The 72,089-nt window shown below is 38.8% G+C and overlaps 2 protein-coding genes across 2 annotated transcripts in view; one reads left to right on the forward strand and one right to left on the reverse strand.

The window, feature by feature from the left end:
• Positions 1-12,684: 12,684 nt before the first annotated feature.
• Positions 12,685-41,894, forward strand: LOC149278378 (amine oxidase [flavin-containing] A-like). The gene is made up of 15 exons (XM_089502055.1): positions 12,685-12,733; positions 19,828-19,922; positions 20,284-20,421; positions 22,106-22,210; positions 22,610-22,701; positions 23,236-23,377; positions 27,419-27,568; positions 31,916-32,075; positions 32,452-32,548; positions 34,762-34,815; positions 34,909-34,966; positions 35,893-35,990; positions 37,203-37,314; positions 41,119-41,181; positions 41,739-41,894. Exons 1-15 carry the CDS (start codon positions 12,688-12,690, stop codon positions 41,892-41,894), a joined length of 1,566 nt encoding a protein of 521 aa, XP_089358181.1. The 5' UTR covers positions 12,685-12,687.
• A 9,653-nt stretch (positions 41,895-51,547) lies between these two features.
• LOC149278379 (amine oxidase [flavin-containing]-like) overlaps positions 51,548-72,089 on the reverse strand; it is a 21,070-nt gene continuing 528 nt past the window's right edge. Inside the window, exons 2-14 of the mRNA XM_089502054.1 lie at positions 71,017-71,154; positions 66,343-66,447; positions 62,062-62,153; positions 60,558-60,699; positions 60,244-60,393; positions 59,936-60,095; positions 59,132-59,228; positions 54,773-54,826; positions 54,325-54,382; positions 53,756-53,853; positions 52,497-52,608; positions 51,929-51,991; positions 51,548-51,703 (exon numbers count right to left, since the gene is read on the reverse strand). Coding sequence (XP_089358180.1) covers positions 51,548-51,703; positions 51,929-51,991; positions 52,497-52,608; positions 53,756-53,853; positions 54,325-54,382; positions 54,773-54,826; positions 59,132-59,228; positions 59,936-60,095; positions 60,244-60,393; positions 60,558-60,699; positions 62,062-62,153; positions 66,343-66,411 — 1,251 coding nt within the window. The 5' untranslated portion in view covers positions 66,412-66,447; positions 71,017-71,154. The remainder of the gene's footprint in view (positions 51,704-51,928; positions 51,992-52,496; positions 52,609-53,755; positions 53,854-54,324; positions 54,383-54,772; positions 54,827-59,131; positions 59,229-59,935; positions 60,096-60,243; positions 60,394-60,557; positions 60,700-62,061; positions 62,154-66,342; positions 66,448-71,016; positions 71,155-72,089) is intronic.

Below are 72,089 nucleotides of genomic sequence, written 5' to 3' on the forward strand. Positions count from 1 at the left end.
ATTAAAAACTATGGCACCAGATTCCACAATAGCTATTATACAAGATCTAAAAAAGTGCTGGCATAAGTGGAACAAGCATTCCTAGGTAGAAATGAAGTTCCTAATATGGCTTGCTAATTCTTATACTCTTTCACATCTATTCTACTATGAATCCATCAGGGAAATATGTTTTCAATCCATAGTTATTAATATTAATAATAAAGAGTCTGTTCTCTGCACTGTCTTTTAAGGTATACTTTTTCAAAAGCCTCATTGACAAATCATTATTGTTACAGGCAGGAATTAATTAAGGCTCATTCCTCAAGGAATGCATTCACTGCAAGACAAGACACTTACCCAAAGCCATGATGAACCATCAGGACACTTCTTATTCACATAATAAAACTACTTGATTAAAATACAATGGATATGCTACAATATTAAAAATGTGTTGCCTTTTTAACACACACAGGAAATAAAACATTTTCTGTTTTGTCCACTGTGCGATTCTTGCTATTCAGACTTGCAAAATATTTTTATAAGACTAATGTCATACTATACTGACTTGTTTCTATGACAACCAGCAGCTTTAAGGACATGTCACATCTTATATATAATTACATCTATTCATCTGTATTACAGAACAATAGCAAGGGTGACTGATTAAAGTTACTAGAGCAACAGCATAGATGAGGAGAAAAAGCTCAGAGAGTAGAGATAGTGTTTTAATGTTGCTGTTATTTTTCCTGAAAAGAATTATTCAATAAACTGAATATTAAACAATGGTCATTGAGTCCTGCCTTCTCCACTTTAGTAATTTCAACAATCTCAACAAATATGACATCTTTTTGTAAGTCTTGATAGTTATTTTAGATGTAGGTGAATATGCAAAAGTTTAAGAATAGTTAGTATAAATGACAATGGCAGTGTGCTGAGTTGTCTACCAAGGACCCTAGGCAAGACTACTCTTTTGTGCCCATTATTTTTTCCCTTTTGCATAGAATTTTTGTTTTTATGTTTTTTTGTTTCATGTACACAATTTAAATTTCTGAACTCATCTTTTGCTGTTTTATGGGAACATTATTGTGACTTTAAGGACTAATGAACACTCATGCACACAAAACATTATCCGCTCTTTGCGAAATGTATTAGGCATAGGCAAGCCTAGGTTACTGGTACCTGGGTGCAAGATTTAATTGGCGCCCCATAAAATACCACGCCAACACCTTAACATTCTCTAACACACACTGTCAGGGTTCCACCCTGCCAGCCTGGACTATGTGATAATTATACATTGTTGTGTCTACCTGCAGCCACTAGTGGCCACTCTTCCCACTCAAGAGCACCTATTTCTTATTACTTGGAACAGCTGAGCCACGTTACCCTGCCCTTATATGTAGCCCTGCCCTTATATGCCTGCTCTGCCCTCCAGTCTGGGCCATTGCATTGATGTGTATTTAGCTTTGCTGTTTTTCTGCTTCCTGGTCCTGTGTTGTTCCTTGCTGTTGTATCCCACCCATTTTGACCCGGCTTGTCCAGACCTTGCTCTCGGTTTCCGGTTTGGCGTTTGTTCCTGTGATCTCCTGGTATTGACCTGGCTTGCCTGACTGCGTGTGCCCTGCCTGAGGGCTGCCTGCCGTGTGCCAGCTGTGTTCCTCGTCTCCGTGGTCCCCTATCCGAAGTCCGCTCCATGGTCCCCCCGAAGTTCCCTCCATTGCCCCATATCTGAAGTCTGTATCCTGGCATGGTGCATCTGCCTTTGTGCCTTTATCACGCTTATTGACTAGTCCTGTTTCTCCTGTTCTGCCAGCACACTGCAATATATACTGTTATTTGTATATACACACCTACAGCCTCTTGTATCTTTATTTGCCTGTCTGTACCTAACTACCAGTCACGATGCTTTGTGGGGTACAGAAAGTCACACTCTTACCATGCACACACCATATCACTGCATGCTGCCGCGCTCCTAATGCGCTACTAGTGGTGCAAGCTGCAATGATATTCCATCCCATCTGCTCAATAAGACTCGACAAACAACCTACAGATCAAGTACTGATTATATACAATAAAAGCATTCTTAAACCTTTGGGTAAGTGCAGAATTAAACTGAACAAAATTATGTAGCAATAAATTATAGGATGGACTTTACAGTGGTAAAAGAAGGTGAGCATGAAAGCTGTCCAGTGCAATTTTGCTACAGTATGGTAATGGATTGTCACACAGGACCAAAGCAAACAAGGCACCAATGGATCTGCATACATTGCAAGCAAAATTCTCAGGTGTCTATGAGGGAGATGGACATCTGGAAGGTAAATATAAATTAGAAGTGAATATTAGCATTGAACCAGCAAGATTACCCAAAAGGAGAGTGCCTGTGTCCATAGTAAACCCTTTGAAAGCAGAACTCGAGGACCTTTAGAAAAGAGGTATAATAGTCCCAGTACAACAGAGCACAGGTTGAAGTAGCCTAGTAAAAATAAATCATCGACAAAAATTAAGAATCTGTATTGACCCAAAACCCCCAAAAATAAGGCTCTGAAAAAACATTATCCACTCCCTACAATTAATGATATTTTACCAAATCTTTCAAAGGCTAAAATATCTGTAAAAATGGAAACTTAAGTTGAACGAATTGCCATACACTGGACATCTAACATCTCATAGCTTAAAAATGGATCCAGAAAAGTCAACAAAATGCCCTAACCTACAGATGTGAATGGACAGAGCAACCCGCAAACAATGTTTGAGTCCATAAAGCAATCTATTGCAGAAACTATGAGGGACCGTAAGGGACGTTATTTTAGTTTTATGTTTTTCACTATGAGATATATGTGTTTATGTATATGATATATGCGTTTCAGTATGCGATATATGCATTTCACTATATTAGATATAGAAAACAAAAAACGAGAATAATGTCCCTAATGGCCCCTCTGGAAAAAGATATGGAATATGAAATATGTTCTTTTACAATAACTAATATATTCATGACATGGTATTTAAACTATAGAACATGAGGACCTTAATGAAAGACTTCTGAAAATTTACATAAAGTCTCAAATCATTTCAAGCTTTTGCACCTGAAGACAAGCAAATCCTGGAACACAATTTAAATACTGAGAATGCATTTTTTTCAATTTCAATTTTTCTGCAAAAGAGACATTTTTTTCCATGGCTTAAAAATTTCTGTAATTTGTACATCATGCAAGTGTGTGTATTAGCATGGAATGAATGAACAGTTAAAAACCTTTATCAAGACGTGTAGTCAGTGGCGACTCTAGAAACAATATATAGGGGGGGCACACAAGATACCACAGTCAAACTGGGGGGCATTCATAATTTCCACCATTAAATCATACCACTGAGAATATATATATATATATTGCCAAAATTAATGTGCTATGGAATGATACTTTTGTTATTGGACTAACATAATACTCGGTCATTCAACATGGGAAGCCTGAAGCCACAATTTAGTACGACTAATCCTCTAAATAAATATTATAGCATAAATAACACAATACCTCAACTTTTCCACTAAATGATTTCAGGGCCTTGAATGTTTTGTCCCCTGAAGTCACTACAATTTAAGGAGGGCATTTTATCTCTGGATAAGTATAAATTAAATAATTCCAACTGCCATCGGTGAGTGCCATCTTTGCCCTTCCACAATTACACATCTATGATACACACATACTCATTAACTCATGCTCTCCCTCATTCAGACTATTCATCCACATATTAACTCATGCTCTCCCTCATTCAGACAATTCATCCACATATTAACGCATGCTCTCCCTCATTCAGATAATTCATTCACATATTAACTCATGCTCTTCCTCATTCAGACAATTCATCCACATATTAACTCATGCTCTCCCTCATTCAGACAATTCATTCACACATTAATGCATACTCTCACGCATTCACACATTGCATCCACACATTAATTCATACTCACTCATTAACATGTACCCCCTCTCCCTCCCTTATTACTTTCTACCCCTTCTGCCTCCCTTATCACATTCCACCCCTTCTGCCTCCCTTATCACATTCTACCCCTTCTGCCTCCCTTATCACTTTCTACCCCTTCTCCCTCCCTTATCACTTTCTAACCCCTCTCCCTCCTCTTTCCCTACTCACCCCCTTTGTATTTCACTCACCTTTAAAGTCCTGCGGCGGGAGAACGAGGCTTCTGTCTTCACTCCTGAGCGCCGGATATGATGTCATATACCGGCGCTCAGTATGAAACGCTGGCACTGCGGCGGATGTAGAGGCCTCGTGGAGGAGAGTGAGGGGGACCGAGCGGTTGCTAGGCGCCCCTCTCTCTCTCTACTCCGCGTCCCAAAAAAAAAAAAAGCGATTCAGGCTGCCCAGGATTTAAAGTCCCATTGTGTGACTGTCCTGGGCAATCCGCTGGATGGTTCCAAATTCGGCGGGGGGGCAACAGAGGGGGCAAGGAATAACCTGGGGGGGGCAATTGCCCCCCCTTGCCCCCCTGTAGCGACGCCACTGCGTGTAGTATATGTCAATGTTGGCAAGACAAGCAAAGTAAGGAAACACTGCACCCACATGGCATTCCAAAAAAGACATTGGGCAAAGATTGGTTCACTTAGGATAACAAGGACTTTTTATAACTGTTAACAATTTTGGGAAGTGGACTATTTAAATGATACTAGATCCCAAACAAGTTATTCTAAAAGCCTGTTTTGCATGAAATGGCATTCCAGGCATCCTGCTTTCAGACAATGCTGAAAATTTTCAGTAAAGAGTGAGACTTTGACCATGAGACTTCATCTTCAGGATACCCGCAAAATAATGGAAAAGCAGAGTCTGCAGTCAAAACTGTAAAGAAACGCATGGAGAAGGCAAAGCAAGTAGGGACAGATATATATCTGTATATGTCTTTATTGGATCAATGCAATACACTAACCCAGGGTTTGTCCAGTGGTCCAGCACAAAGGCTTATTAGTAGGCAAACCAAGATTGTTCAGCCAATTGGTTGAAAAACTGCATTAAAAAAATGGGTCAGACAAAAGTGAGGCTGAAGGAAAACCAAAAACAGCAGGAACACTATTACAACAAAGGTAAAAGGTCTGCCAGTCCTCCAAAGAAAGTGCTGTGTGCAAATACAGCCTGTGGAAAAATATGGGCAAAAGGCTCACTCTTATATGGTGCAAATAGAAGAAGGGCGACTGCTTAGAAGTACAGGAGAACAAGAGAATTGCCCAATTGGCCAATGAGGAACCAGGCAGTGCTCTTAAAAGTTACCACAGTGTTCGCAACCAACCATGGCCTCACAGACTTGTGCTTCCTAATTAAACTGGGCTGGTGACGTGAGATCTTATGGCTTGCCTCACCTGGCCCCTTGGGGGTGCGGGGCCTGGAGTGCCCCCTTGCTAAGTGGAATGAATGTGCCTTAGTGTGCCACTGTTGATAGATAGATAGATAGATAGATAGATAGATAGATAGATAGATAGATAGATACTGGGTACTTGTACAGCTCTGCATTTGTGTCACAGACACGTTTGTTTGTGAAGTGCCACTGCATAGCATATAGACTTTTGTTGCAACTTCTATAACAGGAAAGTTAATAATGCTGTTCACATGCCCTATAATCTCGATCTTAAATGTCTTCTTTGTGTTTTTCAATGCATGGCAAAGGATTGTATAATTAGCACCAGATGGACTGCAATGCATTGAGCTGTGGATCCTGTGTGTGTTAATTACCACACAAGGGAAAATACTCAAAAAGCAAGGGGAATATCAACACTTTGTGTGTGTATTAGTGTACTAAAAAATTTTAGGGCATTCAACAGAACTACTGTATATATTGGTTTGGATATTTTACTAATCCACTGGTTTCCTAATTATTAATATATTCCATGGTACTAATTCTAGAAGACAGTAACATGAAATGTTTCCAAATCTCTTCTGAAAACAGATTTTATCTTGTGCTGACCACTTTGTAATGAGTGCAAGCAGGCCCGGACTGGCCATCGGGCACACCGGGCATTTGCCTGGTGGGCCGGGCCGCGGCAGGGCCGGATTGACTTAGGGGCTGATGGAGCTGCAGCTCCAGGCTTCTACCTTAAAATAGGCCCAGTCAGGACCGGACTGACTGGGCCTATGTGGTCCGCCACTTCCCGGCCCCTTAGAGTGGCGGACCCGGTCGCAGTTGCGGCGGGCTTAAGGGGCAGGTCCACATAGGCCCAGTCAGTCCGGTCCTGACTGGGCCTATTTTAAGGTAGGAGCCTGGAGCTGCAGCTCCATCAGCCCCTAAGTCAATCCGGCCCGGTCGCAGTTGCTGCTTGCTCCAGCAACAATGTAAGTAGGGTGAGGGAGGGGGTGCAGTGAGAAGGAGCAGAGGAGGTTAGATAGTGAGAAATGGGGAGAGGGGATACATATTGAGAAGTGGGGAAGGGGGTACATAGTGAAAAGGGGGAACATAGAAGGGGCAGATAAGATGGGGAGAAGGGGTAGTGTGAATGCGTATGAGAATGAATGAATCAATAAATGTGTGGATGAATTGTGTGAATGCGTATAACAATTAATGAATTCATGTGTGGATGAATTGCTTGAATGATTTGTGAGACTGCATTAATGAATGTGTTAATGATTTGTGTGAATGAGTGAGTAAATGCAAAGATGGTACATGAAGGGTGGGCTTTAACAATAAATAAATAAATAAATAAAAATGGGCTGCTCTGGGTTAAATGCCCGGGCCTATTTTTTGTCCCAGTCCGGGCCTGACTGCACGAGAACTGTGGCATCATTATTAGCTTCCATTAATGAGTTTTCATTTAAGCTTCAATAAAAAGGATTCTCTGGTGAGTAATTTTTAATCCAAATATTTTGTTGTCAGTAGAAGAACAAATTACTTTTTTTTCAATTTGCATACCTCCCAACAGTCCCAGTTTTTGTGGGATAATACCTGTTTTGTAGCTGGTAGTGGCTATTATGGGTTGGTTAGAGACATCTTCTGATCAACCCAGGCAGCTGTATAATCAATGGAGGTCTGTGTTATTGCAGCACAGAACTCCACTGCAGTACCTATGTGATCTCTGATGTGAGGTGGCTAAAGTGGGCAGGTAGTGAGTCTTCCTTTCCTGCGCACCTGTAGAGCTGGCCCTGCTCCACAACCATGGAACATTCTGGCTTCGGCTATCTGAAGCCTCCCTTGCGGGATGCATGTAGGGGGTCCCACTGAAATCTGCGGGTGGTCCTGCTGATGTAGGTGAGCGGTCCTGCCGATGTTGTGGCCACACAATATTTTTAATGAGGAAGTAAGCGGGGAGCGACCCAGAGTTTCCTCTTAGTGACCACATATGCCCACAATACTTCAGTGGTGTCTCTGTGAACACCTAATTGTTCAGGGGTATGCATTTGATACCTCCTCTCCGTAATTGAGTCTTCATTTACTAAAGAAATGTTAACGTAAGTTTGCAGAAACCTGAATTGAGTATGCTCTATGAAAGGCCAGCTCCAGGTTCCTTCACCTGTAAGAAGGGATGAGTTAATGGAGAGATTTCTTGATTGTCCCTGAGAGAGGAAAAAGAAGAGGGCCTCCCTGCGAGGCCCAGAAAAGAGTAAACATTCTGTAGAAAAATGTGAGAGAATTCTTGATTGTCCATGACAGAGGAAAAGAGGGCCTCCCTGAGAGGCCCTGAAAAGAAAGACATTCTATAGAAAAAATGCCAAAAAAGACACTGAGATGCTGAAGTGAGGGTATGCAGTTGAGTTTCCTTTAACTCTTTTGGATTCAAATAAACACACTGTTCAAAAATTTCTGGCACATAAGGAATGTTTGGATAAAGGGTCCGGCTTAAATTAAGCAGCTGCTCAACTCAGTTCATAGATTTTATTTTTATCTGTTGTTAGAAATTGACGACTGTAATCTAAGATTGAGTCTTTTTGAGTCATTTTCTTTAACCCCTTCATGATTAGAGTTTTTCACACCCTTGTGAACATTTTAGCCATGTTTGTTCAACCATGATTCTCATTTTTCTTGCTAAGCGTACTGAGATGAAGGTAAAACAGGCATCACTTTCTTAAATCTGCATATAACGTGTGTAAGCACACCATTTCATACATTTTTATATCTTAATTATTTTGTGTAAGTTTAAATTAGGTAATTTCATAAAGAACTTTTCACTTATGAACTTTGGAATGATAAGTGTACCGGGAATTACTACTTTTTAATTTGGCACAACTTGTAGACCAGGATTGGTGCCTGGAATAGGTCCTACAGTTGGTTTGCATTACTTTTTTCAAAGGCCAGGTTTTTCAAACGCATGGACTCCGATAACTTCGATAATGGTCACAGGAAATATCCCTTAAAAATACATATTATTAAAAAGAAGATAACTGGGGTATTTGACAAGTGCCATACACTTGTTAAGTGGGTTGTGCTAAGGCAAGCTCCACAAGCAACTGAAGCAGCCAGCGCCAGTAGAGACATTGGCATAACGGAGCCCCCGTGGGCCCAATGCCAGCTCGACCAACCCCCCCACACACACATTGAGGGAGCAGAAAAGCTGGTACAGGCATACCCATGCTGAGCCATGTCATAAAAAGAAAAACCTAGCTCCCAAGTGAAGCCCTCTCTAACTAAACTATGCTGGCCCAGGCTGACCAGCCTAATCACACACTAACTTATCCAACGCTAAGCCAGGCTCTGGAAAACCTTCCCCAGACAGCACACAAAAAGTCCAGGTAGGTAATGCCTCACTTGGCTCAGGGATGGTCTTCTTCAGGGCCTCTCCTTGCCCTGGGAGCGCAGGGAACGTCCTCTTCCCCCAGCAGTCTCTCCGATCATCAGGCTACAGGGGGTTTTAATGCCCAGTACCTGTGCCTGATGCAGGCCCCATAGCAATCCCGGGCCGGATCCTGCAGACCTCTAACCTATTGGAAAAGCCGACATGGATTTTCCACAGAACGGGGAACAGAGCATTGGCCCACCATGCTCTCCAATTTCTCCACCCCAGGGACCCATGTGTATGATCTGCACAGCACCTGTACCCAAATGCCAAACTAATCATCTCCCTGGGGTATACAGCATCACAGTATCTACTGTATGGTCTTAGAGTATGTTAGTGCCCAGTTGAAGAGACCAGTAAAGGGATTAAAGAACTAATCCTCTCATGTCCCATTATTCCCCTGTTTACTTTCTATTAAGAGATGAGATAACAATATGTATAAATATGGTAACTTCTGTACAATAAAGTGTTCTTCTTGCTGTTCATGAATGATGGTAGTCTGGTCTGCTTTTTATGACATGTTGTTTTTGATCTTGAAACCCATGTGACTTCAGATGTTCAACATTCCTATCCTTTTACCCCTTGATGACAAGACTGTTTCTTTCTCGTAGTACATTTTGGGACAAAGGCTTTTTTAATACCAGCATTTGAAATATCTGTGGGTGTCTAGTTTTCAAAAATATATGGTTTGATGGGGTAAACTGAATTAGCCGGCTTCAAAGATGTTCCAAAGAGAATGACCAGATTTGGGAAAAAAAATGGTTTGCAAATCATAAAACGCTACTTGTACTTATTGCCCTATAATTTACAAAAAACAGCAAAAAAAACATAAAAACACTGGGTATATTTCTAAACTCAGGACAAATGGTAGAATCTATTTAGCTGGGTTTTTTTTACTTGCTTTTGTAGGTGAGTAAACTTTTTTCCAAAAAAATCATAAAAGGTGTTTTTTTTTCAAATTTTTACCATGTTTTATTATTTTTTTATTGTAAATAGGATGATAAGGGGTTAAATAAATCCGGTAATGCTTTTGCTAATATATCACTAAGCTCTTTTAATCTTTTAATAACTTGGGGTGTATCCCATCAGGCCCCACTGACTTATTTGTCTTTACCTTAGACAACTAAAGTAGAACCTCCCCCTCGATAAACTCAAATGACTCAGTCTTTTTTCCTAACTGAGGTCCCTCAACTACTTGTTTTAAAGATAATCCCAGTAGGGAGTTTAGCATATCTCCATTCTGGGCACATCCAGCTACTTTGTTTTTTTCCGTTGACATCAGGAAGATTAAAGTCACCCATGATTATAACTTCCTCCTTTACTGTCATTTTAGTTATTTCCTCATTTAGTAGATTATCTAGTTCTTCTACTTGTCCTGGGGGTCTATAAATCACACCTACACGAGTTACAGTACTTTTACCAAACTATAATGTAACCCAAACAGACTTTATGTTCTCCTCGCCAACTTGTGAACTTGGTGAAATTTTATGTTATTTTTCACATATAGGACCACATTTCCTCCTTTCTTGCCCTTTCTGCCTTTTCTATATAAGAGGTACCCCGCTATTGCTATGTCTAAGAGGGGGGTAGATAGTGAGGAGGTAGGGGGTAGATAGTGAGGAGGGAGGGGGTAGATAGTGAGGAGGGAGGGAGGGCATAGATAGTGAGGTGGGAGGGGGTAGATAGTGAAGAGGGAGGGGGGGTAGATAGTGAGGAGGAAGAGATGAGGTAGATAGTGAGGAGGGAGGGAGGGGATAGATAGTGAGGAGGGAGGGGGTCGATAGTGAGGAGGAGGTAGATAGTGAGGAGGGAGGGGGTAGATAGTGAGGAGGGAGGGGGGTAGATAGTGAGAAGGGGTAGAAAAGGGGGAAAGGTAGATAGTGAGAATGAGTGAGAGAGTGAATGAATGTGTGGATGAATTGTCTGAATGAGGGAGATAATTAATGAGTTTGTGAGAATGCATTAATGAATGTGTAAATTTGTGTGAATGAGAGAGAATACATGATTGTGTGAATTAATTATGTGAATGAAAGTGTGAATTAATGAGTGACTGTTAAAGTGTTTGTGTGTATGATAGATGTATAATTGATTTGTGGAAAGGCAAAGATGGCACGAGCAGGATGTTTGAGCCTTGGGGACCAAGATGACACAGGCAGGGTGTTTATGGAACAAAGATGGCACAGGCCGGGCTGTTTGGGGACAAAGTTGACTCATGCTGGGCTGTTTGGGGACAAAGATGGTAAATCCTATGTGTGTAATCTGGGTGCTGGTCAGGTTCTATGTGGGCAGTGTGGATGCCAGAGCTGGCTTTGGGTTGTGCAACCTATCATCTATGCCTGTAGTTTTATCTCTTGCTATGTTTCCATACATTATTATTGTATACCTGCAAATACGGGATTTGTATGTCTGATTCTATGCCTCCAGTGCTGAGTTCACATGTGAATAATATTAATAACAATATATATATATATATATATATATAACAGCAATCACACTCCTATCATGCCAAGTCAGCTAGTACGTGCTGGAATCTTGGTATGCCTGGGCATGATAGGAGTGTGATTGCTGTTAACAATCATATATATATATATATTAATATTGTTATTGAATTTTTTTGCCCTATTTTGCTGTGTTACTTACTTTAAATAAAAGTGTGAGTGGGGGGTCATATTTGGTTTCGGACAGGTAAATGCTGGATTTTCGGTTTCAGTCCAGAATTTCCGTTTCGGTGCATCCCTAAGCCAGACAATGAAGTGGTAGGCCTACACCACATCAATGTTTGGGTTACTATACAGTGATAGGAGTTATGCTGCACTATTGTCAGTGTCTGGCTCAATGTATGGTGATAGGGATTACGCTGTACCACCGTCAATGTCTGCCTCAGTATATAGTGTTAGGTGTTATGCTGTACCCCCGTCAATGTCGGCCTCAGTATATAGTGATAGGTGTTATGCTGTACCCCCATCAATGTCTGCCGCAGTATATAGTGATAGGTGTAACGCTGTACCACCGTCAATGTCTGCCTCAGTATATAGTGGTGGGTGTTATGCTGTACCACCGTCAATGTCTGCCTCAGTATATAATGATAACAGTAATGCTGTACCACCTTCAATGTCTGCGCCAGTATATAACGATAGAAGCTATGCAGTTTTAAAGTGTTTGGGGGGGGTGCCACATACAGGATCCGCCCCAGGTGCCAAATACTCTAGGTACGCCCCTGCTACTCATGTTTGTAATGAAAAAACTTTTTCTTTAAAAAAGCACCAAACTTTTAGGGTGCGGTCTATATACGGGGGCGGCCTATATCCGAGCCAATACGGTAATTGATAGAAACATGGTATCTGACGGCAGGTAAGGATCATTTGGGCCATCTAGTATGCCCATTTCTCCTTATACAAAACTGTTAATCAAGGCTTTGATCAAGGATCACTTCCCTCACTGTCTTAGCCTGTACCACTTCTGCTGGGAAGCTGTTCCACTTATCTACCACTATCTCAGTAAAGTAAAATTTCCTTAAATGTCCTTAAAATAAATTCCCCCAATATTCTAGTTTTAGAGTATGAGCCTTCTTTTAACGTTTCTCTTTATTTAAAATAAACTTTTTTTTTCCTGTTCTGTACTTAATATCATTATCTGAAAAGTATTTTAAAGTTAGAGGCAAAATGTTACGCAACAGCTCGTTTAGATCAAGTGACTTTGTAAGCAACCAGAGGATACTTGTTGATTTCGGATAACTTCCAAGTACAAGTCTAAGGTTAACGCCCATATCGGAATCCAGCCAATCACGTGCGTTGTACGGCTGCTCCAGCCTATGGCCTGCTAGTAATAGGGCTTTTACAGGAAAAATGCTTGAGGCTGTGCTTGTCAAGCGCTCCCTTTAGAGAGGAGAAGCACCTCTGAAAATCTGCCTGAAAACAGACGATCAGGAGACTTGACGAAAGCAGCCATGAGCATCACCTATGATGTCATTGTCATCGGAGGAGGCATCTCAGGTGGGATCGATCGTCCTGCCAGAGTTAGACCAGATATGGCTTTTATTGTTGGTGTTTCGGTGCATGAGAAGCTCCGAGGAGTTCAGTTAAATCCCGATTTCCTCCAGGAGGTATCTGGATTTCATCAGCGTTTGTCAGTTCTCTTGGGATGAGTGGTTTGTGTGAAAGGGTAGGATGTGGTCCTTGTTTCTCCTGCCTGAACGTCTCCATAGCTGTACTTCCCACCTGCCTTACATGATGTCACAGATACTGTCACCCAAGCTCTCCTTCATAATTTTCATTAACCCTCTTTTCTTGTGTTTTCTTGCTATTTGTGAATATGCTTCTCTTTATGTCGCTATTGTCTAGCTTTTAGCATAAATAAAATGTAATGCAAGAATGTACCTCTTCTCTGAATAGGTGCTCTGCTGCTTGGTTCCTAAGCGTATTCTAGTCACATTATCTGTAGTAGGGGCAGGTTAGCTTAATGGACTCCCATTTTCATCTGCGAAGGTGCTTAGATTGTTCTTTCCTAAAGCGTAATCAATCATTTAATATTTTCTTTTATTTCTCCATTGTACACTGCTGTGAGATTATTCTTGCCACCCATTTTTTCCGGCTGGTCGGTATGAATTTAAAAATAATGAAATCTAGATGCATTCCTTTCTATAGGGATTAACCCTATATACTAATTCATCTTGGCAAGAAGGAAATCAATTAAAAGGACAAAAATGTAATGATTCCTGGCTATGGGGAACATAAGGATGCTAAATAGAGACACGACACCTCCCTGTGACAAATAAAAAGATGTAGCCGCAACTGGTAGTAATAACACGGTTACAGTAGAAGGTTAAATGAATATTTGAATGCCTGACTCCATTAAAAACCTAAGAGGTTGGGAAGTACTGTCTACCAGTAATGGTTAAAACCTTGTGCAGCATCTGCCTGCGTTTATTGTGTACCTTGTGTGTCTGATATACTGCTCACTATCATGCTAAAACAAAGTCTGCTTTACAATTCCATGGTGATCAGAGGTCACTGGCCATACCACGGACGGGCACGTGCTTATGTATCCATATCTATATATATATATAGAAACATGGAAAATGTTGGCAGATAAGAACCAGTCGGCCCATCCAGTCTGCCCAACCTCTGAATACTTTCCTTAGTCCGTGGCCTTAGCATATATCTAGCTTAGCCTTATGCCTATCCCATACTTGCTTAAACGCCTTCACTGTAGTAACATCTACCACTTCTGTTGGAAGGCTATTCCGTGTATCCACTACCTTTTCAGTAAAGTAATATTTCCTTATGTTATTTTTAAACCTTTGCCCCTCTAGCTTAAGACTATGTCCTCTTGTTGTGGTAGTATTTCTCCTTTAAATAAACTCTCTTCCTTTCTCATGTTGATTCCCGTTAAGTATTTAAATGTTTTTCGTGTCCCGTGTCTCATCTTTCTTCCAAGCTATACATGTAAATATTATTTCACCTTTCCTGGCATGTTTTATCCTGCAATCCCTAAACCAGTTTAGTAGCCCTTCTCTGAACTTTTCTGAATACGGTCTCCAGTACTGTACACAATACTCCAAGTAAGGTCTCACCAGTGCTCTGTACAACGGCATGATCGCTTCCCTCTCTCTACTACTATACCACCATGCATTCTGCTAGCATTACCTGCTGCTCTACTGCATTGTCTACCTACCTTTAAACCCTCTGAAATAATTACCCCTAAATCCCTTTCCTTGCACGTTGAGGTTAGGACAGTATTTCTATGCCCAGATGCATTTATCCACATTAAATGCCAGTTGCCACAGCTCTGACCATTTTTCCAGTTTAAACCATTTGTCATTTTACTTATCCCTCCAGAAATATCAACCCTGTTGAAAATGTTTGTGTCGTCAGCAAGAAGACAGCCCTTATCACCCTTACCATCAAAGCCTTCAGCAATATCACTAATAAACATATTAAAGATAATGGGTCCAAGTACAGATCCCTGAGGTACCCCACTGGTAAAAAGACCTTGCTCTGAATATACACCATTCACTACAACACTCTGTTGTCTGTCACTCAGCCGCTGCCCAATCCATTCAACAACATTGAAGACTTACTGGCCTGTAGTTGCCCGACTCCTCCCTACTGTCTTTTTTGTGAATGGGCACAACATTCGCTAATTTCCAATCCCCTGGGACGACTCCCGTTACCAATGATTGGTTAAATAAATCCGGTAACGGTTTTGCTAGTACATAGCCAAGCTCTTATAATAACTTGAGGTGTATCCCATCAGGCCCCCTGAACATATTTGTCTTGGTTTTTTCTGCCCATTGGTTGCAAAGGGGTTAATATAATAAAAACTAGCACATCTATCATTTTAATCTCTCCTTTGAAGGTTTAATCACAAAGATTGGAAGTTGTTTTACGTTTCTTTGGCAACAACCTATAAGTGCCTGCTTTTGTGTCACATGAAAAGTGGGCCCCGAAAAAAATCAGTATGATGCACACATTTACATGATTAGAGAAGTGACTAACAATGATATATTTATTTCTAAAGAATATCAAGTTCAGAGTGTACGGAGCATTACCTTTAAATGCTTGAGGCATAAGTAAATATGTTTATTGAAAGTGTATTGAAAGAAGAGAATCATACATTCTATCTCCTATCTCCCAGGGGCAATTCTCCTAGGAGCTGACCCCTGACACACACACACACTCACACACATGCTAACACCCACAAACACCATTCGCACGGGCACACCCACTCTACATACACTCACTCTGTCACCTTCTGTTTCCCTTTCTAACCATCCCCTTCTTTTTTTCCTCTTCCTCACCCATTCCTTCTTTTCCTCTTACTCACCCTCCCTTTTTTCTCTCACCCTCTCCTTCTCTAATCTCCCCTCCTATCTTTCTCTCTCTTCTTCTCTTCCCTGGTCCCATCTACACTATATCTCTCAAATCTCTCCCTCCCTTACCTTGCACACAAGGTCTAGAGTGCAGCTCTGTGGCAGAAGTCAACATTATCATTTTCCTGCTCTGATGTTTTCTCTCGCTCCACCTTTTCACAGAGCAACCATTCAGCAACAAGTTATAGTCTAACACTTTTCCTAAATACGTTTTTCAGTTCTATACACTAAATACATGTGTAATCTATGTTTGCAAACTAAAATAAGAAACATACATGTAGGCATGTATATGTACACACATATATGTAATGTGTAGAACCGTGGGGAAATGTATCCCTAATTACCTTTTTCTCAGAATCTGCACTATTATTATAACTTCCCTCCCCTGCCTGCTTAGCAATTTAGACGGTTATTGTGCAAAGCAGGTGCTAGGGGAGAATATATTGAAAGGGCATGAATGCATGCTTCAGTGCCCGTGCATGTGCACACACAATGGTGCGCACATGCACACTACACCCAGCAGTGCAGCTCGGAGCTATACGGGAAATTAAACAAGTGCCGTTTCCCAGCAAAACAGGGATATTAATTAAAAGCGCTAGTTTAGCTACCTTTTTGCATTAAAATGAAGTATCTGTGAAACAATTACACTGCCTAGAAAACAAAATTCACGCGTTAAATATCGTTTTAATGCATGAATCCTCCATGGTCCGACATTTCTTGCCACTGATTGGTTGCTTGGATAGCCCCCCGCCTGCAGCGTCTGGCAACCCAGTACTGGACTGACGGTAACTATATCACGGGAAGAGAGATGTGTTTTACTTAACATATCTCCTGTATGGAAAATAGCTGCCCCCGGGGAAGGGGGAAATTCATATAGAGCTGGAAAAACCCCCCCAATGGATTTCCAAAAGCAACACCACAGAAATTTAAAGGGTCCACAAAGTGCTTATGATGGATGGAGTGTCCCTTTAACACTTGCCCAGCTTAGGATGGTATTTTCTTTCTGTACCTGTGGAAAGTAGGACTTTGTAACTGATCGTACTGTAAGCTCCACTATCTGTCATTGCCTTATGTCTTTGTTAAACAAACAGATCTATATCCGTGTCCAGGCTCTGGCAGAGAGAGACAAGGCAGTATCGCTCAGCACTGAATATAAAGTTACGTGACAATTACACAGGACAAATACTGCACTTAGAACGGTGGTGGAGCCATAATTTTTACATTTATTTATGTAGCGCTGCAGATTCTGTAACAATATGTTACAGGAAAAAATAACAATAACATTAAAATTGACAGCATACAAAAATAACAATAACATATTAAGATGCGCTGTGCTGAAGCAGAAGACCGCCTTGCTCGTACGAGCTTACAACCTCAGTTTGCCAGTTTTGATGAGTTCTGGAGTGCTGGACACCTGGCAACCCAAATCTCTTTCTTAGGGCACTCTTCCTCCTTTTTTTGATGGAAACCGTCAGTGAGCGGTGCCAGGTCTGGCCACGGCAAAGTCAGTTTCTGGAGGTTCGGGTTATAAGAAGGGGCTGGGACTGTGTAGTATGTGAGCAGGTTTGGCATGGAATAGGCATAACCATACACAAACCCACTGCCTCTGAGCACGAAATATGTGACCTTATATTTCAGTGATTTTGATATTTTGGTATATTTTCTTGACTGTTTTGTGAATATTCTGTTAAATCTAGATTTTGACAGAAATAATACTACATTTACTTAACATTAATTTAGTTTGACAAGCATCTGTAAAACTCATATATATTATATCCTTCTCGAATTATTATGTATAGCAAATATCTTGTCTCTCGGGCCCTAGGGGTTTATTCACTAAATGGAGAGTGGTTTGCAAGACAGTTGTCTTTTAAATCCTTGACCTCACTACGCATTATAAAGGACCAACACTGGCAAGTTTATCCAGCAAGATAGTCCTGTATCTAGTGCATAATTCATGAGCGAGGAGACTTTGGAGAATTTCCTCTGATTTAACAATGCATTATACAGGGCCAGCCAAGCTCTTCCTGCAGCAGTAGCTAACTGGGTTAGACCTTTATTATGTATAGGGAGGTCGTGGAGCTAAAATACAACTCTCCGGCAAGCTGTCATGTCAACGCTCCCTTTAGTGAATGGACTCCCTAGAGAATGCTTCCACCTATTCTCTTTTCTAATCATTTTTTTTCAGTCTTCCCTTTTTCATGAACCAATTCCCTTTCCTGCTTTGACTTTCCTGCTGTATTCTCCGAGTAGTATTTTTCTGAGTTTCGCATCATTTGCCTGCTAAGAGACCATTTGATTTGTTTTACAACACAAACCATGAAAAAACTAAAATACTGAGCTGTACTTGTAGTTACTTTGGTAGTCTTCAGGAGTCACATAAAGGGACAATCTTCCCGTCATCCAGCTCTTTAATGCATATAACAGCTGTGTGGTGCCTTTAAATTAGGGTGACCACATCAGCCATGTTTTCCAGGACACATATCATTTTTACATATTGCAGACCAGCCCAGATAAAATGCTGCCCTGCAGTACGGGGGACTAACTGACTAATTGATTCCGTTCAATGAGTCTATAGATTACCACTTTGTGTGCAATTTTTGTGTTATTTATAATGTAATCAGCATTGCGTTGAGATTGTTTAGATAATACTAATGTATCATGCGAGTGCCTCCAAAACAGCTGTTGTGTAGATTTTGGTAAAGTTCCAGCAAGCAGCCTGGGAACATGCTCTATGCAGGATGTGAATGTTGCACTCGGACGCAGATGCGGCTGGGAAGTATGTGGCCCAAATAGCCCTCTACAATGAGACAGGACCCTATCTAGAAGCTGTCACTGTCACAGCTTTTAGAATACAAGTTCATTTATTCAAACAACCAGTCGTTTGTGTTTGCTGCCATAAGTATAATTGTTTTGGAAATAAAAATTTTAATTTTTTCAAAGAATTTAGAGGTATGTCCTGTTTTGACAACTTCCCGAAGCAATCCACTGAAACTAAACAGTAGGCAAGAGATAACATAATTCATTCAGATCCTGAGATACTCCAGCCATTCAAAGCATATGATAGCTGTGTTGTCCCTCTTGGAAATATATGAGGCATTCCACAGAATTCCCCATATGCATTTGCCCTTTTTCCACCCCCCAACTGTTTTCAGTACAGAAGATGTGTTAAAGCTAAACACATCTCCATGCTCATGATATTTTTACCTCTAGTCAGCTCCACTGCTGGATCATTAAGACCCCTGTGTGCATGCATGGAAAGAGCTTCCGTTGATTTCAGTAGGAGTGCTTTCCTGGCACTGATTGGCTTCAAACAGCCAATCAGTGGCAACGATCATCGGACCATGGAGCACGGACAGGTACAGACATGTTTCTCGCGGATATTTTCGAACATAATTAGACTCCAAAATAAATGGAGTGTGTTAATTAACCATGAGTTTATAACAGAATAATTCTATTACCTTTACAATGGCCCCAAAACAGAAAAAGTAATAAACATATTTTTCAAATAGTGAAATAAGACCTATAGATATAGGCAAATTTAAAAATGTGTGCTGTACATATAGTTATTTATTATGAAACTGCCAGATCTTTTATTAACCCCTTACGTCCATAAAAAAAGATAGTGTAGGATGTACCTGTACGTCTTTACATTGTTTGCAACAGCAGGGGAGTCTAATGACAGCCTGGACTCCCCTGTACTCAGAAGCCAGTATCACTGCAAGGCTGCAGTTTCTACTTCAGGTAATGCTTAATAAAGTACTCACAAAGTACATTCTCCCTTAGTGGGGCTGTCAGTGACATTAAACTGTCCCTTTATGGTGGCTTCCCGTATAACATACTCATACATTGGATTTCTAATCAACTACATGGGTTTGGTTTGTGTATAGACTGGATCGATGGATTCAGCTGTTTCCATTAGAGGTAGTGTAATTGTAGGTAATTTACGTTGGAGTTTTCCAAGTGTCATAAAAATTCTGTGCTCCTGCTAGGTATAGTCCTAATTTGGCCAAGTTGTAATAAAAGTCTGTAAGAAGCCCCTCCACATCTGTTTCAAATAGCTCTAGAGTGAATTGCTTACTAATATGTTAAATATTAATTTAATAATTAATCTTATATTTTGATGGATAGAATCTTCATAGGATCTTCATTGGAAGCACACATACACATGTTTTAGTGTGGATAGTAAGTATATCAATTAATATTGTGTTTTAGGCCTTTCAGCTGCTAAACTGCTTGCCGAGTCAGGACTTAGTGTTGTGGTGCTAGAAGCTCGTGACAGAGTTGGTGGAAGAACCCACACAATACATGTAAGTAAAGTAAAATAATTCTTTATGTTACCCTCTTCTAATAGTGTATATTAAAAAAAAATTTATCCCATCAACCTCTGCGCCCCATGGAAATTATGTAAAGAAAAAAAATTACATGGATGACATGCAGCGATGTGATGGATGTGAGGGTGTTAGAATACAGGCAATGTGAATGCTACTACTTAAAAATTTTCAGAATAAATATTTTAATATATTAATATATTTATGGCTATATGAGTTTATTATATAAAATAATAATTATTAGATAATAACAGAAAGGGATATATTTTAATCAAACCTATGGTAGGGTGTTTGTATCTTTCAAATCAATCATTCTTTATGTTTGTCCCATCCTAAAAAGAACAAACAAGTGAAGTATGTCGATCTTGGTGGGTCATATGTGGGGCCAACCCAAAATCGCATCTTGCGGATGGCAAAGGAGTTGGGCGTACAGACGTACAAAGTGAATGTCAATGGACTTCTCATCGAACATGTTAAGGTGAGCCACCCTGTTCTATTTATGACAAACAAATGCAATTCATGTGTATGTGTAATATATATATATATATATATATATATATATCCAAATAACTAAACATTCATCATTTCTTCAAATAATCAGTGGTTTATTACTTAACAATGTTTCAGTCTCAGCAGAGACTAAATGTTATCATATATATACTCTGTACTAGAAGTTGTTATTGTGTAAAAGAAGAGCCAAACATTTATTTACCACGTGCTTTTGTATTTCTAAAAAAGAACATTTATATGCAAAGTGATGAAAGTTAAATAAGTATGACAGGCTGGCTTGTGATCGCAGTCATTCTAGGAGGCATATTCTCCTATTTTCAGCAGATATTATAACCACTACCTATAAAACAGCTGAAGCTTGTATAAAAACAGCTTCCTGGTATTTATTTATTTTTTAAATTACACTCCTTCTTTCTTAAGCCCTTCAGGCCCGGAGGTTTTCATAACTAAATGACCAAAATATTGTTTATCATTTTTACTATGTGTTTGTTAAACCATGATTCCCCTTTTCCATATTTGATGAACCCCCACAAATTATACATTATTCTGTTTAGAGAAGTAGGGCATTATTTTAAAATCATAGAAATACATAAAACATAATAATATTAGTGATGATAGAAACCTATAATAAAATCGAAAAATCACATTTTTGCATACATTCTTGCTTACATTTTCTTCTATACTGTAAGTGTCACAGCTGAACAATGACCGAATTTATGTTCCGCAAAATCTCCCAGTTTAAGTCATACCATACATAAATAAATTTGTTATGTTCCAGAGGGCTATTGACTTAAGTGTCTTGGGGTAGTGATTTTTTAAAATGTTTTTGTATTTATAGTTAAAGGGCTAAGGGGTAATTTCATAGGAAAATAAAAACATTTATTTATTTACTATTTTCTTCTTTTTTTTTGTTTTTGCACTGTGCCCAGTGCAATTCGGGTCAAGATCCCTGTAGGGATCTCTCATACATTGTTTATACCAGGGATATCAGGGTAACATCACTGGGCTTTCAATACATTTTATTTATTTTTTCATTTATATTTAATTTTTTCCTTAATTTTGTTTCTCCATTTTTTGGAAGGAGGAGAAACAATATTCCCCCCTCTCCTCCTCCTGATCTGTTTGCTGGTGTTGCTGAAATGCCTCGTTGATCACTTCCTAAAAGCTCTTTCGAGTGACAGGCCACCACCATATTGAAAGTATTTTTATGTGTAATTAAACTACTGCCACACATTTTGACAAATGAGGTAGAATTGGTGCATGGAAAGTGTTAAAATAGCATCATTTGAAATAACCTGTGGTGCTTAGTTTTCAAATATATTTGAATATACTTGGCTTCAACTATGCCCCAAATAGGACATGGGCATAGGATGAACATGTTTGAAAAAATGGTTTTTAAAAAGCAATATACTACTTGTACTTATTGCCCTAAAGAAAGCCATTTTTGTCCAATCACAAATGAAAAACACCAGTCCAGTCACAAAGGGAAGAAAGTACTCACAGAGTGCATTAATACACATTCTTCTTTACAGGGGTGTCAGGGATATCACACTGTCCCTTTAACTGCATGAGGCAAGGTTACCCTGTTATATTTGAACAGACAGATGTTTTCTTAACAATGGTTGTGATTTCCATAACTTGATGTTTTCTAGGGTAAATCTTACAAATTTCGAGGCGCCTTTCCACCTGCATATAATCCTTTGGTTCTTCTGGATTATAACAATTTTATGAGAACAATGGATCAATGGGGTAGTGAGGTAATACATGAATCTCTTTTAGAAATGCTTTAGCAATGTAATAATGATAATTATATTAGTGGTTATCTGCAATATGCTAATATAACCTTTTCTTTATATCTAATTTAAGCATATACCATACTTTGGTGTACACACTTAGTTTTAATAGAAGGCAGAGCTGAGTGATGTGTGCTTATTTCCCTATTTCCTTGCCATAAGCATACCGAACCAGTGGCAAAATTCCATTCTCAGATTAAATTGCTTCCCTGCATTTTGGCTAAGATCAGGTGTAATACCCGTGAGAAAGGAAACACTTTGACCTCATGGCCAAGGTAGCTTTCTAATCCTAAAGAGATCCAACCTGGGCATGCTCCATATTTTTGGATGGTGAGGGATACACCCTTTTATTACTCTTTTTAGATTCCTGCAGAGGCTCCGTGGAAAGCCCCTCGTGCTGCAGATTGGGACAGGATGTCAATGAAGCAGTTTATAGAAAAGGTGTGCTGGACAAGGTAAGAAATACCAAACTTTGGAATATCTATGTATAATATTAATAGAAGTAGGATTAATACCTCATCAATACAAAAAAGAGGGAAAACTCAAATTTCCTGAATCTATAAGCCCATGGACCTATGAATTCTATTGTTAAGATATCATTATCATTAGTACTGGTTGATACGCACAGTTTGTCATAGACAGTGATCCCCATAAAAATACCACCAAAAATATTTGCCTTTAGGCATTCTTGCGTTTACCAACGTACCCCAACTATTGGATATAGTTTAATCATTTGTTTAATTCGGTCTTTGTGTATCAATCCTAAATAGAATCATTTTTTTTAAGATATATTTAGATTCACAGTAAAATGTGAACTCTGTTTTGCATCCTTAGACTTTATTTTGTGGCTATCTTTATAATGTTATTACATCAGCCATCAAGTGTTTGTCAAAAGTTTTCATACACTATATAAGAACCAGGTGCATATCCTAAAAGAAAATGCATGGGAAATGCAAAGTTTTATTTTTAAAAATGTATTTTTTTTCCAGTTCAGCAAGACTGTTTGCAGAACTGTTTGTGAATCTGGTTATAACTTCCGAGACTCATCAGGTTTCTGCGCTATGGTTCCTTTGGTATGTAAAGCTTTGTGGGGGAACCGGAAGAGTTTTCTCAACAGAGAATGGAGGACAGGTATATGTCATTAGCTTATATTCAAAATCTTTATTAGAATAGACACATTAGGTACCCGTTAAAGTAATAATATTCTTCTCTAGGTTATCTTTTGCGCTGTTCAATGGTATTGCTGAAGGTATACAGATTTTTTCATCAGGGCTTGGTACTGGACTTTTCATATTATCTCAGATATAAATGGATTAAAGATGCATCTAGGGCTGCAACTAACGATTATTTTAATAATCGATTAGTTGGCCGATTATTTTTTCAATTAATCGATTAATCAGATAAAAAAATAATAAAAAAATTCAATTTAAAATAATGTAATAAAAAACGTACAATTTACACTTTCATCTCTTTATTGCAATGGCCTCTCTCTATTCACCTTCTTATTTTACTGACATAATAATAAAAGCTACAAGAACCCAAACACAGTGTTTCTCAAACTAAGTTTTAATACAAAGTTATTAGTAAATATTAATTCACATGTTAACTATTTTTCATATTTAATAAAAACTATGAGAAGAAAGCCTTGTTTAAATTTTTTTTTATTTACCAAACTGCCCCCGGTTATGCACATCTGACCCCCAGCTTGCCACTCTGCCCCCATATATGCCTTATACCTCTTATATGCCAGTGATATGCAACTGAGCCCCCTGATATACCTTTTACCCCCAGATATGTTTTATGCCCCCCTGATATGCCTAATATCGAAATGCCTTATACCCCCTATATGCCCTGAAATTCATAATACCCCCCATACACCACTATAACTCACCCATACACCACTCTGGCTCCTCCCCCCTCCCATACATCACTTTGCCTCTTCCCCCTCCCATACTCCACTCTGGCTCCTCCCCCTCCCATACACCACTCTGGCTCCTCCCCCCTCCCATACACCACTCTGCCTCCTCCCCCTCCCATACACCATCTTCCTCCTCCCCCTCCCATACATCACTCTGCCTCCTCCCCCCTCCCATACTCCACTCTGCCTCCTGTCAGCAATGGAGGTTCACAAGACACCAGGGAGCCGGGTAGAGAGGCAGACCCTTACGAAAAAATTACTGCAGTTTTTCTGAAGTAATACTGCTGTTTTTTGGACATGAAAAAACTGCAATACTGCACTTTTACTGCAGTATTACTGCACATTTACTGCAGTTGTACTGCATTTGTACTTCAATGTACTGCAGTTATTTTTGTACGGAAGTACAAATGCAATAAAGCTGCGGTACATTGAAGTACAACTGTAGGTTTGCAATATAAAAAAAAAGTGCAGTAAATGTGCAGTAAAACTGCAGTACAGTGAAGTACAAATGCAGTACAACTGCAGTAAATGTGCAGTAATACTGCACTTAAAGTGCAGTATTGCAGTTTTTTCATGTCCAAAAAACAGCAGTATTACTTCAGAAAAACTGCAGTAATTTTTCGTAAGGGGAGTGCCGTATGGGAGGTGGAGGAGCCAGAGTGGTGTGTGGGAGGGTGGCTCCCATACACCCCTCTGACTCCTCCCCCCTCCCATACACCGCTCTGCCTCTCTACCCGGCTCCGTTACTGACAGGAACTTTCACTGCAGCTTCATAGAAGCCTCAGCGTAAGTGAAGGTGAGTAACAGAGGCTGTCTGTGCGATGCAGACCCCCACCGGCTGACAGAGAGGATGATCCTCTGTCAGCCGGTGGGGGTCTGCACGATGCGCACAGCCAGCCTCCGTTACTGCCCTTCACTTACGCTGAGGCTGCAATGAAAGTTCCTGTCAGTAACGGAGCTGGGTAGAGAGGCAGAGTGATGTATGGGAGGGGGGAGGAGTCAGAGGGGTGTATGGGAGGGGGAGAGAGACGGAAGTGAGAGACCGGCCGACAGTGAGGGGAATCCAGGTCCCCTGCAGCGTTGCGGGGGATCTGGATTCTAGTGTTATAATCCGATCTCTGTTTCAGGTCGGATTATAATTTTTATAATCGATAAAAATCGTTTCGATAATGAAAATCGTTGACAACGATTTTCATTATCGATTATTATCGATTTTATCGATTAGTTGTTTCAGCCCTAGATGCATCTGTGCTTTGCCTTTTTCACCCCGGTCTTTAGTAATACAATTCATTTGTCAATGAGACCTGATGGATATCAGAGAACCAGGTAGTAATATGGAGGAAAGGTAGCTTATTTACTGTAAAAGTGATGTTTTACAACCCTGAACTTGGAACTAAGGCTGTTCATTGTTTAATCAGCGACAAGAAAACTTTTGTAGTTTGCCTGTTTTGCAAAGTAACCATTTCAAAATGTTAAGCAAAAAAACACTGTATAAGCTGTTCTTTCGCAGCCCTTATCTCTCAGTCTTTTGAGTAATCAAAACATTGATATAGGTTTAGGAGTGTTCATGGCCTGTGGATAGTGACCTTGTATAAATGCACACTGCTTTTAAGTGAAAAAATTGTTTTTCATAAAGCATTAGTTGTCATTCACCACTTCCTATAACAGAATGAGACATTTGTCTCGCAAAATTATCAACAATCTTTGTACAAACCTATATAGAACAAAAAAGGAAGCAGGAGTGCACACCATATAAATAGGTTTGATAATTTAATGTGAGTATCAGAAATATTAACGTAATAAATAAGTGAGGAAAAACCCCTATGAGTTCATTTTATGTATCAGTCAGCAAAAATTAAAAAAAAGGAGGAAAAAAGAAAACGGTGTGATTCTAAAAATAAGAAAATACAAAAAAATTATAAAATGCTCTATAGTTTCCATAAGTATAATAATGTTTGATGTCAGTGTATGTATTTGTCTTCTCCTTTATTTTTACTATAAAGGCTGGGAATCAAAATATCTTTATACTCAAATAAATTTATATATTAAAACTATTTACATGATGTGCAGTCTTACTTACTAATTTTTTTCTATATTTGGTTTATAAGCTGCACAGGAGACATCTTATTAGTATAAATTAAACTTTCAAAATTAACTTTCTTTGTACAAACCTATATTTTAAAAGGTATGTTGCTAATTCTAAGTTCTCAAACAATATAAAAGTTGATTGCACCATGTTTTAACCCACGACTGCACATGCCTGTGTGGACAGGCAGGGGTTAACAAGTGTGAGGCTACCGCGATGACACTTTTACTTTTAACATGGTTGAAATCATGCATATTATTTATTAACCAAATAAAAACGCATGCATAATAATCAGCTAAAAGAAGTGCGGAACAGATTATTCTTACAATAATTCAGACGTGATTCAGGAAATTCTGAGTGACCCAATGAGCATTAATACTTTTATTTAAACAATAGCGGTATGCTGTCGCTTTAAATAGCGACTAGACCACAGGATTCACAAGCAAAAAATAAGCAACCCCAAATCCTATTCCTCTTTTGGAAAGTAATATTCTCTCAGGTTGCAGTTCGGAGGGAAATTTTGTGTAACAGCAAGTACTGGTTTGAACTTTGAACATGTTCTACTGTAAAGTGTTTTTTTCACGACTATACATAAGACTTTGGACAGAAAACAATCTCTGTTGTAAAATCGTTAATTATCCTTTTGCTGACAAAAATATTAAACTATAATTTCATTTGGCAAGTTTCATCATGCCAGAATTTTGCCTTAGGTTTAAATTGAAATGGTTCAATGTCTTTAAAGCAGGGTTATGTTGGCACTGCAGAGTTATATAATGGCAACTTAGCGTTTCCTCGCTTCTTCATGTAGAACCTATTCTGTGGTGGGAATTCTTACACAATAAGCTGGATAAATTCCAACATACCACAAAGCTGCTGCCAAATCTCTTCATTCAAAATAGATTTGGCAGAAAACACTCAATGTACTTTATCAGTACTGTCCCAAAATGTCCAGGAATGCATCAAAAACCCATAAATTAAGCACATAAAGCCTAATTAAAAGACACAAAAAGCCTCAGGTAATTCTCCTTTATGCTATTTACACTGTTCCACCACAACTTGTGTAAATAGTTGGATGTTTATCACTGTACACATACAGTCATCAGAATAAGTATAATAAAAATAATGAATAATTTAAATATTAAATATGGCACATTGTATTTAATTGCAGGAGAGGAAGTTTGTTGGAGGGTCTGGTCAAATAAGTGAGAAAATAATGGAACGTCTACAAGATCGAGTAAAATTGGAAAGGCCAGTTGTCAGGCTTGACCAGTCTGGTGATGTTGTCCTTGTGGAAACCTTAAATCATGAAATTTATCAGGTAAATTAATGGTTGTTCATTATTTCTTTTTATGTAACAAACAGGGTTAGACGGGGACAAAAATCTTAACAGTGTATGCATTTTTGCCATCACATCTCTATTTTCATGTGATATCCCGCATTGGTGAGCCAACATGGTGACCCACCTGCCATCTACTCCATGTTCACAGGTCTGACAACTGAAATAACATGTGCCAAATGTTTGCTAACATGTATTTATTTCTAATAAAAAAACTGTGATTAAATGTTAAAATTTAAGGAGGTAGACCAAGGTCAGGGGACTCAGCAAGTTTCCTTCAAATTGCATGCTTTGCAACTTAGAATTTCCCCTTTGCATTTTCTAACCAAAGTGAAAGCACAATCTGTAGGTGAAACATCCTGTTATGTTGAGTGGGCGATGTGGTTCATATTTCTTTATTAGTAAACTGTATTTGTTTAGTTAATATTCATGGATTGTTAGTTAGCTAATATCATAACCAGACTGGGATTGAAAATCGACCATGGTGTGAAGACTCCTGTTGGATACATGCTGCCACATGCCCACAACTTTGACATCAGCCTTCTGCATTTTCGCAGTATATTTTTGCCTATTTTTGGTCAAGTGTATCATGTAGGATCAAAACCACACAAGTGTCTGCGCAGACACTTGTGTGGTTTTGATTGTATTTAATTTGGAACATTTTGCAGCACCACCTCACCACAAGGTGTAATATTTATATTTAATTAGAACATTGCGCTTTACTTTTTCGTATTTTGTGTATCATGTAGGAGACCACATCTGGTACTCAAGCGGACTTAACAGTGGTGAAAGCAATGTCAGGCCAGTCCTGGTCTGGTTAATGTAGTAATAGTAGAAGTTAATTCTGGGAAAACACTAGAAATTTGTAATAATATTGTTTTCAAAACTGTGGGACTCCTCGTTCCGTAATAAAGTGCAACAGATGATTAGTGAACTTTTGGTAAAACAGAAACAAGAAATGTATTCAGGATGAAACTGTGCAAGTTACATAGCAGTAATAAGCAGGCTCTAAACATTTTATCGAATCTTTTATGCCTTGTTTTAAAAGGGTCAGACCTTATTTGCGCAAGCTGGCAGTTTCATGCATCTTGGGGCTAGTTTTAAGCCTATAGGGGCAGTTTCATTCACTCTAAAGAATGTGGGGGCCTTTTACATTTCCACAATAAACAACACCCTTATCTCCTTTTTGACAAGACAGAGTCTTAGTCTTGGCCTCAGCCTGTGCCATCCACAGCAGTTTTCTTATCATCTGGAACATTCCAGTATCCTCATGAAGAGGCCCACTTTTAAGAAGTGGAGTTAACTCAATGCCAAGTGAAATACAAATAATTGAATAAATTCTCTGTGCATTAAGCAATATTATATAATACAGCACAATGCATTGACAAAATGATACAGGGTACAAATCTAGATAGATCATGGGTAGATCATGACTACATAGATCACAAGATAAATACAATTGCAAGCCCCGAATTCTAAATACATATAAGATTGAGTAATCGTAAACAAAGATGCCTATTTCCCAGAATGGCTGAATTTTAGGACATGACCACCACAGGTGAAGGTAAGAACCCTCATCTATGCCACATCTCCAGCATAACGTGGATACCTGAGGTAAATACTGATGGAGATCGGAAGGGACTTTGTACCATCTTGTAATTCAAGGAAGAATTAAATGTTTAAGTTGGTGGTACACAAAAGCACTCTTGAAATAGGGTGGCAGATGCTGAGAAATAACATGCAAAGGCTTAAATCTCCAATTCTCCAGTATATGAAATAAGCGCAGTTTTCCCCCTTGAGTTGGGGTGAAATCAATTAATAATCTATTAGGTATACCTGGCGGCAGCACAGAGTTATGTGAGATCGGGAAAAGAGGACTAGGAGAGGAGGTGATTAACTTTTGTATAAATGGTCTCTTCAGAATTTTAAGTGTAGGAGTAGAGGATGCGAAGGGATGTTAAGAGTTCTGAGGCTCTCCTCTACCCACAGAACAACCGAAACATGATGGGTCAGAAAAGAGTTTCCAAGGGATACCCATTGTTTAGGCAAATCAATCCATTCCACTATTCTTCGTAAATGGGACGCCAGCCGACAATATTCAATGTTGGGTAAATCCATGCCACCCCTAGGCTTTGGACGTGTAAGGTGAAACATAGAGAGACGGGGGGGAACGATCTCCCCATACAAATCTCATAAAAAAAACCTTTGACAAGCTTTGAAAAGGGACCTGGGGATAAAAACAGGAAGGGACTGCAACAGATAGAGGAAACGGGGTAAAACATTCATTTTTATGATGCCTATGCAGCCAAACCATGAAAAATGTGCAACCTCCCATCTACGCAAATCTTTTGTTACCACTAAGAGTAAAGCTGTGTAATTTAAACCATTTAGATAAGTCGACAGGGATCCAGACCCCCGGATATTTTATTGCAGAGTCATACCACCTAAAATTGAAATTCCGATTTTATTCTGATTTCTGGAGATTTATCTTGTAATTAGAAAAAGTAGCAAATAGATCAAGTTCTTTAATGATATGGGACAGGGAGGTGGTGGGATTAGTAGTCATGCAAAGCATGTCATCTGCATATAGAGAGTTTATGTATCGTCTCACCGATTTGAACACCCTCAATGTTAGGATTCGCCCGCAAGGCAGAGGGAAGCAGTTCCATAGCCAAAATGAATAAAAGTTGGGAGAGGGGACAGCCCTGTTGTGTAACATTTTGGAGAGTTATGTGCTCTGAGAGCATGCCATTCATTTTAACTTGGGCTGAGAGAGCCGTATATAAAGCTTTAATCTGATTTAGAAAGTTATCCCCTAGTCCTAATGCTGCGGGAACCTTAAATAGATATGGCCCGGCCCTCTTAAAATGCCTTCTCCACATCCATAGAAATGAGAGCAAGAGGCGATTTGTAATGTGTAGCATGTGTCAATAGATTGATGATTCTCATAGTATTGTCTCTAGCTTCTCTGCCAGGGACAAATCCCACTTGATCATAATATAAGCGCCCCATAGAATCACGTATTTTAGGAATAAATGTGGCAGATTTTTTAACTCTGAATGCCCTCGCTAATAACTTCCCCGGTTTGTGTCCAAGCTCATAAAAGAGTTTTTTAGTAAGCAAAAAATTGTGTCTCTCTTTACTGTCTGAAAGGTCTGCTAACCGTTCCCTTAAGGTCTGAATTTGAGATTTCAATTCCGGAGCAAGTGTCGCTTTGTGTTTGTTCTAATCTGTAAATTTGTTGGGTGAGGGCGATGGCCTGTGATGTGTGAAGTTTCTTAATAGTGCCACCTACCGTATTTGCTCGATTATAAGCAAATGCTCTGAAAAATACCCCTCGTCTTATAATCGGGGTCGTCCTATAATCAGACCTCAAATAGGTCTGACTGTGAGACTAAGATCCAGATCCCCCGCAGTTCTGCAGGGGACCTGGATCCTCCTACCCCCCCCAACTTACCGGCTGCAGGGGAGGGTGTTAAATGGGGGGCATAAGGCATTTCTGTAGGCAGAGTGCTCAGTGAACTGCCTTTTAACCCCCTTAATGCCACTCTGTCTCCAGAAATGCCTTTTGACCCTCTATACGCCACTCTGCCTCCTGAAATGCCTTATACCTCCCTATATGCCACTCTGCCCCATAATATGCCTTTTAACCCCCTAAATGCCAGAGTGGCATATAGTGGTATAAGGCATTTCTGGAGGCAGAGTGGCACATAGGGGGTCAAAAAGCATATCATGGGGCACAGTGGCATATAGAGGGTTAAAAGGCATATCATGGGGCACAGTGGCATATAGGGGGTTTAAGGCATTTATGGGGCAGAGTAACAAGCCTGGGGCAGATGTGCATAACTGGGGGGGCAGGTTGGAAAATAAAAGGAATTAAAAACTATTTTTCATAGCTTTTATAAAAAAAAAATAGTTTACATAGTTTACATGAATTAACATTTACTGGTAAAACTTTTTTCCTATAGGGTCGTCCTATATTGAGGCTTTTTCTTTTTTTCCTAAATTAATATTCAGAATTTGGGGGGTCGTCTTATAATCAAGCAAGTACGGTAATTGGATAAGTTGACGCCTTATCACTGGTTTATGTGCTTCCCAAACCACTGGGAAGGCGACATCCTGAGTATTATTTTCAGCAAAATAATTTTTAAAATTAGTTTTTAATTCCGCAAAATAGGTGGGATTATCTAATATATTTTCATTCAGTCGTCAACACCAAGGATAATTTTGTATTATTGGACACATTTGTGGGTTTGCCCCTTGGAAACTGCCCACCACTACAAGCATTAATGCTCTTTGTTTAAATACCAAATATCTTTTTGTTTTCAGGGCAAGTATGTTATCAGTGCTATACCACCAGTTCTTACTACACAAATCCACTTTAAACCAGAGCTCCCGGCAGTCAGGAATCAGTTAATCCAGCGCCTTCCAATGGGATCTGTTATTAAGTGTATGGTCTACTACAAAGAAGCATTTTGGAAGAAAATGGGTAAGTAACCAACTAACCAGGTTGTCATTTAGTTTTTTCACCTTTATCTTGTTCAGTACAAAGCTTGTGGGTACAAATATTAACCCCTGCAATGCCGCAGTGGTGTCATACACAATTGCGTCATTGAAGGGGTTAACACTGCTGGATTGCTCTTAATGGAGCAATGGGGCAGCAGGGTAGGATTGGTCTCCTCACTCATGTCCCGGCGATTGCAGGGAGGAGCCTCTTTGATCACTCCTGTAGGAGTGCCCCCGCAATCACCACGATGAGCATGGGGTACCTGGTAGGTCACCGGACGCGAAAGGGTTAAGATCATTATGGTATTAGAATTGGACAAAGGTTAATTTGTAAACAACAATTTACCATTTTTCTTAAGGCTACTGTGCATGCATGATAATTGAAGATGAGGATTCCCCTATTGGATACACGTTGGATGACACAAAGCCTGATGGATCTGTACCTGCTATTATAGGGTAAGGAGTAATGAATTATTAGGTTTACAGATAATGAGTCTCCCAGGGGTAAATTCTATTAAAACATAGCCAATATTATTGTGGCTTTTTATTCTATACCATGGAATTCCAGTTCTTTTTCTACTAATGTAGATTTATACATATACATATCATAATATCATTTGCACATTACAATACTTCACTCAGGGGCGTAACTGGAAACCTTGGGGCCCTGGTACGACAATTGCACCGGGGACCCCCAACTTCAACAGCTAGTCTGTGCCATAATTGTGCATAATTGCCATAATTGTGCAATTGTCCATCGCGCAGACCTTCCCCGGCTGTCAGAGATCAGAGTTCCCCGCACCGGTGCGGGGAATTCTGATCTCTGACAGTCTGGGAAGGTCTGCGCGATGGACGCAGACAACCCCCGCTGCTAGCCACACCTCCTTCCGGCTGCAGCGTAAGTTGTCTACGCGGATCGTGTGGAGGTCAACCCGCTGCCCCGGTATACAGCAGGAAATTGGAAGCACCGGTAAGTGTCTGTGGGGTGGGGGGGGGAATGTTAAATGGGGGGGGGGACAGAAGGATCCAGGTCCCCTGCAGCGGTGCGGCGGATCTGGGTCTTAGTCTCATAGTCAGACCTCTATTTGAGGTCTGATTACAAGACGACCCCGATTAGAAGACGAGGGGTATTTTTCAGCATTTGCTCTGAAAAAAACCTCGTCTTATAATCCAGCAAATACGGTATATATATATATATATATATATTCCATCTCTCGCCCATGCTTACCTCTCATCGCTCCTGCAGATTTCCTTCTGGCTGCTCACGCAAAGTGTGCGAGCAGCCTCGGTTTCCCTGCAGGGTCATGTGACCCCGATATGTTCCTGTCTCCCCGTGCTAGTTCAAAATAGTTTAGAAAGGGCCTTTCCGACCTGGATTGGTGCAGTCTGGGTCAGAAGGGCCCTTTCTAAACTACCGATTATATATTTGCCCGATTATAAGACGGGGTCGTCTTATAATCAGACCTCAAATAGGTCTGACTATGAGACTAAGATCCAGATCCCCCGCAGCGATCCAGGGGACCTGGATCCTCTTGTGTTATGCCCCCCCAGGCTTGCCACTCTCTCCCTCTCCCTCCTCCAAACTTACCGGTGCTTCTGAGTCCCCGGTGCTTAGTCCGGGCAGCGTGTAGAGCTCTACGCGATTCACGTAGACAACTTCCGCTCAAGCGGTTAATTGGGGGGGCATAAGGTATTTCTGGAGGCAGAGTGCTCTGTGAAATGCCTTTTAACCCCCTTAATGCCACTCTGCCTCCAGAAATGCCTTTTAACCCTCTATACGCCACTCTGCCTCCTGAAATGCCTTATACCTCCCTATATGCCACTCTGCCCCATAATATGCCTTTTAACCCCCTAAATGCCAGAGTGGCATATAGGGGTATAAGGCAGTTCTGGATGCAGAGTGGCACATAGGGGGTCAAAAGGCATATCATGGGGCACAGTGGCATTTAGAGGGTATAAGGCATTTCTGTGGCAGAGTGGCAAGCCTGGAGGCAGATGTGCATAACTGGGGGGGCTGGTTGAAAAAAAGGAAATAAAAATAAAATATTTTTCTCAATCATAGCTTTTATTGACACAATTGTTCACATAGTTTACATGAATTAACATTTACTGGTAAAACCTTTTTCCTATAGGGTCGTCTTATATTCAGGCTTTTTCTTTTTTTCATAAATTAATATTCAGCTTTTGGGGGGTCGTCTTATAATCAGGGTCGTCTTATAATAGGGCGGATACGGTATGTTAAACCGGTACAAGGAGACAGGAAGAAGGGGTCACAGTTACACCAGTGATTTCACTAGAAGTGTTAGTTCTGCAAACACTAATTTTTAGTTAACGATGCAAGAGCATATATAGTATGCTGAATGGGATTTCTATTGAGAGAGGGTGGCCTTTTCACTGAGAAGTTGTGTGGTAAGTTAAGGTGTAAAAACTATTTACCATATAATATTTAAATAACTGAGAACAGTATGGCGTGAGGGGGAGGCACAAGATGGTGTCTGGGCCTCCCATAATCCATGGATATAAATTCACATATATAATCAAAGATGGTATTACCCCCAATGCTGTGTCTACAGTGTAAGATAAACTGTAATTTAAAGATGAACCTTGCTTTACAAACCATAACTTCTGAAATGATATTTTACCATGTAAAAGTTTCTGTCTCCTCCTAGTTTCATTGCCGCTAGAAAAGCAACAGCAATGGCAAACCTAAGCAAGGAAGAGAGGTAATATTTATGTATTAATAGCACATAACTACTTTTAAGACACTTTGGGATTACTTCTTTTAATGTATTAAAATTTTATCCACTACTGTTTAGAAAAAGAAAAATTTGTGAGTACTACGCTAAAGTGATGGGCACCGAAGAAGCATTACATGTAAGTTTTATCTGTATTCTATACTGATATTCATACCAGCATAATGTAAGTAAGTAGCTAATAACCTATGAAGTGTTGCAGATTAGGACACAATAAAGAATTTGATGTAGGCAGAGATGACCATCTTTGGCTGACCCTTGTATTTTTGTAGCCTTCATTATCTTCCTGTTGTGTGCAAACAGTGTACATAAGCATTTTATTAAGAAGTATAAATAAAATACATTATTAATTACTATGCATACAATATAAATATTAATAATATATATCTATGCAATATATCTAGCTATATACAGTAATTGCATGTAATTCATTTATTTATTTATTACTAGTCTCTTTCACAAGAATTGTTTTGTTTATTTACATGTTCCTTTTTCAGCTACTTGGTATTCATCCAATCTGTATGATGTATGAACATGTGATTACTATTTTGTGCAGCCTGCCTCTGCAAAACAGTTCTCCCTATATGTATAATTTGCTTTGCTTATCTTGTATTCTTTCTTATATTTATTCCATTGGAAATAAAATTATAAAAAGGCTAGTTTTTAAAAATGTAAAATATAAGCATGAGGGACAATCACCTCAATAAAATGCTGGATCAAAAATTCTCTGTCTAATAAAGTTAATCGGTCACAAGTATAAAATAATACTTTTTAGTGGTACACGTACACTAAAGGAAAGCCTCCATGAATGTGTTTTAGATTAAAAACACTATTTGGTCCCTTGATGATTCACAAATATTTGAATTAAATACGTATCAAATGCTACAATAAAATCAGACGTTCTCTGTTAGGTAATAGCTAGATGGAAAGGAAACTTCACTAATGATCTGTCTTTATGTTATGAAAATGGTTATTTGTTTTGATCATATTATCTTTTTGACTTCATAGTATAGTATACAAAAGGTTTGTTGAATTTATTGTTTTCAGCCTGTCCACTATGAAGAGAAGGACTGGTCTAAGGAGCAGTATTCGGGAGGGTGTTATACAGCATATTTTCCACCAGGAATTATGACTCAGTATGGGAGGTAAGAAGAGAGGTGGTTCATGACAAATATTTTCACGTTTGCACAGACCTTTTTTTTACGATTCTTGCCCCTTCTCTTTGATCTCCCTTTCTCATTATCGTCTCTCTATTTCTTTCTCTCAGCTCTCCCATTTGTCTTTATCTCATCTCCCATCTTTCTCTTCATCTCCCCTCTTTCTTTGTATTGCTACCTTTTCTCCCTATCTCTTCCCTTTCTCATTATCTCCCTATTTCTCTCCTTTCTCCTCATCTCTCTTCTTTCTCTATTTATCCTCATCTTTCTCTCTTCTTTTCATTTATTTATCTTCCTTTCCTCTCCCCTCCCTTTATCATTATATCTCCGTTTTCTCCTTATCTCTCCCCCCTTTTCTTGATTATTTCCATTTCCATCTCCCCTTTTCTCCACCTGTCATCTTTCACGTTATCTCTCCCTTTCTTCTTTCTTCCTCTTTTCATTACCTCTCCCCTTTCTCCTTATCTCTCCCCTATATCTTTCTCTTTATCTCTTCATTTTCTTACTATCTCAACTATAGCTCCCCTTTCTCCCCATCTCTTACCTTTCTAAAGCCCTGTGGTGGAAGCAAAGTCTGCTCATATAGACTTTTGTTTCAGTGCACCATCGCAGTGTACACTCTTCAGTGCTGATCTTTTGATCTCCTCAGCCAGCTCCTCTGAGAGAGCCGCAAAGGAGGTGCCTTCTGGGGGATTACACCCTGTGCACACACGCCAAAGGCCAGCCCTGCGTGCAGCTCTCAACTGCTTTAGGTTTGCACGCTTTCTGCACCCCTCTAACAGCTGCACCGGGGTTCAGGTGGAAGGAGCAAGTGTATATCATGGCTGGGAGTGTCCCTTTAAATAAAATTGAAAGTATTTTAACTTGCAATTGTTTATTGAAGAAAAAATTAAGTTTTAGTTTAGTTTTTATAGAATTGTATTAGTAAAATTGGATGAGTGCAGCATTCTTTGTTTCCCCTACGGTAATAAAAACTCCAATAGCCTTAACGTTGGTTGAAAAACACGTTAGTAAATTTGATTGCCAAAAGAATGGTACTAATATTTTACGACTTCACTTGCTGCTTTTCTTCAAACTGTGCTTTTAGCAACTGCATGTCACTGCAAATTATGCCTCCTGGGTAATATTTCCCAGACATGATGGATTGGCTGAACAGATAACAGGTAATACATTTACATTACATTTCTGATATACCCACAGTGTAATCCGCCAACCTGTTGGAAGGGTTTTCTTTGCTGGCACAGAGACTGCTACTGTATGGAGTGGATACATGGAGGGAGCTATACAAGCAGGTGAAAGAGCAGCCAGAGAGGTAAATACAATTTTACAGTGTCACAATAAATATGGGTATTTTAGAGAATATATAATAATATATTATATTGTTAGGTGAACTAGTGAAGTGTTAAACCCAAAAGTTTTTTTTTTTATTTCTAATTCTGCGATTGTTCGTAAATGTAGGTGACTCTGAGACATTTAAGTGTAACAATGGATTATGAGGGTCCGACCCCAGTAAACATCTGCAACACTATGTTGGACTTGTATAAGGGTTAAATTACATATTATATCACTACGATGGTTAATCAAGGTATTATTTGTTGTGAAAACGCAATCTACAAAAGATAAAACAGGAAAATTACATTCAAAACATGCCAAAATAAACCATGAATAAAATACAGCGTATCATTGATTGGTTATCAGGTATGAATCACTGGCTTATGGATCCAACACATACAAGAATGCAACAGGTGAAACAGCTCATTGCATTAACATCTCTGATTTATCAGAATGATATCACCAGAATGATATCACCCTGTAAACAGCATGTGTTAATATCAAACCAGATAATTTTCAGTCCGCTCAGCAATCGCTATTAAAAGAAAAGGCAATAATTAGGGTGGGAACAAAAAGATAATGTCCATAGATTATTAGTGAGTTTTTTAATAGATGCAAATAATGTCAAACTTCAGAAAACTATTCTTAATTACAGCTAACAATACCTTTTACATCATTGCCATTATCACAGGTTATAAGCCGCAGTCTCACAAAATATATTATTTCCCCAAAACAGGGATAAACTTTTCTATACATCGAAGCAGACAAAATTCACCTCTATTTACACCATTATATTTACCACCATTTGTTGCTGTGGGTTAGCTGGTCCCTGTAGACATAAATCCAGGTTCAGTGGAAAAATTAAGGGGAAGGAGAAATAACGTTATTAAACTTAGGCAATCGCCATAAAATTTCAATTAACCAGGAGAAGATGAAAGTTATTACATATTATTAAGGAATTATGAGAGTAAAAATATGGTCCAAAACCTCGGAAGCCCAAAATCAATTCCCCCCCCATCCTTGTCTAAACATAAACTATGCTTATAACCGTAATCTCCACTTATTACGGATGTTACTGATTGTAATTGGAAACTTCACAGCATATTTGCACAATTTTATTTCCTTTATTCACCGCTGAGAGATGCTCCGATCTAAGGAGTAATTTTAAGAAAACATCTGGTGTTTATCCTTGATTAGATGTGTCTCTAGAAGAGAATACCTTTTCAGTTAAAAATGGGTTTCAATAGCCTTGCAGTGTAGCTTCCTGTTTACATTTATAGAGATGAGTAGTTTCTGCTCCCTAAAATTTCTCATACCATTGAAACTAACCATTTATTTAATTAGGAAATACTTGCTGGAACAGCAATTTTCACCAAAGCTTCTTTGTTCTTAACATAGAGAGAAAGAAAAGGCCCTTTGTATGATTTAAAGCAAACAAGATGGCTCTGACTCCATTTTGTGTTTGTGTGGGTGTAAAATATGTTTGTGCTGGTAGGCAGTACCAAGACAAAGATCCAATTCCACAGCATCCAGTGATACAAATTGAACTCAGTACCATGAGGTTTATAAATCCCCCAAGCTGAATAAAAAAATAAGCTGAATAAAATTTGCTGTTTTCTGTAACAAATATTTTATGTGCAGGAAATACTACAAAAACATCCCGAATTTTTGAAAAATGGCAATTTTAAAAGCAGCTAACTTTGGTATAAACTTTGGCAAAAAAAATGGAATAAAATCAATAGATTGCTATTGGTAATGTACCCTGTTATTTCTACCCCTAAGAATAGAAACAGCAATGTCTGAATATTTCACATTTAAAAACTGAAATGCACATTTGTGGCATGTTTTGGGGAAGCTACAGGGCCAAAATTGTGTGCATTTCAGTTTTTAAAGGTGGAATTATGGCATTGCTGTTCTCTGCGGAAATGATAAACACAAATTAATGTATGTGATTATTATTCTGCTGCCACCGCAATATATGATTGAAAACACAAAAAAACATCACAAATTTTAGCACAGGTAGGTGATGAGATGGCTGCCTGAAAATTGTCAAAAGGTTCCTAGTAAAATACCTAGCTGCGAAACATTCTGTTCATACAAAATAATGCCTGGTATATACAAATATGATTTTAAAAGAAATCACTTCTTGTATAGAAAAAAGCAATACATAATTTGTGTTTGGTACACTAATTAAGAAACACTTCAACAAACATTTTCAAACAATCCAGGAAAATTGCTCTGGTCTTGAGAGGGTTAAACAATTCCACAATCAAGTATTTTTGTATTTTCTTTTTTGTTGGTTTGGTAAACTAGGCAGCTGGGTTAGGCAGTCAGCTGCAAAGGATACTTTGAAGCTGTCCCTTACCAAATACAAAAGCGGGGCATTCAAAATTATCTAATGCACCAATAACCCTGGAGCCATCCCTAGCTCATATTTAGAATGGCCATCAAGAAATCGTTCCTTGTGTAAATGCAATGGATGCATACCTCCCAAAATTTCAAAATGTGAAAGAGGAACACTTTTTTTTTTTAATCGCTCTCGTGGAACTTACCAGTACAAGCTATTACACTTTACAATGTCGCCCTTGCATTGCTACTTAAAACATGCTTCATTTTTGTCAGCACAGTCATGCTTAATAAAAATAACCAACACATTGAATTGAATTCCCATGTGACTCAGACATACTACTTCCATGATGCTGGCTGAGCAGCATGGGAAGTGCAGTTAACAGTAGATAAAGCTGCAGATGTTAGCTGTGAACTACAATTTCCATGATGCTCAGCCAGCCAGGTGTCCACCATGACTAGGCATCATGGGAGTTGTGCTCCACAACTAACACCTGTCACATCATCTGCTGTTAACTACAGTTCACATGAGCAGACATACTGCTTCCATGATGCTGGCTGAGCATCATGGGAAGTGCAGTCAACAGTAAAGCTGCAGATGCTAGATGTGAACTACAATTTTCATGATTCTCAGCCAGCCAGGTGTCCACCATGATGCTGGCTGAGTATCATTGGAAGAGTAGTCCACAGCAGCAGAGATTCTTTTATAATATTAGGCTCCCTCCCAGGACCCTTACACACTGCCTTTACATGCACCTGCCCATAAACACACTTATACACATACACTGCCCTTACACACACCTGCATTTACACACGCATATACACATACACTGCCTTTAAACACACACATACACTGCCTTGAAACACACACATACACATAAACTGCCCTTACACACCAGCTTACAAATACCTACACTGCTCTTACACACACCTGCCCATACACACACACAAACATATACACTGCCCTTACACCCTTTTTTCACCATCTCTTATCTCTTCCTCCATCCTCCTTCATCCTGTGGTGGGAGCGCGAGGTATGTCACTCGCTTTACTGCTCCTTCATCGCTATTGATGCACAGCGTGGGGGTACGACGTGATATACCCGCACTCGGCATCATTTGCTGGCGCATAGTGATGAGGGAGCAGTAAAGTGAGGTCCGCACTCCCTAATGTTTAGTCGACTAGAGGGAGATTGTGATCTCCCAGCTATTCCTGCAGGCTGCAGCTGCTGATCGGGCATCTGCACGTCCCCTCGCAGCTGCGCCCGAGATGAGTACCGCTCTCGCCTTGCCCTTCCTCCGCCCCTGAAAAGCGGGACAGAGGAAGGGATAGGCGGGACAGAGCCCCAAAATCGGGACTGTCTCGCCCAAATTGGAATGTTACTCATATTAAATTGTTACCATAATTGATGACGATCCTAAATGTGCTGCAATTCCAGGTAATGTCCAAGATGGGCCTTATTGCTGAAGATGAAATCTGGAAGGATGAACCTGAATCTGTGGTTAGTTTAATTTTGTTAACTTCTAACTGTCACAAGTTGCTGTCACAAAGAGATTATGTATAAAGGTGTCACTGGTGCACAGTTGGTGCAATGCCTAAAATTGGATCATAATGGTATATATAAACTGAACTACTAGCCTTTATGCATGCAGATTACAATACTACAAAGTAAGATATGAGGGATGCCATATCACCATTTAGTATGTAGTTTTAAGATTTTTTCTTTTGGTGCAAAGACAAGATTTTACAAATAATATGAACCACAGTATGGAAACATTAATACATATAAACATGCACAATTCTAAAAAAAAATGCTCATTTTAAAATAAGGACAAAGAAGGCTTTGTTGGTTTATTGAGACTGGGATATGGAAAAGATGAATGAGCACTTAAAGCATTTTATGAAGATTATTAGAAACAAAAGTAGCATTATTTTTTAAATATTCAAAATATGAATAAAGAAAACCATTCAGGGATTTTGATTGAGTTTAGTCCTAATGATATTCCTTCAGTAAATATACTGTAAGATAATGAATAAATACCTATATTCTGCCTTTAGGATGTTCCAGCACTGCCATTTACTACAACATTTTTGGAGAGAAATCTGCCATCTGCTCAAGGATTACTGAGGTTCATTGGCTGTTCTGTTTTTATTTCGATGGCTGCTGCAGTAGGAGTGTTCGCAGTCAAGAAGGGTTATGTAACTCTGAAGTGACCTACTTAAATGTTTCTGTGTAACTCTGAATGTTTATCTAGTATTGTAATGCATGCGAAAACAAATGTGGGAAAGATACATGAATCCCTTAGACATTTATTCACTAAGCTGTGAAATTCCAGCTAAGATGTTGAGTTGAAACATCTCACCATGATATTAAATGCCTGTCTCTTCTGCAAAATGGCCCAAGCCGTCCCTGCATAATGCATAGTTAAATGCACAATATCACTTATCTAACTTTGCATTATGCTAAACAAGTATATAATCTTAAATAAAGAGGTAGAGTCATAAAAAACATTCATGAGATCCTTCACATTAGACTTACCTGTAGCCTCACAATTTAGTGAAAAAACCCTTCATATATTACTAATGAGACCTTACAAAAACCTATTGCACGTTTCCTCATGTGTTGTTCTAGCTATTAATATAGACAAGATAATTGTACTTTCCAAACAGTAGTATAAATTTAAACTGTTTACTGAACTGACAGATATTGATTGTATCTTCGAATCTTCGATAAAAATGCATCAATGTTGACCTTTATGAAAGAATGATGCTTAATTAAAGTACTTTTTACAAAACTCCTTGTACTTTCATCAGTTTAGCCTGTTTCCTTTCAAAAGTGTCAAAAAATGCTGCAACTGACAAGTTAAAATGGCATCAGCACGCTTATATATCTAATGCTTGTCCCTTCCCCTTGTAAATGCTGGTTGGCCAGTGAAAAAGTAATGAAAAACTCCTGCAGGTTGTGGGACCCATCAATCTCAGCCATGACCATCAATGAGACCCTGTTTTGGGGCTTCTTTTATCTATCAGTCATTGATATGTACCCTCCTACACACAGTCCCTCCCACTTTACTTTATCAACAAAAGGCAAAATGGGTTGTAATGGCGTCAAAACGGCTTGTAATGGCGGCTACACATGGTTGATGAATGGACTAATCATGACATATTTTCAAAACTTTCACCGTTTTTGTCAGTTTCCACCAACACACCCCGTTTTATATTTTGGTACCTGTGTTTGTTTATCCCCTTACACCCCTGTCGCAGGCCTTTGAGTCTGTCAGTTTGTCTGCAGTACGATCTTGCTGTGTGTGTCTATGCGTCATATATGATGTCATATCCGGTACGGTGCTTACTGGCAGATGATCAGTGAATGGGAGATCTGTGCCTCAGATACACATGCCTGCCAATATACTAACATATACACTGACTTGTAACCACATGCTCATGTACGCACTGTGATATCAGTCACAGATTCAGAGATCTTAGCACAGTCTTCTAGGGTCACAGATGACAGAGTCCACCAATCTTGTCTAATAGCTTTATTATAGAATCAACATGTACATTTACATGGAAATCAAATAAACAAACAAAGAAAAACATTGTCTGCCACAAATACTGAGTGGCTAACTCCAGCAAAAGAGAATCAAAGGGTAAATGCACAGAACAAGCAACACTAACTAGGCCTTCATATGCACTCTTCTCTCAGGAGAAGTATGGAAAGCCCTGAGCATCCCTGCTCTGAGCTTTTTAAACACAGTTCTTTAATTAGTTTTGGGTGTGGTTCATTACATAGTAACATAGTTCATAAGGTTGAAAAAAGACCAAAGTCCATCAAGTTCAACCTATATACATATTGTGTCCCTACTGTGTTGCCTGACCTGATGTGTTGCCTGCTGGGAACTGTAGAGGGCACAAACTATGTAATATTTATGGTCCAAAACAACTGTCTTCTGTAACCACTGTCACAACACATATACACTACCCTTTAACACGCCTGTCCATTTAAGTTAGGGCAAAATGATGGTGCTTTCTGTGATGTCCTCTCCTGTGATTGGAGGAATGGAGAGTGTGCGAGTGAATGTGGGCATCGGGAAACAAATTTCATTCTCTAATTAAAAATGCCCCCAAACTTTCAGCCTAACCGAATTTGTCGGAATCGTTTTTTTACCCAGTTTCACATGTTTACTGTTGACCATCCCCTCCTTCTGCAAAACCTTCATGCTGATGGCATAGCTCTCTCCCAGTAGAGTACCTAAGGGGGGGCAGGGGAAAGAGCTTACCGCAGTGGATCTCTCACACTGTGTGAGGAAACTCTCTTATCCTGTCCAGCTTCCTTCTTCCCCGGGGGGCAGGAAAAAAGTTTACTCACACTGTGGTAAGCTGTGGGTCCGCTTTAGGCGGCTGTCTTGGCGAATAGATGCTTGCCCGGCCAGGCTAATTTAGGGGCCGAGTTGGCATAGGCAGGCTGTTTCAGGGGCAGCAGTGGAATAGGCAGGCTGTTTTAGGGGCAGAGCCCTATTATGTCAATGTCTGACTTGTATTTAGTGATAGGGGTTATTTTGCACTACATGTATATATGTGCATAGAGACTGGCTCATATGCTAAAAGTGCTTGACGTTAGTTACCGTATTTGCTTGATTATAAGACGAGGTTTTTTTCAGAGCAAATTCTCTGAAAAATACCCCTCGTCTTATAATCAGACCTCAAAAAAATCTCCGCTGGGGCCAGGCTGCTTACCGGTGCTTTGGTCGCGAGCAGCGTCTATTCTACTAGCAGCAGTAGAACAGGAAGCTAGCAGAGTGTCACATAACTCTGCCTCCCCCCTCCTTCCTCTGGGGGCGGGGCCAGAGAAGTTGCTCGCACAGCCGGGCCTCTGCAGAAGTCTTCGAGTGAGAGATCTGATCTGCAGTTCAGGTAAGGGGGTGGGGGAGAGTTTTTGAGCAAGTATGTGTGATTAATGGAATGAATGAGTATTTAAATGTTTGTGAATGAGTGTGTGTGTGATAGCATGGATGTGTAAGGGGGGTGGTGGTGGTAGCATGGCATAGGGAGGCTGTACTCACACTCCTATCTTCCCCAGGTTCCAGCATGTACTGGCTGCCTTGGCTTGCCTTGGCTAGGAGTGTGATTGCTGCCAGCAGTTATATATATATATATATATATATATACCTCCAGAAATGCCTTTTAACCCCCTATATGCCACTCTGCCCCATGATATGCCTTTTAACCCCCTATATGCCAGAATGGCATATAGGGGGTTAAAAGGCATATCATGGGGCAGAGTGGCATATAGGAGGGTATAAGACATTTCTGGAGGCAGAGTGGCATATAGAGGGTTAAAAGGCACATCATGGGGCAGAGTGGCAAATATATTTTTCTCAATCATAGCTTTTATTAAATATGAAAACATTGTTTACATGAATTAATATTTACTAGTAAAACTTTTTTTTCCTATAGGGTAGTCTTATAGTCAGGCTTTTTGTTTTTTTCCTAAATTAATATTTAGATTTTGGGGGGTCGTCTTATAATCAGGGTCGTCTTATAAGCGAGTAAATACGGTAATACTGTAGTACCTACTTTCCACTCCCTCATGACCAATTGCAGAGCAAAATGACGATCAGCCGATTCTCTCTTTTCCATACTATACGTCACCAGTCATATCCAATCAAAATCCAAAAAGAGAGTACCACATTTCTTTTCTGTTTACTTAAAATATTGAGTGGTCAACATAACTGACCAGATTTGACTGAAGTTGCAAGATGAAAGCACTCACAAATCAATTACCGTATTTGCTCGATTATAAGACGACCCTGATTATAAGACGACCCCCCAAAATCTGAATATTAACTTAGGAAACAAAGGAAAAGCCTGAATATAAGACGACCCCAAAGGAAAAAAGTTTTACCAGTAAATGTTAATTCATGTAAACTATTTTTTTTAATAAAAGCTATGATTGAGAAAAAGATTTTTTTTGTTTTTATTTCTTGTATTTTCCAACCTGTCCCCCAGTTACGCACATCTGCCCCCAGGCTTGCCACTCCAATATGGCACTGTGGCCCATGATATGCCTTTTAACCCTCTATATGCCACTGTGCCCCATGGTATGCCTTTTGACCCCCTATGTGCCACTCTGCGTCCAGAAATGCCTTATACCCCTATATCCCATTCTGGCATTTAGGGGGTTAAAATGCATATTATGGGGCAGAGTGGCATATAGGGAGGTATAAGGCATTTCAGGAGGCAGAGTGGCATTAAGGGAGTTAAAAGGCATTGTACAGAGCACTCTGCCTCCAGAAATGCCTTATACCACTATATGCCACTCTGCCATTTAGGGGGTTAAAAGGCATATTATGGGGCAGAGTGGCATATAGGGAGGTATAAGGCATTTCAGGAGGCAGAGTGCTCTATTAAATGCCCCCTTAACGCCACTCCAGAAATGCCCTATGCCCCCATTTAACACACACACACACACCCTATACCCCCATTTAACTAACTAACACACACACACACACACACTCTCTCCCCCCCCCTTCCCCCGCTCTCCCCCATCTCTTACCGGTGCTTCCAGCCGGGGCAGCGGGTTGACGTCGCCTTCTGCTGCAGCCAGAAGGAGGTGTGGCTAGCAGCGGGGGTTTGTATGCGTCCGTCGCGTATACTTTCCCCGGCTGTCAGAGATCAGAGTTCCCCGCACCGGTGCGGGGAACTCTGATCTCTGACAGCCGGGGAAAGTATACGCGACGGACGCAGACAACCCCCGCTGCTAGCCACACCTCCTTCCGGCTGCAGCGGACGTTGTCTACGCGGATCGCGTAGACGTCAACCCGCTGCCCCGGCAACACAGCAGGAAGCACCGGTAAGTGTGTGTATGATGGGGGGGGGGGGGGAGTCGGGTGAGACAGGAGGATCCAGGTCCCCTGCAGCGGTGCGGGGGATCTGGATCTTAGTCTCCTAATCAGACCTCTATTTGAGGTCTGATTAGAAGACGACCCCGATTAGAAGACGAGGGGTATTTTTCAGAGCATTTGCTCTGAAAAAAACCTCGTCTTATAATCGAGCAAATACGGTAATATAGAACTTGTAGTAGACAATTTGCAGGTTGCAAGGAACACATTTGAAATACAAAAAAAGTACCCACTATCACAAAATGACTGGACATGTTTTAATCCACAGCCTTTGGGTGCGGAACTAAATGTTTACTTTTTTTGTGGGGAGACAAGGTGAAATTTGCAAGTTGCAACAAAGTTCCCATTCATATTTATGAATTGCAAGCAACTGAAGAGATACTAAATCCAAGAGTTTGTTGTTTTCAACTCAAATGAACCCAACTGTAAGTTTAATGCACTTTTTAATGTGAGTTGGTAGTAAAAAAATATGCAAGTTATGGGCAGACTAAATTGGGGCGAATGTCTTTTATCTGCCGTCAAATTCTATGCTTCTAAATTGGACTTTATTCCACCCAGGCCATCTGCAACCACTTGTAACTTTTAATCACTCACCTGAAACCGCAGAGACAGTTTCAGAAACTGTGAGCAGGACAGAAATCTTCAGTAGGTTCCTTGCACCACAAATAATTAATGTTGATCTGAACAAAAGGCATTTCTTTTAAGCTGCCACTAAATAAAATTTATTTTCTATTACTCTTTGTTGGCAACTTGTACTGCCGTTAAGTGATAAACACGGCGCTCCTAGAATTAGGGTAATACGCAGACTGCCTTCAATCTGTTTCTCTTCATCTCAATGTTTACAATACATTAATTTATATACTAAGTGGCTGAGGCAAACACTAAAAATCTACTTTATAGGTAAATGAAGCATAGTGGCTTTTAAAAAAAATGATAATTTTCTTTCCTGGAAGCCTGGCAAACAACTTGGACTGCTACTAGAACATTATACATCACTATTGTAGGATGTTTCTTTTTAGATGATGTCAGTTATGAAGATCTGCTTTGTATTTGACCTATTGTATAAATAATAGGTGACATACATGAGGAACATGCAAGGCTTAGTGACATTTTTAACATTAGTTATGGGGTTTACAGGGGGCATCAGACCTACACTAATGGATAAGAAAGCTCACTTTGTCCTGGGTGGCACTCACAGCTTACACAACAAAATAAAACATAGCTTGTGTTTTTTGTTTTGCGATCAGTGTAATTCTTTAGGGATTTTTAAAATCTAATTTACTCCATGGACGCGTGGATGTATAACAGAGCTAGCATATTTAATTAGTTCCCTGTTCTGAACTTACCTTTCATATCCTTAGAAACTGAGTTCAAAAGTACTTATGTCAAGGTAGCAGATGTGGGCACCAGGACCCTCATTCAATAAATTAAAAAGAGCAGAAATAAAATCAGTAGGCGAATCAATATACTTGACTAAACAATCTTATCATAGGCTTGAACAAACATTGGCCAAACATTAAAACATCATGCACTTTTCAGGCCATAAATCTATAAAAATATTTACACATTGACACCACAGTGCAAGTAATAATTACGTGTTCAAAATGGCTAGTGTAGATACTGTACAATACATAAAGGCATATAGCTTTTTTTTTTAATATGATGTTATGTAGGGATATTAGAGAGATAATATGTAGAGATTTGCAATTAAATAGTTTGGTTTTTAGTTCCGTATATATTTTTACAATAGTTATTCCAGTAGATAAAAGTATATTGAACCATTTTAACAATATGCTTGTTCAGTTGTGGTAACCCTGTTCTTATTTTTAGTGTTATATATGGTTTTTGCAAGTACAGTAAGGACTTTCTTTTTATATGTGTAGTCCAACGAACCATATATTACATCACATGACATAACGGTACAAATGTGAAAAAACAGACCTTTAAATAAACAACATTTAGAGTCATTTTAGATGAGTGCTTTAGCCACCTTCCAAAGAAGGTCCACTCCCAAATATTCTGTTTCCAAATATTCAATATCCATCACCTTTAAATAATATATTTGACAAAGCTCTTGCAGTTCAAGAAAATAATAAATTTTTTTAATTTATATTGTTCTGAAATAAATTAACCAGAATGCATAAATCTACTCAACATGGACGCAAGTATTTATTTTGAAATATTTATTTGGTTGTTTAGGTCAAAATGTATTTGTGTCTCAACAACAGAACTACCTAGTGCCAAGATATATTTACTAAAGACACAGTTATGAACATACAGTTCATAAGTGCCAAACAGGCACTTAAAATTTAAATAAGGCACAAACTACCATAAATTACTAAGTAAACAGATGCAATTTGTTACACTATATTGACTTTAGTATATGTGGTACTAATTAGAAGCCTCAATCCAAAATTTGGATGCGTTTGGAAATAATGTGATTGGCAGATATACCTGGGAAGAAAAAAACCCACAACAAAAGAAATGGTATATTGTATGAGAAATCATAGATATTCAGGCAAAATGTACACTTTGGAGGTTGTTTTCTGGCAATTTTAACAGTTGAAATGGAAATTATATACTGTATGCAAACATCGTCTATACATCTGATACAAAAAACTAATCTATTAGCAATAACAAGGAGAAATCAAGACATTTTTTTAACAATAGATTGGTAATTGTTTTATGCCATACATTAACAATTATTTTTGCCTCAAACACGCTGTGTTAATTTGTTGCTTCAAATGACTTCATAATAGGTACACCAGTTGCAGGGGTAACAAACCAATATCACTAGCATTTATTTTCCATGTTATGAACTTGAAAATAATAAAGCATAATTTTGAGGATGTCATACGACTACAATGTTTCATGTTGGGAATAGACCACAAAAGTCTAGTTGTTTCAATATATATAAACTTGCTACTGTGGAAATGTTGGGCATGATGCATAAGATGCAGTGTGATTGGCCCTCGTCCCAACGAGTCTTACATTCACTGTCCCTCTGGGACTTCCTGCTCCCGCAGCCTCTCCACAGCCCCTTCAGCACCTCTCTTATTCTCCTGACACCTTCCTGTCCCCTGTTTTTATCTGCTTCCTCTAGCTTTTTTCTGCTATAGCGTTAGTGTATACGATCAGTCTGTGTGCGTGCCTATATGCTGCAGCCCCAAATGAAAGAGCTGTCATGGGGCAACAAATAGCAACTTGCTGTACAGGGAAACCTTACTGGGGAACACCCTGATTGCTGTACACAGGAACCCTGCTAGTGATGTCACCAGTGACATCACATGGATTCCCCTGTGCTTATAGAAATCCCTGGGATAATAAAGCCCGAAAGAGGGACTCTGTATCTAGAGCTTGTGAGAGTCAGTGTAAAAATCTATGTTGGCAGTGCCAGTATTAGTGGTCACCCCTGTGAGCCAGGGGTTTGTAGCAATGGCATTTTTGTTATTCACCATCTGAGCCTTTGTTGACAAAAATAAAATGACTTACAAAGGTTGTTAAAGAGAGAAACCAAGGGTCATAAAAGATTATGAAAGTTAGAAAACTTTTTAGAAGAACTGCAAACAAATGCTTTATATAGATTAATATCCTGTAGTTGCACCTCAGTCCATATTTTTTTTATTTATCAATGCATATTGAACTCAATTTTAATGGATTTTTTATAAGAGATTATTATAGGAATATTTTATTTGCTTTGTTCTAAATACCAAAAGATTACACTGATGTTCGCAAGATTCCAATCATACGTTTAAACAGATTCATTAAAATTTGTCTCTTGATGGTTGTCTCCTCTTGGTTGTCTTCTGTCTTTGTGCACAAGAATAAATAGCTTGAACAAACTATGGTGATATTATACTATATTATCAATAATCCATATCTCTTTCTTTTCTTCTAATAAAAAATGAATTGCCTGAATAACCAATATTTTTGAGATTTGTTCATTTCAGATATGTGACAGATTGTAATAGTGATATAAGTGATATTTTACATTTTGGTTTAACATTTATCACTGTTTAGTAATGACAGCAATTTTATAAACTTTTAGTGTATAATTTCCTTATATAAATGTTGTGTATGGAAGATAGTAGGATTTACAATGTACAACAGCTGTGAGGCTGCAGGCAACCTATAATTACCAACAAAAGCTATTGTTTTGCAACACTTGATGAGATGCATTTAGTAAATAATGAAGCATCTACGAGAAAACTGTAGTGAGAAAAATAAATCTTTAAATTCCTTAAACACTAACAACAACAAAATTGCAATAAAACTTTAATGAAAGGATAAAGGAAATATCCTTTTTCTCAGCTCTCACACTCCCCATATAGTATGTTGGGCGCATCCATATCCATATAAAATATAGGTTGGCCCTGACCGAAGATGCATGTCGCCATCTGCATGTGACATTTACCGAATGCATGGTAAGCTGATAAATATTTTATGCAATATGGATGCACCCAGCACGCTATATGGGGAGTGTGGGAGCTGAAATACTGTAAAGGTATTTCCTATATCATTTCATTAAAGGTTTACTGAAATTATGTTGTTATTAGTGATATAATATATAAAGTACCATTTTTCTCCCTCACAATTGTCCTTTAAATGTCTCAGAAAGCCTGGTCTATAAAGTCTAGAAGGGCCATATCTTCCCTGTGGACCTTCACTTTGTTAGATGTCTTAAGGTAAGATGTGTTAGGTATTAACTTACTAATCATCTTAAATATGTTAAATGGAGTAATACAATAATCTACACCAAAACATCTTCAATCCATCAATATAATTAATTTCAAAATCAAAAATGCTAAAATACAGGAAAACAAGCATATGCCAATTTTGTTAATTACAACTTTAGGATCAAATAACTTTATTAAGATACTGCTTTACATTGCGCAGAAAAAGATATTTCACAGCTGAGTTTATGGATCCATACATGAGGCAGGAAGTTGTAGGTTTTTCATTTTTTTAGGAACGGCTGAGCAGTCCCTTCTTGTAAGCAAACAGACCTATCAGAGCTGTAGCTGTAAGAAATGTTGAAAAGCCAACGATTCGAAATAAACCCTGCACAGATGGTAAGTTCCTTTCCAAAAACGTAGTACTAATGGGCACAGCTGGGACATCCTGAAATAAAATATCAAAACTAAAGTTAGTTCTGTATGTAAAGTATGGTACTATACTTTACTATTATGGTATATATCTGTTGGGGTTGGATCAGAAACAGTTTTAGAAGGTAATTATGCAGCAATTACAATAAAATATAGGATAAAGAAAGAACAAAGGAAAGGTACATACCATTCCAAAACAATAAATGTGAAAAAAATAGAAATATTATTTGTCATGTCTTACCAATGACGGTGGCTCTGGCATCCATATTTCACTCTCTGGAATTTTTCCCATGGTAAATAATATCTGAAACAATGCATGCAAATCCATTATATAATTAATTTAGAGCAAAGAAATCAACAATGAAACACCCAAGCTATAAAATTGTCAAGAAATGCATCTTTATAAATATCAAATATTTAGTTGATATCTGCTCCCTGAATTCAACTACTTATATCTGGCAAATTATGTTGCTGATTTTTTACATAAATGATCTGCCAAACAGAACAATCAGGAGAAGACAGTTTGAATCCAGCCACAAAGATAAAGTTGTTCTCAGGCTAAATTTAATAGACTAACAGCATTAAAAATTATAATACAAAGAAATATTACTTTTTTCCAAGTAACCTTTACTTTAGAAAGGGCTGGCAGGAATGTCAGCAATGTTTTAACGTTTTTACTATCCTAATTTTCCCCATTAAAAATGCCACATGCAAGTAAATAAAATACAAACTATTCAAAAAGTATAATTTCTTCTGTCTAGATTTAATACATTATTTGCACACAATAGAAATAATCGTATTGATGATACCTCTCTGACAGCTCTCTCCCCAGCCTGAACAGCCCCTTCAAGATATCCACTCCATTCAGTTGCTGTTTCTGTCCCAGCAAAGAAAATCCGACCAAACGGCTGGCGTAGAACTCTTTGAAATGGTAAATTATTTGCATATGACAACAAAGAAGAAAAATATTGTTTGACGACGCCAGTTCAATGAGTTGAATAAGCAAGAGCTTCTTTATTCAAGTGCGCACAGTCCAGTTCGCAACCCCCTCCTTAATTTTTTAACAATATATAGACAAAAAACGCAAATGACAGCATAAAAACTAGACATCTGGTGATGTAGACTACCAAATATAGTCATAAACCTGTTTAAGCCGATTTGTGAGTTCCGCTAACTCACAAAGTAATGATTGTAGCGAATGAAGTCTGTTGATATGGTAGAGTGATGTTAATACTTTGATTTTATATTTATACACAATGAAACTTGACTTTTAATTAGCTTCCAGGGTGATCAACCTTCTCTCCTACAGTCTTCTTTATTTCTAGGGTTAGCTAAGTCATTGAAGGCCCCTTAGTAGTTTCTTGTGTTTTCTTCAACAGGGAAGGGAAGACCTTGGATTGCACCATTTGGTGTAACTGTGTTTTATTCTCGTGCTCTAATAAAAAAAACCCATAGAACAAACAATTTCTCTGATAAAAGTTATTTGATTAAGAATGTAAGCAAATTGCGAATCTGTATTCAGGTTAGTATTTTCTGGTCCAAGATAGGATATTTTCTGGTCCAAGATAGGATATGTAAACAATTACTGTAACTGAAAAATGACAATGTGTCACTTTGTACAGGGTAGTTTACCACCTACCAATTGGGTAACAAATGTATAGGCGAATAAATAGTTTAAACATTAAACTGTCCCTGTTATCTCTATGCTGTCAGGTACAGATGGCATAGAGACACAAACTACAAACATGGCTGCCTTGTGGGCTTCATGCACATGCAAAAACACCAACAATCTTCTGTGTCTGCTTGAGCAAGTATGCACATGCAGCACTTAGGGCCGCCATATAAGACAAAACTGATGGGGGAAATAATTAGGTAAATAACTTCTTTATCTTTTTTTATTATTTGCTTGTGTATGCATGTAGTATATATATATATATATATATATATATATATATATATATATATATATATATATATATATATATATATATATATATATATACTTAAATAATCCATGTTCGTAGATGACTGTTCTTTTATTCTTAAAGTATTGTATGTTCTACATTACCTGCCATACTGTGTCATTATTCCTGGCGGGAAATACGCTGTGTAACATCCTCCGGAATATTGTTCCTCACACCAGTTTTTTTCTTCATAATGTACTGGCTGTTCCAAAATCAATTATAAAACATATATGTGTTATCAAAAGTGATCTGGCACTAGTAATTGACCTGTTTTTTATGATATTAAGTTCACATATTATTAAAGAATAAGATATGGAGTTGATTGTTAGATACAATATACAATATTTTGAACTCAAGCACCAAGTATATAGAAAACTTTGTAACAAGCAATGAAACCACACAATGACTCTAAATAACGTTATGTCTTTCCTGTGGCTAACATAAAACATGACCAAGGAGAAAATTAGATTAGATTTTTTTTTTTACAGCGGGGACAAAAAACAGGCAGTGTAGATCCTGCTAAATTCTCTTTTTCTAGGTCTGGGTTGGTCGTTACAGAGAACTCTGCCTACAGACTCTGGTGTCTGTGGAGGGGGCCATGTGCCCTGGCCATACTATAAAATTGTGGATATTCAGCAAACATGCAATAGCTAAAACAAAATGAAACACTTACATGAAGAGCTTCTTCTGAACCCAGTACCTTTGCATAGAGCTCACAAATTTTAATTTTCCTAAAAGACACAATGCATTTTATGTTAGCGACAGTCAGTATTTAAGAACATTCATATCAAATCAGCGTATTTGTATGTATATATATATATATATATTGCATAAAGTACAATTTATGTTTTTTAAAACTATATCCATTACTTTTGATGTTGAATACATGAAATTATATATTTATGAATGAAATGTAAATAATAAACAGACCAAAATATATAATGGACTCTTAATACTAATGATTCTTTAGATATTGAGCTTCTGTATTTCAGGATCTCTACAGTTAAAAGTAAGAAATTAAACTTTACAAGCACCATAGAGTAGGGATCAGCTAAGAATCATGTATCCTCTAGAATAATATAACACAAAAGAAAGAAACAAAGAAATCATTTTAACTTTACCGCTCTTCTTTTGTGAGGTGAGCCAGTCTTCTTGATTTACGGGCCAGAATAAAGCTAATCAAAGCAACAAAGAGTGTAAATATATAAGGATGTACAGTCAATAATATTTTTTCTAACAGCGATATTAACAATAAAACCCTCTTCCAATAATAAAACTGCGTCACTTCACATTTACACATACCTTCTAATTATGTAGTACTGGTGTTGAGTGTCTACATATCATTTTTTAAGAGTTTAATGGAAGCAATTCTACTAAATGGTTTAAAAACTTGATGAACCCTTTTTAATGTATTCATATCAGTGAAGGGAGCAGTAATTTTGTGAATATTCATGAGCTCATTAACAAAGTTGGGTCCAAGCCCGGACTGGCCATGAGGCACACTGAACAAACACCTGATGGGCTACAGCCATTATTGCTGGTTGTGCGACCAAGCCATTTCTTCAGTGTGCAGCCCATTGCTGAAAACCTGTGGCTGTCCATTGTCAAAGTCTAGGCAGCTGAGGTAAGAACATAGAGTGCTGCCATATGCATCCAGCAAGGCGATGCACGTGCAATGCCCTCCACAAATATCACCCTTGCCAAATATGAGGAAAGAATGCTGTGAAAATGTGTCTTTATTGTTTAACCTTTTGATCTTTTCTTCAAAAATACTCTCATGTATATTTAACAATTACAAACACAACACAAATTGTTAAATATATGTGTGCCACAATTAATGGCACCTCTATGATTTCCCATGAGAAAAATTTAGTTAAAGTATATACCGTATTTGCTCGATTATAAGACGACCCTGATTATAAGACGACCCCCCAAAATCTGAATATTAACTTAGGAAAAAAGAAAAAGCCTGAATATAAGACGACCCTAAAGGAAAAAAGTTTTACCAGTAAATGTTAATTCATGTAAACTATTTTTTTAATAAAAGCTATGATTGAGAAAAATATTTTTTTTGTTTTTATTTCTTGTATTTTCCAGCCTGTCCCCCAGTTACGCACATCTGCCCCCAGGCTTGCCACACCAATATGGCACTGTGGCCCATGATATGCCTTTTAACCCTCTATATGCCACTGTGCCCCATGGTATGCCTTTTGACCCCCTATATGCCACTCTGCCTCCAGAAATGCCTTATACCCCTATATCCCATTCTGGCATTTAGGGGGTTAAAATGCATATTATGGGGCAGAGTGGCATATAGGGAGGTATAAGGCATTTCAGGAGGCAGAGTGGCATTAAGGGAGTTAAAAGGCATTGTATAGAGCACTCTGCCTCCAGAAATGCCTTATACCCCTATATGCCACTCTGGCATTTAGGGGGTTAAAAGGCATATTATGGGGCAGAGTGGCATATAGGGAGGTATAAGGCATTTCAGGAGGCAGAGTGCTCTATTAAATGCCCCCTTAACGCCACTCCAGAAATGCCCTATGCCCCCATTTAACTAACACACACACACACACTCTCTCCCCCCCTCCCCTCCCCTCTCCTCTCTCCTCTCTCCCCTCTTTCCCCTCTCAGCCCTCTCTTACCGGTGCTTCCAGCCGGGGCAGCGGGTTGACGTCGCCTTCTGCTGCAGCCGGAAGGAGGTGGAGTTGGCAGCGGGGGTTTGTATGCGTCCGTCGCGTATACTTTCCCCGGCTGTCAGAGATCAGAGATCTCTGACAGTCGGGGAAGGTCTACGCGACGGACGCAGACAACCCCCGCTGCTAGCCACACCTCCTTCCGGCTGCAGCGGACGTTGTCTACGCGGATCGCGTAGACGTCAACCCGCTGCCCCGGCAATACAGCAGGAAGCACCGGTAAGTGTGTATGATGGGGGGGGGGGGTGAGACAGGAGGATCCAGGTCCCCTGCAGCGGTGCGGGGGATCTGGATCTTAGTCTCCTAATCAGACTCTATTTGAGGTCTGATTAGAAGACGACCCCGATTAGAAGACGAGGGGTATTTTTCAGAGCATTTGCTCTGAAAAAAACCTCGTCTTATAATCGAGCAAATACGGTATATATATATATACCGTATTTGCTCGATTATAAGACAAGGTTTTTTTCAGAGCAAATGCTCTGGAAAATACCCCTCGTCTTCTAATCGGGGTCGTCTTCTAATCAGACCTCAAATAGAGGTCTGATTATGAGACTAAGATCCAGATCCCCTGCACCGCGGGGAACTCTGATCTCTGACAGCCGGGGAAGGTATGCGCGACGGACGCAGACAAACCCCCGCTGCCAACTCCACCTCCTTCCGGCTGCAGCGGAAGGAGACGTCAACCCAATGCCCCGGCAATACAGCAGGAAATTGGAAGCACCGGTAAGTGTGTGTGTGTGTGCGTGTTAAATGGGGGCATAGGGCATTTCTGGAATGCCTTATACCCCTATATGCCACTCTGGCACTTAGGGGGTTAAAAGGCATATTATGGGGCAGAGTGGCATATAGGGAGGTATAAGGCATTTCAGGAGGCAGAGTGGCGTTAAGGGGGCATTTAATAGAGCACTCTGCCTCCTGAAATGCCTTATACCTCCCTATATGCCACTCTGCCCCATAATATGCCTTTTAACCCCCTAAATGCCAGAATGGGATATAGGGGTATAAGGCATTTCTGGAGGCAGAGTGGCACATAGGGGGTCAACAGGCATACCATGGGGCACAGTGGCATATAGAGGGTTAAAAGGCATATCATGGGCCACAGTGCCATATTGGTGTGGCAAGCCTGGGGGCAGATGTGCGTAACTGGGGGACAGGTTGGAAAATACAAGGAAATAAAAACAAAAAAAATATTTTTCTCAATCATAGCTTTTATTTAAAAAAATAGTTTACATGAATTAACATTTACTGGTAAAACTTTTTTCCTTTAGGGTCGTCTTATATTCAGGCTTTTTCTATTTTTCCTAAGTTAATATTCAGATTTTGGGGGGTCGTCTTATAATCAGGGTCGTCTTATAATCGAGCAAATACGGTATATATATTACATGTTTTAGTATACCTGGGTAACTAAGAACAGAAAATTGTCCAACTGTGACTTGCTATTCACGGGGGTATAAATATTACGTAACACATAATTCCCTTAGTCATTCATCACAATGGGTAAAACCAAGAAATATAGCTCCACAAGTATAATCTGACGTCACCTACATCACCACAAGTTATTTGGAAGAGATTAAAAAAAAAACTCTACTCTCATCCGAAAACAAACTCAATTATCTTCAGTTTGCCAGACACTACTGGAACTTCATATGGGATTGAGTCTTAATGGGTTCAGATGAAACCAAAAAAGAGCTTTTTGGCAACCAACACCAGAGGTCAGCAAAATGGAAAAGTACCTCATGCCCACAGTTAAATATAGTGGTGGCTGTTTAATGTGTCGGGGCTGTTTTTCTGGACATTTTGGCATCATGGATTAAATATCAACAGATATTAATTGAACACCTGACTGCCTCTGCCAGAAAGCTTAAAATGGTCCATGGTTGGATCTTCCATCCGGTCAATGATCCAAAATATACATCAAAAATGGTTTTCTAACTGCAAAATAAAGGTCCTACCATGGCCACCCCAGTCCCCCTGACTTGTGAGATGAACTGAGCGTCGACCTTGAAATTTGAAGGATCTGGAGCCATGTATTTTCCAACCTCATCAGACATTATAGGAGAAGACTTGGAAAAGGGAGGTAACACAAATTATTGACTAAAAAGGTACCAGTATTTGTAGCTCACATATATTTAGCACATTTCATTATTTTTTCTTTTTTATAAAACCGTATATTATTTGCAATTGTTGCTATCCATAAGAACAGAGCTTTTTGTGTATTGTCTGAAGAAAAGATCAAAAGCTTAAACAATAAAGACAAATTTTCATATTTACCAAGGAGGGATATATTTGTGGAGGGCACTGTATGTGGTTTATAATCCTCTGGCTTCAAAGCACCAGGGCCAGTTTTCTCCAGTCCAGTTCTGGGTGGGACCTTGATTATACTGGATGTAAACATACAATTTAACGTGGAATTTGTTTAATGAAACAGAGTTCTGAAACTGTCAACTGAACTGAAAAGTTCTACTAAATTTGTAAGCAGTGCAATTGTCAATAAGGAAGAAATAGCAGTTACTGAAGATGTGATGACACAAAAGCACAAGGTATTCTATTGTAATTAAGCAAGTTATATTTCTAAGATGCAAAAGGTATTTTTAATTGCATCTCATATTAAATGATAGCCTATCATTTGACATGCTCCACATGTTCTAGAGTTTGTCCTGTCTCCCTAACAAGCACAGCTTGCTATTTTTAGTTATTTACAGGTTCCTATGCATGCAAAACTGAACTTTTTTGATAACGGTAGTTGTATATTCTATGTTTTTTCAGTGATGTGAAGTGTCATACCCCATTATAGCAGGTACTGTGCCATCTGGCTTCGTATCATCAAGAGTAAGTCCAATGGCTGCATTTTCATCCTCTATAATCATACTTCCACAATAATCTAAAAAATAAATAATGAGCTAAATATTTTCACATTATTGCAATAAATTATTGCTTAATCACTCAATAACTCTGTCTTACAGTACTGTTCAACATCAGTGGGCTGAGATATTATTTGAGAGCTGCAGGCCACCACAAAAGTCCAAAAAAACTTGAAGCTTGGAAGGCCTTAACATTTATATGCCTAGGACTCCATCTTACAAGGCAATGACCATTATATATATATATTAGTGTTTACATTTTGTTTGCTAATAATTATAATCAGTCATTTATTATCCAGAGTTTTCCCAGCTCCCCAAGGTCAACCACATACAGACAGGTTTTTTAGAGAGTGTTTTAATATTTTAGTGATCACAGAAAAAGATGTATGCTTTGAAATGTTAAAATATAGCCCGGTCTTCAATGCCATTAAAATAAATGTAATAATCAGAATGCTTGAATAAATAATGATGACAACTCTACACTAAATAATAACAAATTAATTTTGTTTTCTTGAGGCATTGGTAGGATTCACATTTGTCTTGACGGTAAATTGCACATATTCTAGAATGCTGTGTTATGTCGTTCATGGTATAGAAGGTTTCAGCATAGCCTCCTACACACCTTGTGTTATTAAATCTTAAAATATCTTCCCATTGTACAATGCTTCAGGAAAAAGCTGTATTTCTATAAATAGTGAGAACATCAATTGAAATACTGTGAATACACCTTTTTTCCTCCAGAAGGCTTCTTTGTAGTAGACCATACACTTTATTACGGAGCCCATGGGGACACGATTGATAAGCTGGTTTCTCAGTGGTGGCAATTCAGGTTTAAAATGGATTTTCAAGCAAAGAGTGGGTGGAATGGCACTGATAACATATTTGGCCTAGAAACAATAACAAAAACAAAATGGAGTTTGGCAGTATTTTGTTGTGCTGCTCCCTAGGCCTTAAGAAAAATACTGATAATAGTAATCTGTCAGAAGACAAACAATAATTATACCAAATTAATAAAACAGTAATTGATTTGATTACCTCGTAAATTTCGTGATTTAGTGTTTCCACTGTTATTTGATCACCTGACTGATCAATGCGTACTACGGGTCTTTGTAGCTTTACACGTCCTTGTAGAAAATCTGCCATCTTTTCACTAATCTGTCCAGATCCACCAACAAACTTTCTCTCCTTGGGAAATGAAAATAATACTTTCTTGCAATTTTCAAATCATAAAATAAAAAGTAAATTTAAAATAGCATAAAATTATTTCATGATATCACCATATCCCAGAAATGGTGTATGTAGCAGCACTCATTTAAAAAGTTCACCATATATTTTTTTTCTATTCTTACCTGCCCTCCATTAGATGTTGAAAATATTCTGGTGGTTCCTCCACACTGTTTTACATACCATAGGAACCAAAGGGCTGACACTTCGTGGGGCTCCGAGGTCACATTTACATTCACAAAAAGGGTAGCAAACTTCTTTGCTGTACTAGGAAAGAAAAAGAAAACAACCACATGAACAAAAAAAAAAGGCTAGTACAAATATTCTACAAATATATTGCAAATATGCTACAGGAAGTAGATGTCTAAGGAAAGGTTTCTGTTCTGAAACATAATCCCTTATGTCATATTGTAATTTGGTTTAAATTTACTTTATACATGGGAGTAATGAGTCACTGCAAATGTCTAGTGATTACTTGTGGAAAGTAGGGCATATGTGTAGTGTAATGCATGTAGTTAGCATATTGGTAAAACTTTTTCATATATGCAAACTTGGGCCTTCTTGCATGAGAATGTGACCCGTTTTGGCCCTTCATAAATGGTGTTTTATTAAAGCACAGTTTCATTTCATCAACTTCATTTTCATAAGAGAGGGCCCGCTACATCTCACTGTTTAGCAAATACAATGAGTTCAGCTACTTGGGGAGTTGTCCATGAATTATGTGTTAAACCTGGAAAGGCAACAGTTTAGCAATCAAGTTGTACCTAATATGCTTTTGAAAAAATAGATGAAAATTCTTTATCAGAGCAAAACGATATATATATATATATATATATATTTATACACACATACACACAGGCAGGCAGGTATTGGCTCAGAGATCTTCAGAACCTTTGCTTGCCCTTGGAGCACAGGGGAACTTCTTAACATCCCACCTCCAAAGTTTTAAATGTCCGGCACCTGCACCTGATGCAGCCTGGATCCAACCATCCAGTCTCTTGCAGGATTTAGCATCGACCCACTGTGAGTGGGAATGGAACATTTGTGGTCTCCAAATGTTCCACCCCAATGACGCCAACAAAACATCTCCCTGGAGCTTTAAGGTGCCACACATATATACACACACCTTTCATATAAGGTGGTGTAGCTGTGAGTATGGGATAACTGTACATAGGGACAATGACTAACCATGCATAATCAAGGATGGGGCTAGGCCAAGTTAGCCTTTTAGAGCTGTGACATACGTAGAACCTGGGTGGGGGAGATGAATGTTCAAACACTGCCCCGCAATCTGAAGATGGATGACATTAAATCAGAGCCTGTTGGAACTTGTCAAATTCCCAGTTCTCCAAATGTTCATAAAATCTAAAATGCATATTGCATGTTTGTATATACGTTTAGAAACATCTTATAAAGGACTTGATATACGGTTTAATTTTCACTAATACTATGTAATTAGAAACATGTTCATAAAACTGATAGTAGAGAAAATAAAATGCTTGCAGAACAGATAATCTTAAACTATATGTCTTACAATTCTTATTTCAAATAATACAATTTTCAGATTTATAGAAAAATGCTCATTCTGCAGTTTGTTAGAATAAAGTATATTGTATGATTAAATCTTACTTGGTCCAGCAAAGTTTATCAATTAATTCCTTCATTGTTATTTTATCCCATTCATCTGCATGTGGAGCCATCCAAGGAGCCTCATTAGGAATCTGCAACAAATATATTTTTGGAGGCATTATTCACCTGCTAATTAAATTTTTTTTATTATTTATTCTTTTTATTAAATTTAAATAGTTCCAACAACAACCATTCCAGAAATGGTAAAATACATCACAGCATCAAGGTTGATAGGAAAAAAGAAAGAAAAGAACCAAGCAATATTCTCAGTTATGTAAATTTCCTTATGTGTCCGATTTCTTTTCCAATATCCAAATTGTAATGTATAATTATAATACTAATAATAATCTAAAAACATTCACACAGCAGACGGCAGCCTAAACTACAGCCAGGTCGTATTCAGGCTTAATGGCTATCAGGGGTATGAAGAAGTAAAGAAGGAGACATAATTGCCAAGGTAGTAGAATCAAACCAAATCAGAGTAGATTAAGTCATATTTTTTTAAACTGTTATGTGTTCTGAAAAAATGTTTCTCCATTTTATATTGCTAATCAATTTGATTCAGAATTTGTGACCAAGTCGGAACTACATCTGATTTCCAATTACGCGCAATGCAAATTTTTGTTGCTGCAAATATGTTAATAGCTAAGTCAGGGGCGTACCTAGAGTATTTGGCACCTGGGGCGGATCCTGTATGTGGCACCCCCCCCCCCACACTTTAAAACTGCATAGCTTCTATCGTTATATAATGGCACAGACAATGAAGGTGGTACAGCATAACACCTATCTATATATACTGAGGCACACATTGACGAGGGTACAGCATAACCCCCATCACTATATAATGAGGCAGACATTGACGGGTACAGCATTACACCTATCACTATATACAGAGGCAGACATTCACGGGGTAGAGCATAACACCTATCACTATATACTGAGGCAGACAATGACAGTGGTACAGCATAACACCTATCACTATATACTGAGTCTGACATTGACAATAGTGTAGCATAACACTTATCACTATATACTAAGCCAAACATTGATGTGGTATAGGCCTACCACTTCAGTGTCTGGCTTAGCAGAAATGCACCAACATGAAAATTCTGTACCGAAACCAAAAATTCAGCATTTACTTGGCTAAAACCGAAAATGACCCCCCCACACCATAACAAAATCTCACACTTTTATTAAAAGTAAGTAACACATCAAAATTGGACAAAAAAAATAAAATAGCAATATTAATATATATATATAATTGTTAACAGCTATCACGCCCAGGCATACCCAGGTTCTAGCATGTACTGGTTGCCTGGGCATGATAGGAGTGTGACTGCTGTTAGCAATTATATATATATATATATATATATTGTTATTATTATTGTTCACATGTGAATTCAGCACTGGAGGCATAGAATCAGACATACAAATCCTGTATTTGCAGGTATACAATAATAATGTACGGAAACATAGCATTGCAGGTATAGATCAACTGCATTCACACAATTCATTCACACAATTATTTATTCTTTCACACAAATTATTTACACATATTAATTGATGCATTATCACAAGTTCATTAATTCTCTCACTCATTCACACAATTCATCCACACATTAATCCATTCATTTTCTCTCTCTCATTCTGACTCTTTATTTCAATATTCTTGCTACCCTCCTTCCTCCCTTCTCTCGATCTACCAATTCTCACTCGTTTCTGCCCTATCTACCCCTTTCTGCTCTATCTACCCCCTTCTGCTCTATGTACCCCTTCTCACTCCCTTCTCCCTATCTACCCCCTACTAACTATCTACCCTCTCCCCCCTTTGAAGTTCACTTACCTTTCAGGAGTCCTGCGGTGGGGGTGCAAGGCCTCTGTCCCCCAGCTCTGCCACTGTATGGAACAGTATAGAGTGATGGGAGTTATGATGTACTTTTAGAGCATAATTATATAATGAAAAAGACATTGGCAATGGTACAGCATAACACCCATCACTCTCACACATTTACCAATCCACACATATCAATCCACACATACCAAGCCACACTTACCAAGCCACACTTACCAAGCCACACTTACCAAGCCACACATACCAAGCCACATTTACCAATCCACATTTACCAATCCACACATATACTAATCCACACATATACTAATCCACACATATACTAATCCACACATACCAATCCACTCTCACTGAATGCTTTCCTACCTTTCCTCTTTTCTCCTTACAGCATTCAGCTCCTTTTCCTGCTCTTCGCTCCTCTTCTTCTGTCTTCTTCCGGTTCAGAGGGCATGGACGGCGGTGGGCGCGGCTTCAGTGTTGTGCGCTGGGATCTGACAACAAACCCCGGCACACAGCAGCAATTGCCGCGCGGATCGCAAGGGAGCGGTATCGGAAGTCTGTTAAGGACCTCCGATACTGCTCCCTTCCGAGCCTGCTCCTCCAGCGGCGGACATTACTGTCCGTCTATGGAGGGGTGCCGGCAAGTTGGCAAACCCCTGATGAGCGGCACCCGGTGCGGACCGCCCCCCGTTAGATACGCTACTGAGCTAAGTATAGATTTGATTTGTTTTTGAAAGGCATGTCTATGTGAAATAGAAAGGATTCGGGAGAAAAGCTCCATTGTATTCCAAATAGGTCTTTAAAAAGGTTCATAACTTCGAGTTTTAAATTAATTAATCTGTCGCAGTTCCACCAAATATGGGCCGCTGTTCCCAATTCAAGTTTACATCTCCAACATTTGTTGGAATTAATTCCAGATATTTTAAATAGAGTAGTAGGAACATAATACCATCTATGAAGTAGTTTAAAAAATTGTTCATGGAGATTTATACAGTGAATTACATTTTTTAAGGTAGTTGTGATCAAAGGTATAATTGTTTAGTGCTGTGGAAGGACATTAAAGATTACCTACCCTTTTCACACAGTGTTATCTCAGAACATTTCCTTCATTTTGCAATTATACAGGACTTGTGGATTCTGTACCTCACATATCTCTGCCAACGCTAGCACATGGACATATTGCTCAAACATTAATGGTGAGAGAGAATGATAAGGAGGGAAATTGAAAGCTTTGTTAAACAGTTTGGTGTTAATAGGGAAGATATGGGTTGTTGTATCAAACTACACCATATGAAAAGCATTTGGGAGGGGTTTTGGCATACCTGGAATCCCTCCAGTTTTGGCTGCTTCTCTGGTTCTACGGGTCAATACTCAAATGCACTGGGGTCTTGACATGCCCCACTCCCCACCCATTTCCCTTTTAAATGGGAGTGTTTCTCGCAATATCAACAGAACAGCCCACAGACATCAGCGGGACACCCCACCAACATCAGTGGGCAGTCCTGGCCGTGTCTCACAAGGGTAGGCTCCAGGTAGCCAGAGTCCAAACGTTCCCATGTATTGGTACTTTGCCTAGGACCCCATGGATTGCTAATCTGGATCAATGGTTAATTTAGGCACTATAGAAAAAGGTTATTTCTTTTGCTGCTAAAAATTGAATGGCACCTGCAAGACCAAATTTGAGGCTTTAAAGTATTGTGGGACATACATCGGGCATACACAGGTGATCAGATTATAGAAAATAATGTTATATCTCTGTTACATACACACCTACCAACATCAAATAGTCAAAGAGAAACACTTTAATTTTAGTATAAAGGGTTGGCAGAGCAGACATTTCAAAACACATTTTATGTTACCATTAGCGCTTTTGTGCTTTTTGGATGGTGGAACACTCATACCCGAGAACTTCCCAGTGTTGTTGACCTGGGAATTCCCTTCTTTTTTGCACATAGGTATGGGTTTGCTCGTTTAGACTATGTGGGAAGAAGATGGGGTGCAGATAGAAAGTGGGCAGAAACGGAGAAGGAAGTGGAATTAAGTTTTACTTCCATGCCTGGTGATTGAAAGAAATTATCCAAATTCATTGGGAAGGTGCCCTTCAGCAAGAGACTCTGGATCAAATCTGGCAGGTTCCCAGGTATGTGAAGGTTCCTACCGAGCAAACATTCGGAGCTTCTAAAAAAAGTCATGTACATCGAGGAGGAAAGAAGTGCAGGAGGAATTGCGTTCCATTTTGTTTCTGACAGTTATGTGTCTCTGACGACCATGCATTTGATAACTATGCTATCCATATATTCAGTTACACAGATATTCAGATAAACGTAGACTTAAACAGTTGATTGATGGCTGAATTCATTTCTGCGCCCAGTGGTTAAATATATATTAATGACATAATAAGGTATCTATGTATTCTATTTTTGCAGTCATACCTCTTCTCCCATTTTATCCATGGTCCTCCACAGGTTATTGTAATCCAAATAGACAATAGGGTTCCACATTGGAGGGAAGGGACCTTTGAAGGCATATGATTTACCCTACAACACACAAAGTCAAATTAGTGAAAACGTTTCATGTTATTTAGTTCCCACATAGGACTATAAATCTAAAAACTGGTCATGGCCTTTTATAAATCTTCACCCACGCACAAAACACATGAGACAATATTTATACTTATAACTTCTGAAGCAGGTTCTCAACTGTTGAACATTTAGAAGGAACATTGAATGGGTCCCCAATGCTGTTTTAGCAGTTCAGCAGAGGAGATACTTGTAGCCCTAGATTGCACCAGGGTGAATAAAGATCAACTCTTCTCCACTTGAGAACTATACAGCATCTACTATATACTGTATATATATATATATATACCTTAGGCAATGGTGGTTGTACCACAATACATTGCACTACATGCACTATTTCTTGCCAATCTTAATTAAATCATACTTGTCAGGTGATGGAAAATGCTAGTGGCCCAAGTCAAGTAAACTCAATTTGACATAGCCTTAACAAATTACTAGTTAAAATTGTGAACATAGTATTTTGCAGATTTAGAGTCAATTACTAGTTACCAGTACTTTGAATTTCCATGAGATGAGTCGGTCCAGAACATCATGAACATCTATACCAGTAAACATGAAAACCAACTTGGCTGACAACTGTCAGACATGCATGACAGAAGTGAATGCAAACTTGCATAACCAACTTGACTGACAGACTCAACAACCAACCTGACAGCACTCAATATGGCAGCTACAAAGTGCAAACTCAACAAATGTCAATTTTAACTTGATGAGAACTTGCCTGGAGGCTCACAGTGTTCACTTGAACAGCAAGTTGACTTTTCATGAATATACAATTTGCTGGTTGAGAGTACTTAGTTGCTTTGAGTTTTACCATTATAACTTTTCCAGTTTAAAACTATCTTTATTCAGTTACGCATGCTGCTTACTGCTCTTGCAATGAGATGATGAAAAAGTGTTCTGGATTTTCTGATTTTTTTACAGTCTGAAAAAGAGCTAGAACCCAAATCCCTCCAAATTATCTATATAGTAAATGTCTAAATAAACCATGTTCACTAATGGTAAAATAAATATGTATGTGCATACACAAAATGTATTCATATAATGTGTTTGGTAGCTAGAAATATGTCAATTTATTGTGCAGTAACTTTGTATACTATTCCATGTTATTGAATACCTGTACCATTAGCTAAAACTATTAACAGTTCTATCCCAGCTGTGTATAAATATACCAGTGTAATATTTGTAATATGAGTTTCTATGCTTTGCAAAGAAAAGGTCATAATAAAAAGGTAATTATAGAAGTTATTCCTGCCATTCACCACATTTCAGTATTTCAATCTGAAGAAGAGATCCCAAACGGAATCCCAAAAAGCCTCTTGACTTCAGCAAAGGACTCCAGTTTCCTTATCTCAATCTTATATAATATTCACTAAAACGTTTACTACTAATAACCTAGCTTGTTTCTAATATTCCTGGACTTTTACCATAGGATGACTGTTAATACCTCTACAAAATTACTACAGATTATTATTATTGATAATTTGGATATTACCAAAAAAATATGGTTTCTTGTTTGTTCTTGAGCTTGGCATAGTATACTTTTGTGGTCTATTTGCTCCAGTCTGTCACTAGGTGGAGCCAAATACAAATGCATTTTCCATGGTTTCATTTTTGTGAAACCATAGACCTAGTTATACCACAGCCAACATTTTTGTAGTAATATTAAGTGTTTTTCATCCAAATGTATTAGTGTGTATAATAAGAAGAACGCTGACCAGACAACAAATTGTAAGCCGGGGTTTTCTTTATTTTATACTGGTTTGTGTCATCAGGGCCGGCCTTAGGGGTTTGCGACTTGTGCGGCCGCACAGGGCGCCATGGCAACAGGGGCGCCTGCCCGGGACTTAAATTAAAGCATCAGGGTTTTTTTTACTTTATTTAACATCCTCCATATTAAATAATGTACCCCATGTACTGCATTTGATTTGGATCACCTGGATTTGGACCTATTTGGCATGGACTTTGACTTCTCTTATGGCTGGTACCGTGCAGCTGTGCAGTCTGCTGTCTGCACTTGCTACAAACCCCCTCTGCAGTCTGCACCTGTTACAGACCACATCTGCATTCTATGTGACTCTTTTATATATCATTTTTTTTTAAAAGTTTGATCTTGATTAGATTTTGAATGACTCCAGATGGGGTTGTGGGGGATGTGGGTTTTATCCTGGTTTGTAATTATGTTCAGTTATGTACTGGCTAGGCCTTTGCCTAATAAACCCTCCCACTAACTATCAATTCTGCTCAAGTAGCTGATGTAAAAATGTGTGGCCTCTTTGATTCAGAAGGTGATCACATGTCCATTATCTATAGGCAGCTGACCATTGTTGTGTCTGATAAAGCAAGTCCAGAGTTGTCAAACTTTTTAATCTGGATTTAAAAACCATACAAGGGTATGCAAAGCCCTATTAACTGAATCACGAAGACCCAAGTCATCAGTTTTCAGTTTTCCAAGATATTTCATTGTCTTTAATATACAGTTAATGTAAATGATTTGCTTGCGTTTGCTTCCTGGTCAATATTTGACAGGGTGTGTCTTGTGGTGTGGCTATGGTATGGTCATGTGTGTGGCTACTGGGATGGTGTTAACAGTGACAGCTAAAATGCCTGGTTTAGTACAGTGCAATAAGAGGTTGGAGAGGAGAGACAAGAAACAAAAGACAAATGAGATGGCAGAAAGAAATAGAAAGAGGAGAAGAAGGTAATAAAGAAAAAAATAAAGAAAATCAAATTACAGGGTCAAGAAAAGCATAAAGAGCAAAGAAAGATGAGAGAAAAGAGTGAAGAAGGAGAAAGCAAAGGAGGGAATACAAATAGAGCAAAACATAGAAGAGGGAGGACTGGGAGAAAAATGGGGAAAGGGAGAGAAAGAGGAGGAGAAAGAGATACGTTTAGAGAAAAAAAGATGGAAAATTGAGAATAGAGAACATAGATGAGATGAGGGTAAAATGATAGAAGAGAAGAAAGACAGACAACCCCTTAAACTAGCTGAGAGTGTTGAAGTGTTTGGAACCCGGCACATGCATCAGTAAAATAAAAAATATACCTACTAGATTTAAAAAACAAAAAAGCAAAACCTGCACAATAGAAATATGGCCAACACAGTTATATTTTAAAGGTCGGTATACATAAAGACATAACAGTTTTTTTATTGAAAATAAAAAGATGAATAATTTCAAGACTTCATTCCTTGATTAAATGTAAGATATGTGGTCAGCACCATTTCATAGTTACCGGAAAAGAGCATGCAGAATTTTGGGCCAGAATTGTTGTTACCATAATTACGGCTCTGTGAAGTATAAATCTGAACCTATTTAAAGCCAGATTTATCCAGTGTTTATGTAAAATTTACAAAAACAATTTTGCTGCAATAAAGAGTGACCAAATTTACCAAGAGAGGTGGTGCAGAATTTCCTTTCTATGATTCTCTGAAATTCGCTAGGTCCTAGTATTCGCAGATGATAGAAATACAATATACAAAAAAATTTGTATAGAAATTAAAAAAAGCTTCTTAAATGTTTCTGTGTTGTTGTTATGTGATTAAAGCTTAAGGAGAAATGTTAAAAGGGGAGATCAACCAACGCTCATTTGCTTGACTTACAGGAGAAAGCAATATTTTATCTAAGTAAAACAGCACCATTAACATGGCCCAGCCACCCCCACCCTTACCTTCTCCAATACATACAACCATCCCAAATAGGAAAAAAACTAAACTGGTATAAGCAATTATTTAGTTTAGAAATTACAATAGAATTTCATGTAATGACACCCACAGAACACAGAAGATAAATAAATACTAAATATCCTCTGGGACGTTTCATTAGGAGCATTTATGCACTAAATGCCAATTAATATAAGCCGATTCGATTGTAGTCAATGTAATTCAAATATTAATTGACTATAGAAGCAGCTGAACAGTTTTGTGTGACAGATTTACATAATTTTGAATGTGTGGAGGTTTAACATACTTTCCTTGGTGAAGAACTAGGATATTGTACTAGTAAAATGTAATATATGTTCTTAAGTTATAGACATAAATTAATCAGTCAACAATTATTTTAGGAAACATTTTGTGCACAGGGTCGTAAATGTGCATTATGGGTGTCTTTACAGAAAGACTGTGCACCCACCTTATGTGTATACTATGACACTAGCTATCTTAACTTCCTGTTGTGCATGATTATTCCTCACTATTACATCATTACTCCCTCTATTATGAAATTCACTATTGGTGTTGAACAGTTCAGACAGTCTTTGTAACGCCAAAGCCTTTGGGGTTTAGAATAGGTAAATCATTTAAGGGCAGAAAATTGATCAGAGAGTGACGGCTTGAGATCTTGAGACAGATCTCAGCTTCTCTGGAGTTAAATTGTATCATTAAAATGGAATATAAAAAAAAAAAATGTGAAAAAAACAATACACAGGCTATAGAAAGTTTTGTTAAAATAATTTAGTTTAGGCTTTCTGGCAGATACTTGACTGGATTGAGATGGAAAAATTCCTTTTAAAATATACCGTAATTCTTACCTCAACATGATGAATGAGACGCTGGGCTTCATTTACTTTGTAGGTTTCCACTGCAAATTCTTTAGCAATTCGAAGAATTCTGTTCTGAGTTGGACCCACATATGCTCCCCCAAGGTCAACATATTTTACTTTGTCATTCTGGTAATAAAGCAAAACATTTTTCATTTAAAGTAAACTATCTGATACATTGTATAAACCGTATTTATTTTCTTGATAACAAAAATGAAGTTTTATTCATGAAACATGCATAAACCCTTTCTATTAAATTACATTTATTGATATAGCGCCAGCAGATTCCGTAGTGCTTTACATTAATCATTTCACTAAAATGCATTTGCTAGGCACCCACGTAGCAAAAATGGAACATATTGAAATGAGAACCCAAATATTTAGCATAAGGTGTAAAAAAAAATACAATGAGGTGTAAAAAAATCCAATCCAATCCAAACAGCATTTGGCAGCCAATATGTGGACTGGGCTCTATTTAGCTCTGTCCTACATACATTCACCAAAGAGACTACATGAAAAACACTGTGATGGCCACCAAGTTCTCCAACATTATCTCTTCTTTGTCTGACCACCAAATGCTACCTCAATTAAATTATGTATTATAAAAACAAAGCCCTCGTCCTGTAGGGTGTCACTCCTCCCTCCTGTTTCACCTCAGCAAATCTATCAGAAAATCAGCAAAAAATACTATATCCTGTTTACCTGAGGACATCATACACCACAAATGCTCCATTTTTATACCTCTGCTCTCCTCTTCACCACAAACACATCCGGAGCGGTCACAGTCCATCCAGAGGTAAGTGTTTGGTGTCGCTGGATGCCTCCTGATCGAGGCATTCCAGCGACACCATTTAGGTTTAGGAGGTGATCGTTGATCGCCTCCTAAACGCTTTTAAAACGGGCCAAAACATGGCCCCTGGTGCCGATCGTGGCGTTGCTGAATGCCTCGAGGTCGAGGCATTACAGCAACGCCGTTTGGGTGCAGAAAGCGAACGTAGATCGCTTTCTGCACCCGTTTAAAGACGTGCCGGTTCTGGCACGTCAATTGTCGTAAACGACTTGTT

The sequence above is a fragment of the Sceloporus occidentalis genome, unplaced genomic scaffold (assembly GCF_023333645.1).
Source record: "Sceloporus occidentalis isolate IW3139 unplaced genomic scaffold, rSceOcc1.0.p SCAF_192, whole genome shotgun sequence".
NCBI classification, from domain to species: domain Eukaryota; kingdom Metazoa; phylum Chordata; class Lepidosauria; order Squamata; family Phrynosomatidae; genus Sceloporus; species Sceloporus occidentalis.

Excerpts from the sequence above, each read along its gene's own strand:
- LOC149278378 (XM_089502055.1), top strand. The coding sequence starts at position 12,688 with ATGAGCATCACCTATGATGTCATTGTCATCGGAGGAGGCATCTCAG. Across the intron at positions 20,422-22,105 it reads TTCTCATCGAACATGTTAAG|GGTAAATCTTACAAATTTCG; the intron begins GTGAGCCACCCT and ends GATGTTTTCTAG. Across the intron at positions 32,076-32,451 it reads AGCATTTTGGAAGAAAATGG|GCTACTGTGCATGCATGATA; the intron begins GTAAGTAACCAA and ends ATTTTTCTTAAG.